This window comes from Dioscorea cayenensis, unplaced genomic scaffold (genome assembly GCF_009730915.1).
Source record: "Dioscorea cayenensis subsp. rotundata cultivar TDr96_F1 unplaced genomic scaffold, TDr96_F1_v2_PseudoChromosome.rev07_lg8_w22 25.fasta BLBR01001573.1, whole genome shotgun sequence".
Lineage (NCBI taxonomy): Eukaryota > Viridiplantae > Streptophyta > Magnoliopsida > Dioscoreales > Dioscoreaceae > Dioscorea > Dioscorea cayenensis.
Genome location: NW_024087964.1, coordinates 264 through 72,352, shown reverse-complemented (window position 1 = coordinate 72,352; position 72,089 = coordinate 264). Strand labels below are relative to the sequence as shown.

The window sequence follows — 72,089 nt, the reverse complement described above, 5'->3', positions numbered from 1 at the left end:
GTTCACAGAGGTAACCCAGACATTTCAACTTCTCCAAGTTCGGCATTGGGTCTTGCTTCAACTTGGTATTTTCAAGGCATATTTTTGTAACATATTCTGGGAAGCGGAATACATCTCCTGCTGGCCATATTCTATTCAAGCTCAAAGATCGAAGATTGCTGTGAAACTTAAAAGCCATGGGATCAACCTCAGAAGGAATGCGTCTTCCCTCACCAAATGAGATAACTTTAAGACGACAAGATGGTTGAGTTGGGCAAGTAGAGTAAGTAATGATGTTACAGGCAATCTGTCAACTCCTGCCAAACTAAGTTTTTGAAGCTTAGGGAATTTCCATTCTTCGATCCAGTTTGTTGCCACTATTTCAAGAGTCCTGAGATCATGTAGCACTAGTTTTGAAGGTGACCTTAGAATTATATCAGCTTGTACATACCTCAATGTTTTGATCTTAAAGAATGCACTTGGTATTATCACAGGAGCCTTGTAGTTCCTCATGTCTAAGGTTTGTAAATACTGAAGCTCACTAATGGATGTTGGAAGCTCATTCACTCCTGTTCGCCGTAATCCTAAATATCATAAAAGCTTCATATTCTTGATCTCTTCTGGCAATCTTGACATCAGACATACATTTGACAACTAGAGCACTCTCAAGAACTTGAAGTTAAACAAGAAAGAACCACCTATTTGACAATTGAAAGGATATGCATCTGGGTTCTTAAACAAGGAAGGATCACTGGATCATGAATCTGCTCATCAGTGTTGTCACTACCATAGTGGACAGCGAGACGGCGAGCATCTATATAAGAACTTCCTCTACTAGTGTAAATTGTGAGGAAATTATCCTTCTCCCCCTCATTCTTTGCCAGTTCAAGCAATAGATCACGAAAACTGCATGTCTTGACACTTCCATTAGGTCTTTGCTCATGATCCTGAACTAAACTCCTTTGGATTAACTCATTAAGAACACCTTTACCCTGATCCTCGTCTTTTATGAAACTTTCTGCAACCCAGAGCTTGACTAACTTGGTCACTTATATCACATGATCCTGAGGAAACATTCTGAAATACAGAAAGCATGGCTTCAAATCATACCCGAGAGCATCATAGCTCAGGGCTAGGATTTCATGACACTCTATTACCTGTGATGCCCAATTCATTTTCATCTCCAGATCCTTCTACTCATACGGAGTCTTCCTCGTGACAGAGAGATAACCGCCGAGAACAGATAGAGGAAGAGGTAAGCCATCACAATTTTTTGCTAGTCATGGTGCAAGATCACTCAATTCTTTAGGACAACTTGTCTCTACATGTTGATACCGAAATGCCTTTCTGAGAAAAAGCTCCACACTCTCATCGTCATTCAAGAAACGGAGTTCACAAGGGTTTGGGTCTTCTTGCATGGCAATATCCTTAAACCAGGTGGTCACCAAGCTCTGCTTCCGTTCATCACTAACCCAAACAATCTTCGCACCATAACACATACATACTTATACTCTTCCCAAACATCATCCAACACCACGAGACTGTTAGGGGAAGTGGGTACCTTCCCCTTACTAGAAACAAATAGTAGATGAATAGTAATGCATGTATAAATAGTGTTAAATGAATAGTACTATATGTACAAATACTATCCTGCTACAAACATAAATAACCCAGCAAATATAATAATTGAATACTGAATATAAAAACTAAAGCAAAATAAAAATGGAACGAACACACCAAAATTTTTACAAGGTTCAGCAATTTGCCTGCTCCTTGAGTACCGCCGCAGGACACCTCTGCATTAACTCTAAAGCTTACAAAGTTTTGGTAATTTTTCACTTACCTACAAATGGGAACTCCTATTTAAAGGAGCTCAACCAATATTAAAGAAGAGGATGAAGATAATGGGATGATCAAAACCAATTGATTAAGCCTCTATTTATAGGCTTAATCTCCAATTTAATCCCTTCTCATCCGATGTGGGACTAGAAGCAATTATTGTTCACCCTTTACAAACAAAAGCCATTCTTCACAATCTCCACCTTGGCTTGTTTGTCAACTCTTCTTCAATTCTCAAAACATGTTGGAGAAGTTCAGTAGTCCGTGTCACAATATACCGCCGTCGATGTCATACACTCAAAGGTGTTCAAACATGTAGGATGTTTATTTGAACTTGTTTACTGATATCATCTTAGTCATCATACCTGCAGGCTTTTCTTTAGTGCGAATCTTTTCGAAAAGTATCTTACCTTCTTCAACAATCTCTCTCACAAAATGATGTAAAACATCAATGTACTTTGTTCTTGCATGAAAGACTTGGTTCTTTGCTAATCAAATAACACTTTGACTGTCACAATGCACCATAATATACGTTTGACCAACTCCCAAATCTTCTAGCATTCCTTGAAGCCATATCGCCTCTTTAACAACTTCAGTAACTACCATGTACTCTGCTTTTGTTGTAGACAGTGCTACTGTTGACCCTAAAGTGGATTTCCAACTGACTGGTGCTCTGGCTAAAGTAAATAAATAGCCAGTAGTCGATCATCATTTGTCTAAATCTCTTGCATAGTTAGAATCACAATATCCAACTACATGTGGACTATCATGCTTAAACAACAAACCAACATCTACGGTGTTAAGAATATATCGTAGAATCTTTTTTACAGCTTACCAATGTTCTTTACCAGCAGCATGCATATATCGACTCACCACTCCAACCGCATGTGAGAGATCAAGCCTTGTACACACCATAACATACATCAAGCTTCTTACCGCATTGGCATATGACACTTTGGCCATATATTCTTGTTCTTCTTCACTCTTTAGAGACATATTTGCACTAAGCTTCAAATGTGATGCAAGTGGGGTATTCACAGGTTTTGAATTATCATGCATACCAAAATATCGTAATACCTTTTTCAGATATTGTTTCTGTGTCAAACAAAACTTGCCTTTTTCTCTATCTCTGCTTATCTCCATCCCAAGGATCTTCGCAGCTCCACCTAGATCCTTCATCTCAAACTCTTATTGTTTCTGTGTCAAACAAAACTTGCCTTTTTCTCTATCTCTGCTTATCTCCATCCCAAGGATCTTCGCAGCTCCACCTAGATCCTTCATCTCAAACTCTTGATTTAGTTGAACCTTTAGCCTGCTTATTTCTGCTTGGTTCTTCGATGCAATCAACATATCATCAACATATAAGAGTAGGTAAATGAAAGACTCATCTTAAAGCTTTTGGAAATATACACAATGATCATATTTGCTTCTTGTGTATTTTTACCCTCTTATGAAGCAATCAAATCGTTTGTACCATTGTCTTGGAGATTGCTTTAATCCGTATAGCGATTTGCTTAGCTTGTATACCCAATTTTCTTTGCCAGCAACCTTGAATCCTTCAGGTTATGTCATGTAGATTTCCTCTTCCAAGTAACTGTGTAAGAATGCAGTCTTCACATCAAGTTGAGCTAGCTCCAAATTGAACTACACTACCAAAGCCAACAAAATTCTTATAAATGAATGTTTTACAATTGGAGAGAATACCTCATTGTAGTCAATTCCCTCCTTCTGAGCATAGCTTTTTGTCATCAATCTTGCTTTGTAACGAATTTCTTTCTTATCTGAAGATCCTTCTTTCTTTGTGTATACCCATTTTGTACCCAATAGCCCTTTTATTCTTCAGTGGTTGCACCAGCCTCCAAGTCTAGTTTTTTTTAAGAGACTGCATCCCTTCATCCATAGCTTCCTTCCACTTCTCACTTTTTGGACTCTTGGATGCTTCTTGAAAGTTGGAAGGGATATCATCATCCACCACTGGAAGCACATAAGCCACTATATCTATAAAATGAGTAGGTCTTCTAATTTCTCGTCTTGGTCTACTTGTTACAATTGAGTCTAGCTATTGTTCTAGTGTCGGATCCTCAGCCTTTTCTGCTGTTGGAGAGTCATCTACAACCACTACTTATTTTGCTGAACTTATTGTCATCTTCTCAAACTCTACCTGCTTTGGAGTACAATTAGTTTGGGAGGCTTCATCTATTGGCTTGTTCAGCATAATAGATTCATCAAATATCACATCTCTGCTAAATATCACCTTCTTTGATTCTGGGCACCATAAACGGAAACCCTTTATTCCATAGGTGATTCCCATAAACAATGCTTTCTTTGCTCTTGGGTCCAATTTTGACTGCTTAACATGATAGTAAGCAATAGACCCAAATATATATAAATAGTCATAATATGAAGTAGGTTTTCCAGACCATACCTCCATAGGTGTTTTACCACCAATAGCTGATGATGGTAAATGGTTAATGAGGTATTGTGCATATGCCAAAGCTTCAGCCCAAAATTGCCTGCCCAATCCAGCATTAGACAACATACTACGAACTTTGTTCTGGCACCCCATTTTGTTGTGGTGTATCTCTGACTATGAAGTGTCGGATAATGCAATGCGTATTGCAGATGTCGAAGAATGGATCGCTCTTGTATTCTCCACCATTATATGTTTTGAGCTTCTTGATTCTTCTTTTGGTTTGGTTCTCCACCATATTTTTCCACTTAAGGAAAACTCCCAATACTTTATCCTTCGTCTTCAAGCTATATACCTAAAATCTTCTGGAAAAGTCATCAACAAACGTAACAAAGTAATGTTTACCTCCCAAAGATGGTGTCGTGGCTGGTCCCCACAAGTCTGAGTGAATATAATCCAGAATACCTTCTGTATTGTGGATAGCAGTACCAAACTTCACTCTCTTTTGCTTTCCCAGAACACAATGCTGATAAAAGTCTTATTTGCAAGCCTTTGCACCTTTCAACAATCCTTGCTTCACCAGAATTTGCAAGGATTTTTTACCAGCATATCCCAGTCGCATAAGCCACAACTTGGTTATTTTTGACTCCTTATATTCTTCTGAAGTTGTTACTGCTGTTCCAATAATCATACTACCTTGATAGTAATACAAGGTATTTCTTCTAAAACCTTTTGATATCATGAGTGGGCCTGATGTAGCCTTTAGACCTCCATCTTTTATTGTCACAGTTAAGCCTTTAGATTCTAAGGCTCCCAAAGAGATGAGGTTCTTCTTTAATCTTGGTATATATCGAACTTTTGTCAGAGTCCTGGTTTATCCATCATGGTTCTAAAGTCGAATAGAGCCTATATCAGCCATCTTACAGGTGTTGTCGTTACCCATGTAGACAACTCCTTCATCTACTTCTTCAAAATCAAATAACCACTCCCTATTGGGAATCATATGGTAACTACAGACGGAATCCAAAATTCATTCATTTAAATGGATTGGCAAAGGGGAAACAACCAGCAAGATTTCTGCATCACTCTCGTATTCAGCTACATTTGCGTTTGAGGCAACTTTTTCCTTCTTCTTCAACTTGGGGCAGTCTTTCTTCCAGTGTCCTTTCTCATGATAGACAACACACTCATTTCTACCAAGTCTAATCTTCGAGTGAGATCGCCCTCTTCATCCAGATTTTTGGCTTTGTAAACAACCTCTTGCTACCATTGCTTCTGTTGCTACATTCTTGCACTCTTTCTTATCTTTTTTTTTTTTTCTAAATTCATAATTATACAAGGCAGCACAAACTTCATCAAGAGATACCTTATCCTTCCCATGAAGTAAGGCAGTCTCAAGGTATTCAAATTCATTCGGGAGGGATGATAATAATATCAAAGCCAAATCTTCATCTTTGAAAGTTTTATTAAGATTTCACAAACCTACTACCCATTGGTTGAAAACAATAATATGATCATTCAAAAAGGTACCTGGTCGACAATCAAAGCGGAATAGTCTCTTTTTCACATGGAGTTGGTTCTAACAATTCTTTTTCAAGAACTTGTCCTCCAATACCTTCCGTAATTTGTATGCAGAAGTCTCATTCTTGAAAGCATACTTCTCCTTCCTGGAAAGGCATGTCCGAATTGTTCCACATGCCAAGTGATTGATAGTCTTCCAATCTTTATCTTCTACATCATCCGGCTTTGTTTCTTCAATGGCTATGTCTAGACCCTGCTGGAACAAAGCATCTAGTACTTCACCTTGCCACATGCCAAAATGACCAGTACCATCAAACAGCTCCACTGCGAACCTTGAATTTGACATTATAGTCCTCGTCAATATAGGCGAGGAGCTTGATGTCATGCTTGTATCAGCGTTCCTCAAAGTTGGTATGTAAGTCGACATTTCAACAACAGTATTCAATTATAATTATAAGCAAATACAACGAACCCTAGGATAAACCATGGGCTATGATACCACTAGTTAGGGGAACTAGGTATCTTCCCCTTACTAGAAAAAAATAGTAGATGAATAGTGCCATATGTATGAATAGTATCAAATAAATAGTACTATACATACAAATACTATCCTATAACAAACATAAATAACCCAACAAATATAATAATTGAATACTGAATATAAAAACTAAAGCAAAATAAAGAAAGTAACGAACACACCGGAATTTTTACGAGGTTCGGCAATTTGCCTACTCCTCGGGCACCACGGCAGGACACCTCTGCATTTACTCTAAAGCTTACAAAGTTTTGGTAATTTTTCAATTACCTACAAATGGAAACTCCTACTTAAAGAAGCTCAACCAATATTGAAGAAGAGGATGAAGAGAATGGGATGATCAAAACCAATAGATTAAGCCTCTATTTATAGGCTTAATCTCTAATTTAATACCTTCTCATCTGATGTGGGGCTAAAAGCAATTACTGTTCACCTTTTACAAACAAAAGCCATTCTTCATAGAGACACCTCTTTTCTTCACCCATTGATTTTTTTAATCTTCTTTGCAAAAAGCTGTAACATCTTGAATTAGCTTTGCCAAAAGCTGAACTGGTCTGCTAAAAGGAGTGACAACAATCCAAATGCACAGAGGACAATGTCCTTGCACCACATTATTTTGAAAGATTTTCCTTGAGCCCACCAGTCACATAAATGCATCTTAAACAAAGTTGCAGATTCTATTTATCAATCAATTGCTTTGACATTTCTTAATGTACATCATGGAGACCAATCATGTCCACATTCTCAGCTTGGGATGGTGAGTGTCTTCTCCTCGTTGATGTATTCACATTCTCCGCATCATTGCCTAAGCTCTTTTTGGATAAAGGAGCTAGAACAAACTCTAGCTAACTACACTACATCAAAAGAAAGATAGGACTGAGCAGCTGCCTCTGCAAGCCATTCAGGAATCTCCATCCCATGGTGGAACAAAGCCATCCCAGTATTTCATCTTCCGAAGTTGGCAAGAATGTCAGCAAAGACATTACTTTCCTTGTTTATGTGCTCTAGCGTCACCTCTGAACTGCGACTCAAGAGTCTTTTGACGTGATTGACCTCCTCTCTAAGTCTCCAATTGCATCAACTGTCCTCCATAGTGATGCTCTGAATCGCAGCACTACATTCCGACACAATGTGGCTTGGAATAAGATGTTTGGCCTTGCAGCACTCCAGAGAACAATTCTTTCATAGCATCCCTAGCTCCAGCAAGAATGATTTTCCCCCCTCCATCTCTAATGCAAAGCCTATTCCACAAGGATAATCGTTGTTAATCCAGGAAGCATCTTTAAACACAGTAATATTGTGTGGACTAATATTTAAAGATATGTAAATCCTCATAAGGATCTCTTAAGGACAAATTATATTAGAGAGAGAGAGAGACTTATATTTCCTAAATATTAAAATAGAGGGATCTCCTAGGGACATATCATATTAGAGGGACCAAAGGGGCAGATTGACTATATTAGAGGGACTAAATCGGGTATTCTACCAAATTATTCATATAGTTCTTGCTTGGATTGCTGCAAATAGGAACCCTAATTAGCGCTTCCCAGATGCTTATACCGAGAAACTTAGGCTCTTTCTTGATTTCTTTAGTACGAGATCGGATGACCATACCGGAGCCATAACCCACAACCTTCCTTGGACTGATCTACTCTCCCTATTAGCTTAAGTAAGCCCCTACTACGAAGAGGTGAACTTTGCCAACTTAGCTTCGCCTTCCGTTGTCTTCCCTTTGTTCTTGAGTGGTTGTTGTTGTTGTGAAGTGTATCGCCTCTGGTGATTGCACTCTACACCCTAAACCCTAAACTCCAAAACCTATTACTCTCACACTTGCTTTTATCACCTAAACCCGCTTTTGTCACTTAAACCCTAATCCCTAAACTCCAAAACCTATTACTCCCACATTTGCTTTTATCACCTAAACGGTTTTGGTTTTTCTTTTTTGGGTGTTGATTAGGTTCTTGGTGTTTGTTGTGTTTTTTTTTTAACAAATTTATGGCTTATGTATTTTCTGAAAAGAAAAAAAAAATACCATCGTGTTAGTTTATGTTATCTTTTCAAAGGGGGGATTTGTCCTGAACTTTCCCTGATGTGATTTGTGAAAGTGATCGGCTGGGTTTTAGAAATGGTAATGCGTGTTGTGTTTAGGATCAGAATTTTTTTTTTCATTCAGTCAAAATATTATTGTTGAGAGCGATTGTTCTTCGACTTTGTGCGCTTGCTCATGTCATGATAAAAGCCTATCAACATTTATCTATATATATATAAATACATATGCATATACGCGATACCTCCAGTCACTCGTCCCCCAGCCCCCACAAAAATAAATAAATATATCATTATATACATCCCTTTTTTTTCTTATTTTTTTATTATTTGCGGTCCGTAAATGATGTTTATTAAATATATATACATAAAATTTTTCAAATATATATATATATATATATATATATATATATATATATATATATATATATATATATATATATATATATATATGAAGAAAACTTGACTGGACTAGGTCTTCCATTCCATTAATTTAAAAATATAAAAACTACTTATAAGCCCTTCAATTTAAGCAAGTCAGTGCACAACCTCACCAACCATGGCCATGGAACTCACAACCAACGCAACAATACCATCACCAACAGAAACCAACACATCTCCAGCCAACATATCATCATCAGAACCAGAAGAAGTATGTGAAGAAGAAGCTAACATAATTATTCCAAGAGATCGAGATGAGTGGATGAAAAAGATGCGTGGGTGGCTCATGGTCCTCGCTGTCCTCGCCGCCTCTGTGACCTACCAAGCTGGCCTTAACCCACCCGGTGGCTTCTGGCAAGATGACTTGCAATCCTCCAACTTCACAAAAGGTCACAAGGCCGGAAACCCTGTTCTTGCCACCAATAGCCCCATTCGCTATGGCATCTTCTTCTCATTTAATGCCTCAACATTTGTGATGTCTCTTATAATTATAGTGCTTCTTCTCAAACCATCATTCTTCCATGAAGAGGTTAGACTTGACCTTCTCCGGAATTTTCTCATTGGGAATAATATCAACTTGGTGCTTGCTTTCGCTGCAGGGAGTTGTCATGATTTTAAAAGCTCAGGAGCTCCTTTTTTCATCATTATTTTTCTATCAATCTTGCACATGATGTGGGAGTTGTGGAAGAGTGAGAGAAAGAGGTTGAGGAGGAGAAGTAGTGTAGTCAATAGACACAATACCGCTTGATCTTGCCATTGATATATAACTGTACTCAGGTTCTTATGAACTTGACTTTAATTAGAAGTACTAATAAAATGGCTTTGAGCTTTTCTTCTTTCAGTTGATTTGGTACTTGCATTTAGGTAGTTGTTTCCTGCGAGTAAACTCTAATATTTGTCAACTTATATGTGCTGCATTTGCAATATAAAATGAGTTGATGATGCAGGGCGTGGAAGAAGTTGGAGAAAGGAAAATGAGATCACAAATTATTTTATTTTACAAGTCTCATCATCTCCTTTGTTTAATGAATCAATGTTATTCTCTTACAACTAGATTACTCTTTTTATCAGCTTAATTAAAGGATATAATAATATCCCAGCCAATTAGAAGAAAAGGAAATGAAACTAAGGTGCACATAACATCATGTTATAAGATATCCAAAGATGAGACTCAAACATTAATCGTAGAAAACCTCTGAACCTTTCATGAATGCATATAGCACTCTGCCCTTGTCGCAAATATTTCAGTATCATCAGTTACAGCAGGATGCAACAGTTAAGCATTCTATAATTTTAACTAAATATGAATAAACCGTTGTGCTTGTAAGTTAATGCATAATTTCTCTAATTTTCCCCTTATATCATATATTCTACTGCGCATAAAGCTTATCAATAGATGTTGAGCAATTATGGTTCATGTAACGAATGAATTATCAGGGAGTAGATACCTGAATTTGAGTTAACAAGAGGCAAAATGAGGGAGCTAGGCATGAAAAAATGAAAGCAATAACTAAAGATACTTGGCAAAATAAAAATAATGCAATAACATGCAAATTTACGTAGAAAACCTAAAATTGGGGAAAAAAATTAAAAATTTAAAAAAAAGGAGAAAATGGTTTCACTATCTTAAAAATTGAGTAAATAATGGCCAATCAATTTGCCAAAATTATTTCATCATAATAAAACCCTAAAATGCATTTAAATAAATCATAGTTCGATTACAAGTCATATTGATTTATATCCAAATTTAGTCTAAATCATGGTTATCGTTTTATAGGTGTGATTTAATTGTCTAAATTCTCTAAGCATGTACACATCCTTTAAAATATCTCATAATTCAAAAATAATAATAATAAATAAATAAACATAAGTTAGAACACAAGCTTTTTGGGTCAGGTTAAACAGAATTCATGCCACAAACTCTAATAATTCAATCTGTATGTGGGCCCCACCAAGAAATTAATTTTTTATTTTAATTTTAAATGTTAATGCTTGGCGGTTATGTTAAAACCTTTTTATATTCTATTTTTTTCAGTTTTTGAAACCCTAGCTATCTCTTCGCCTCCTTCCGTTTTAGATCGTTATTTAGTGAAATAGAGATAGACCTAGCCTCATCTTTCTCTCCCTTTTTGCGTGTGGTGTCGATAGCAAGGACGGGAGATGGGTCTCGTCGTCAAAAGTTGTTTAATTATTATTGTTGAGGTAATCGTCCTCTTCCTTGGATCTTTAGCTAAATTTTAGAATTATTATTGTTGTTTTCTAGATCTTGACTTGTTAATGTCAGATGTTAGTGATGGATAGGTTAGATTAGCTTCTTGTTTGAGAAGTTTGAGATTAATTTGATAGGTTTCATATTTTCGTTTTTGATAATAGCAAAAACCCCTCTTCAATTTTGGAGGTCTTAAAGGTAGAATTTGGAGAAGAGTAAAATAAGATTTAATGCATCTATAGTTTGTGAGATATAGCCTTATTACTATAAATATCTCGGATGGTATTAATTTTTGTGCAGAACATGAAGATTTATGCGTATTTTTTATAATCATGGACATTGAATTAGGTGAGGTGAAAAATATAAAAGTTGTTTCTTATTAAGTTATCTGAGTGTCAGTAAAATATCATTGATTTTAGAGTTGTATATTAAGAGACATGCATGTTTGAAAAAGATATGTCTGAATTATATGTCTGCAGAAATAATCAAAGATTCAATTGAATGCTATAATTTGAGTGGTATTCCAAATAATGTGAATTTCGGATATGTCATAGTCTTAGATGTCTACTTTTCTTTGAATCTTGAATTTGTGATTTGGGAAAATATATAAAAAGGTTATGCTAGATTCAGTTCTCAATGGTATGAGTCCTACTTGAATTATGCTTTTGTTAATCTTCTTGTATATATTTCTATTCTAGTGAGTTTCTTTGTTAGGGTACCGAATGTTTGATTGTTCACGTAGGGAAAATTGATCACTCTGGTTGGGTGGTTAAGAATTCAGTGTTATTCTCAACCTTCCATTGTGCTTGCAATGCTTTAGAAGTTAAGTTAGGTTAACATAGCACTCTATTAAATTTTCTTGCTGGTGTTAAAAAGGTTTTTGATATCCTTGGAAATTATTCTCAAATATAGGATATTCCGAGAAAACTTGTTCGATTTGGGATTTGGGATTTAGAATTTTTTGGGCATTAATCAAGTAAGTAACCACATATAAATCATTCTATGTACACGTATTCTTTGACATTTGTTAAAATAATAGTATGATTTAAATTGATTTGTTTTCTGAATATATTTTAAGCATTTTATAAAGTCTCTGATATTTATTTATTTATTTATCATTTTTTAATTATTTAGTTTATTAAATTTCTGAATAATTATATCTCTTTGATTTATTTTAATTATTCATTTACTTGGAAATTGTATAAATTATATGTTCAAGTTTAGATTCAAATAATTGGCTTATTTTGATATTATAAAAATAGGATCACGCAACTGCTAAAAAATTTTGTTTGACAAATTACTTTGTATTTTGCTCAATCTGAACTTTGATAGTTTATTGTTTTGTGAAGGTATAATACCCTAATTGGTCCCTCTACTCAGAAATGCTCCCGACTAGTCCCTCTACTTTTGGAAATGTGCCCACTTAGTTAGAAATACTTCCAACTAGTCCCTTTATTTTTAAAAATGTGCCCAATTAGAGGGACTAAGTGCGCACATTTTTAAAAGTAGAGGGATTAGTTGGGAGCATTTCTAACTAAGTGGGCACATTTTCAAAAGTAGAGGGACTAGTCGGGAGCATTTTTGAGAAGAGGGACCAAAAGGGAAGAGAAAGAAAAGTACAAGGACTATTTTGGTGATTATATCTTTTGTGAACAAGAAGTATTTTTACATAGAAAATTCTCCCCAATTGCCTATGCACAAACCCTGTCATTGGGGGTTAACTACTGACCATATTGACATGTACTTCTAACATAGAAATTATAGTTTCGCACCATTCCATCAGTGGAAAATAACGGCCTTTGATATTCTAGCTTGGGTCACCGAGGGTAAACAAATGAGCTTTGAAATTCTGACTCGGGTCACAGAGTTTAAATATATGAATTCTGATATTTTATTTTGGCATTAGTTATTTGGGGGACATATATATATGCTCGTTAATTTTGTTTAATTATATTTGTTTGAAATATTTTGATTTCTAGGTTTTATCTGATAATTATTGTGTAGTGTCACTCTTAAGTGTGATTTTGAAATTTGCAAAATTTTTATGTGATCCGGTATTTTTTTTAGTGGGTGCTTACTGTGCTGTCAAGCTCATAAATAGCTGTTTTCTCCTTTTCTGATAAGGAGTAAGTGTGTAGTGACTAGCTTAGCGGAGATCATTGAGTGAATACCAGTTGATTAGCATGTAAATAGTTCTTCTACTTGCAAACCTAGAGCTTGTTATTTGTTTAAAGCTTCGACTCTTGAATTTTAGATTTTCCTCTGATCAATAGCTATAAACCTGGTTATTTGTATCCCTTGAATTCCTTCGTTTTTGTGAAGTTGTTACTTTGTTTTACTTTTTTTTGTTTTGTGAGACTGATTTTGAGGCCTTGTGTGCCCAATTAGTCATGGCCTTCTGGGTATGTGGCCGTTTGTTGGCACACTTGGTCCGGTGAGCCGAGTTCGGGGTGTGACACTATATTTGTGATTTCCTCATGTATAACATATTTGCCAAAAGTTAAATGAGTGACTACAATCCGAATGAGTAGAGGAAAATGTTCTTGCACGTCATTATTTTGAAAGATTTTCTTCAAAAGTGTCATATATCTTTCCAAGACCACTAGTCCCATGTATGCATCTAAAACATAGTTGTTGCTAATCAATCAGTTCTTTTGGTCTCTCTTTATCTACATGATGGAGACTAACCATGCCTAGGAATGTAATCGATCGAGTTCAAGCCTAATAGTAAGGTGCTCGAGCTCGAGCTCGACTGAAAACTTGCTACTCGATACTCGGCTCGAACTCGATCGAGTTTTATTTTTTAAGCTCAAGCTCGACTCGATACATAAATTGAACTACTTGAGCTCATTCAATTAAGCTCGTTATATATTTGATTTGAGTCATTTGACTATAGATATTATTTTGCTTGAACTCGAGTTCAATTAGAGCTCGACTCAAATTCAAGCTCAAACTCGAGCTCAAGCTTGATAATTTAAGCTTTTTCCCATTATTTTCATCAATTAAATAAAAACTTATTTTCATAAAAAAAACCTGAATTCCACATCAATATTGCTAAAAAAAATAAAAACAATATTATAATAACATCAATAAATACCAACAATAATACACCAAAATAATGTTCCGCCTGACCAAATAAAACAACTAAAACAATAGCACATACCATCAATATCATTAATTCATAATGATAATAACTACCAATATTACAATATCATTAATTCATTAGATCAAGGGTTAGCATCTCAGATCCTGCCCATAGGAAGGCCAAATTTACAGATCTAGATGGATCTATAGTTTATAGCATTCCTCCAACCTTAATGACTGCCATTTGGCCACCAAACATGAGAATGACGGCCATTTGAAGAAGGATACAAAAAGTGTCAAGAATGTTGTTAGTGTTGAACTCCTTGAAGCTCTCCGTGAAGTCACCCTCCTGGAGGAGGAACGCCTAGCCAAGAGTGGCCTCAGAGAGTGATAGGAACACAAGTGTACGTACCGATCACATAATAAAGTGTGCTTAAATGCAGAGTGTCGGTCCACAAGGAAGAAAGTGAATACTAGTAATAACTCTTAACCTGAAAAATAGCTTAAATGATCGAATGCTATGTGTGTGAACAAAAGAGAACAAATATAAGAAAATACATAAAATAATAGGAGAGAAGTTAAGTTAGAAAGTGATGTCCAGGCATAGCATCCCTCTAGGGTTATGAAGTATAGGATAAAGGTTGTCTAAACATGCAATCCTATTCGAACTGAAAGGTTTCCAGAATTATACTAAACCTCAATTTCTCAGGCGAAGAGTAACTGAATAGGTGCAAAGCTGATACAAACTTCTACATAATCATATTAACACTCTATGAATCCTTATTGCAAGCTAATAACAATCTCTTAAATAGATAATCTCCCCCAAAGAGAGAGATTACCCCTAATTCGAATATAGAGTAGAAATGTGATTTCTCCTAAAATCCACTCCACATGATTGCAAAGAGCACGGAGATTATCACTAACCCACTCAGAAGAATTACAAGAGATAAAGTCTTCAAAGTACCCTAACCAAAGGTGTTCTCATTATCCTCTCAAATTATGACAAGTCTATGATAGGTGGGAATTTCTTCTCGTCACGTAGTAATACCAAACATTATAACTAGCACTTTTGCCTTGTTAGTAATCAACCATTCAATCACATAATTAGACTCAAATAGATATAATTGCAATTAGGAAAACAATTAAAACATTAAAGATTCAACAACCAATGTCAAAAGTATAAACCTTAGAGTTCGCCCAAACATCTACAAATTAACCCTCCATTAATGGAGGGTAAGCATCCAAGATACGAATAATAGGAGAAAACATAAAATCCATGAAAACCCCCTTCTCAATCATGCCGATGAAGAATCACTGAAGAAGTCCTAAGGAAGCTTCCACGCACGCCACCAAGATTAGCTTGATGGCTATAACCTCCAATCCCCTTGAATATGGATCCAAATCACCCTTCAAATCACCCCTTAAGTACTGGAGATTCATCTTTTTTCTTTCCTAACTCTGCCTCCAAGAATCGCCTAAAAGAAAAAAATAGAATGCCTTAAAAATCCTCATCAGATTTATTTATTCTTACAGGTTACTTACAGGCTTAAGGAAGTGGCTGTAAAGGAGCTGGAGAAGATAGTCACGAGCCTTACGGGACCACTTACGATCGTAAATCTCATCCGTAAGGTGTTATGGTCTAGCTTATGGCCGTAAGCACTGGATCATAAACTTTACTGTGTTGCTTCTTGCGACTACCCTTACAAGTGTATCCTGTGGTCATAAACTCCTCTGGATGGTCATTACAGGCGTAAGCCTGGCCCATAAGGTTCTCTGATTTGGCTTTGAATCCCCACTTAGGGGTATAAGCATGCCCACAAGGTTCTCTGGAATTTACTTACGGCAGTAAGGTTGGCTGTAAGCTACCCGTAAGCTACCCAATTTACATTGTCCTTGTTCAAATGATACCAAGAGAGCTCCAACTTCATCGTTTAAGGTCTGAAATACAACCCTAAGCCTGAGAATATGAAACACACCATATTTAGCATCAGATCTTCCAATATCATTCTAATACATGCCCAATGAGTGTACAAACTGATATAAAATACACGAATATTGAATGCTCATTAGAGAGTCGCTCCTCGAGCTGCCATCCCTCACCAGCAAACAAGATAGATGGGAAGCTCTCAATAGTGTGGAGAACCGACTACAGCTCATCCTTGTTAGGGTACTTGGGCAGCTGCAATTCTACAACGCCTTCTTTGTCTCCCGCAAAATCTGAGTACCCACAAATTAATCATTATAACCATAAAAAAATCAGCACAAATCTAGAACAAAAACCATCAATTAACGAAGTGAAGTAGCATGAGAAGGGGAATGAATTGGGGAGAACATTTCGCTTCTTGCTCATTTGGGTCGCCATATTCGTTGGAACCGAGATGAGATCAAGCTTTGGCGATCAACTCTCGCCGCTGTGGCTTTTGGCCTTTGGGAAACCCTTAGCCCAAATGAGAGGATGGTGGGCTTTTATAGTTGAAAAGGGTATTCAAAATGTTTAAATATTATTTAAGAGTAAATTTGTAATTTTAATATTATATATATTACTACTCGATTAGGCTCTTGAGCACTCGAGTCAAGTATCAAGATACTCAAACTCGGCTTGCTTGACTACTTGAGCTACTCAAGCTCGATCTCGAGCTCGGCTCAACCGTCAACAAGACAAGTTTGAGTTTTCACCGAGTCGAGCCTGAGTAGCTTGCAAGTATAGGTGTATCATTTTCACCCCAAACCATGCCTACATATTCAATCTCACTTAGGTGTTGTTTGGATCAGCTTATTGCTGATCCAAAAGCACTTATTTTATAAGTTAAGTGCTTATGAGGTTTGTTATTATGTTTGGATGGGCTTTTTTGAATAAGCTGAAGCTGTAAAATAAGCCCAAATACAGCTTATTTTATAAGCTGCCAAAGACCAGCTTATGAAAATAAGTTGTTTTTTATAAGCTATTTGGTTAAGTGCATTTACTAAACTGCCCTCAGTCAATCCAGTAAAAAGGCATTTTAGTAATTTGTTGCTGTAAAAGTACTTTTCAACTAAACATCCAAACATTTTCACTACTACAGAAGTGCTTCTGAACTAATACATCTAAACAAAAAATATGCATAAGCACTTAACTTATTCTAAAATACTTTTTCCAAAAGTGCTTCTACAAAATTTAAAAAAAAAAAGCACTTTTTTTAAAAGCCAATCCAAACAACCCCTTAGTGAGTCTTCTCCTTAATTTCATTTCACACTCTTATATCTCATATTTCTTATCCCAAGCTTCAAATGGCATGTGTTTTTTTCCTCTCCTTGATTATGCTTCCAAAATAGTAAAAAAACAACAATAACAATAAATTAGGAAGAATAATGAGCAACACACCAATAATAATAAATATATGTAAATATAGATTGAATGCATATATTCTTGTGGTTGAATGTATGGTTAAACACCCTCTTGGATAAGTCGTGATAGAGGATTGACTTCAATGCCTACTGGCATTGGTTCTCAACCATTAAGTGAGTGCTTGGATTGAAGGAATGGCTACTATTAGAATGGGAATAGGTATTATAGATAATTCTACAATGAAGGATTTCTATTACCCCCAAAATTGAGGGAAATGAGGAGTAAAGAATGGTGTTGATGATCAAATGACACTTTTACCTATGGTTAAGATTCAATTAAAAATCATCAATTTAAGTAATTAATTATAACAATTAAAGTAAATTGTAATTAACATAAATTGACTAATTTAAATATTTAATTAAAATAATTAAAAGTTATAATTAATACCAATTATTTAATATACATATTTAAGTATAACAATTAAAGTGAAACTACAATTTTTAACCCTACATGGAGATTTAATTAAATAAAATAATTAATTTATATATTTAATTATTATAATTAAAGTGAAATGACACTTTTACTTATTAATTAAGTAAAAATCATTAATTTAAATAGTTAACTAAAATAATTAAAGCTAATATTGATGAAAGAGATATTTAATTTAAATATTTAATCATAATAATTATTTTGAATAATGATACATAAATAAAAAAAAATTAACATTGAATATTACTTATTATTTTATATATGAAATTATTTATTTATATTAAGATCATAAAGGTAATTTTGCCACATTTTTTTATACTTCTTCTTTTCATTTTTATTGGCACATATTCTAACCAAACACAATTTTTATTGTCGTTTCTATTCTTACAGTCTCATTTCTTCTCCCTTTATCATTACTCAATTGTACTTTTGCGTCCAGAAGATCGAACCACTTTGGATGTAAATTCAAACTTTCTTGATAACCTTACATCTTAGGGAAGGTTTGGTTGTCTCATAGGATTAACCTCAACTCATACCCTTTGGGATCTTCTAGTTCGGACCTTCTTTTTGGAATATTTGGTTAATAAGGAATAATTGAATATTTAACTAATATTCTCTCCTTATCCATTTTCTTCAATCATAATCAAATAATTAAGATTATGTCCTGTTTTTATGTTTTGGTGAAATGAACTAAGTTGGAAGACATCATCGCAACAATCAAGCAAAGCCACAACTTTTGTAGCTCACATGTGATGGACCTTGGCAAACCAACCCTTCACACAAGATTTGGTCAAAGCTATTAAATCGGAACGTGATCCAACAACACTAAGGATGGATGATCAATCTCCAACAATTGTCTATTAGGTGCCCACAATCCTTTTCCTATCCTTTTGATGTCTTTTTCTATCCGTCCTTTTCCACCACTAATCGATTTTGGGCAATTCCCTTATATTGTCATTGTTTATATTAGTCTATTGTTTGCCTTTTTGTAACTAATTTTTCATTACAGTGAAGCAGTGGTTTATCCACTTATATTAAAATAAATTACATTGTAGGGTCAAAGTAAACTTTTATTCTATATTATTATCATGTTTGGTTTTATTAATATAATCAACACTGTTTTTAGATTTTTAAGCTAAATAAAAATAACATAAACAATAACTCACAAATGGGTCAAGTCTTGATAGGGGATGCAAGTGTACGCGCCATTCAAGTAGTAATAGTCTGCACAAAGGCTGGGTATCGCTCCATAGAAAAGAATGAAAGTACTAGTACTAGCCCTAATCTCAATAAATAGCCTATACCAAAGTTGTGAAGTGTGTGAGCGAACTAAGAAATAAAAGCTAAGAAAGTAAGAGAAATGAAATAAAAGAAGTCAAGAATTCAAGGGAAGAAGGGATGCCCGGACATAATATCCCTCTAGTGTTTGTTAAGTTCAAGACAAAAGATTGTATAAGTATGTATCTTATTTGAACCAAGAGAAATCCTAAAATATACTAAACCCCCTTTCGAAGGTGATTAGTAACTGATTCAGTACAATGCTGATACAGACACTCCATAATCCCATTGCACTCTATGAAACATCAATGTGGATTAACAAGAATTTCTAAAATAAATAATCCTTTTTGCAAAGAGATTATCCCTAATCCCATACAGAATAGAAATGTAATTTCTCCTAAATCTATTTCGTACGATTGCAAAGAGCATAGAATCACTTGTTAACCCACTCGAAAGGATTGAAGGAGGAGAACTATCAACTCTAAAGTACACCATTACTAGGCTTACTCGCAATCTCCTCCAATCGTGGTATGTCTATGCTAGATGGGTATGTCTACTCTTCACAAAGCACATCGTACATGAGAACCAGGGCTTTCGCCTCTATAGCAATCAAGTCATACAAAATACACAATTGGATTTAAATAACATAGATTGCATTTAAGAAATAATTAAATCAACAATATCCACAACCAATGTCGAATAGAATATAACTCTAAAGTTCAACTATACCAGAACATCTACAAAATTAAACCTGCATTAATGGAGGGCAAGTATCCAAACAACAATGCATGAAGAGAATAAAAGAAGACATGAAAACCCCCTTCTCAATTGTGCCAAAAGTTGATTTCCGGAGAATGCCCAAGGACCCCCTTCTCAGAAATATTTATACTGTGCCTCTTATGGGCTGCTTACGGGGCATAAGGACATGGCCGTAAGGAGATTGGGATGCTGGGTTGCGAGCCTTATATGATCACTTATGACCATAAGTCTCATCTATAAAGTCCTCTGTATGGTATTATGGTCCAGCTTACAGCCGTAAATACTGGACCCAAAAACTTCTCTATATGCCACTTGCACCGCCCTTATAGGCATAAACTTTGTTTGTAAGCTCCTCTAGATGATCCTTACTATGTAAGTCCTACAAATAAGTCCCTTTATATAAATTTATGCTCCTCCTTATGAGCATAAATATGCCTACAAGATTCTCTATAAGAGGCTTATGGCTGTAAGCATGGTTGTAAGGTGCCCGTTAGTGAGTCTATTTGGTTTGTCCTTAGTCGATTGATGCTGAGAGAGCTCCATCTTCTTCATTTTGGCTTTGAAATGCTTCTTTTGGTGCTATCTCATCTTTAAGTATTGCCCGAAGCCTGAAAATACAAAATACACCATGTTTACCATCGAATTACAAAATATAACTCTAATATATGCCTAATGATTGTACAAAATGATATAAAATAAACAACAATTGTACACTCATCAAATTCCACCACACTTAAGCTTTTGCTTGTCCTCAAACAAAAAGAAAACATTACAAAGCAAGAGGGAAAAGTGCAAGACCTCAGGTGCTCAAAACATGGGGATTTTAAAAAATGATCGAGTGAGACAAATAAAAAATGCTAAAAATTTTAAGTTCCAAAAATAGTTCAAACTCTATTCAACATTATTGCTTTTGTATGTGTGTTACAACTCTCCACTTTTCTTCTTTTGACCTACAAGACTTTTAATAGCAAAAATTCACAAAAAACTACCTCTTTTTTTCAAGGTGGTAGGTTCACACAACTCCTAAGGTAGCATTTTCGCATGTGGCATAGTCAAGCTCTTTTATGATTAAGAAAGGTAGCTTTTTCCACATCTTTTTCTAGGAGACAGTAGCTTTTACTCACCTAAATTGGTAACTCTTTCTCTTGTTAGATCATACATAGTATTTGACTTATCGAGCGAGAGTAGCTCCGCACATCTAAAAGGGGTAGCTCTTTCTGTCTTTATTACTTCTCTTTTTCAAATAAATTCTTTCAAATTTACAAAAAAAAAATTCTCAATTATTTCACTTGAAGTAAAATGAACTAAAAACTATAAAAGGTCATACAAGGTCTAAGTTGCTACAATAGAAAGATTGTGTGCTTCAATTTGATAAATTACCAAGAATAGAGTGAAAACTAAAAAAAAAAAAAGAAACATAACTCAAAAAGGAACAAACTTGCATGTGTTCACCCTTATACTAAGAAACTCCCACTAGCTTTCAAATACACCTTCATAAGTCAACAACTTGGCAAGTAAAAGAGATCAATAAATCCTAAACCCCTCCCTCACACTTAAAATCATACATTGTTCTCAACATGTGTATATGGTAATGAAAGAAGAACAATATAATATAAAATCATAGTTGTTTGGAAAATGATTACTTCCCTAGTTTACACATGAATGTAAATAGTGCTTGAAACCGGTATGATGCATTCCTTGATGTGCCCAAGCAGTAAGGGGTCACTCAAGGTCAAAAAGAGATTGAGTGAGCCCATCCTTTATAAATGAGGGTGTTGGGGTGTTGTAATAAAAATTCTATGATTACAATTGGGAAGACATTAATCTCAATAAAAAATAAAATAACAAAACAAAAAGAAAAGTCCACTTGATGTCTCAAAATAAGTACAAAATTTGGCAGGGCCAACCCTTGTCATGAAAATTGAATACATGATATGAAAATGAAAATACAACTAAAAATAAAATGAAATATAATGCTTTGCGGTGTTAGGAAATAGCTCAAGGTCGGTTGATGGGTGGTACGTTATCACAGCCGCAGTCGATGCTAAAGTAGGGGCCAATATAGGAGGAGGAGGGATCAAGCGGCTCAGAATATCCAGGGCACGGTTGATGTTGGCCTCAAATCGTGCCTGGGTGGCTATAATCGCCTGTTGGCCCTCTCAGGGTTGCCTGAGCTCAACTCTCAATTCCTGAACCTTTAAACGGTGTGCTGAAGTCATTGTGTTAGTTAATTTTGTATTTGAATAACATTAGTTTGTGTTTGAGTAGGTGCTTTATGGTAGTTTATTTGGTATGTTTCAAGGAGAATATTTTTTATGTTACTTACGATCATTGCATTATGGTAGTCTAGTTGCATTTTAATGATCTTTGAGATTATTCATCACAAGTTTTTCTTTTTAAGTAACATGTTTTTGTGAGTTTTCTAAATATTTTAAGTTTGGCTTTTTTGAATCCAATTTCAGTACCCAATCCAGAATTATTCACAATACATATGCACTATATGGTTTGTCTTGTAGAAGAATTGGAAAGGTATGTAGACTATGTCTGTACAGAATAAATATCGAGGCTTGAATTACTCAGTATGGCTGAAGAATTTAAGTTGGAGATGGAAGTGTACAGTATATGGTATTTGGATGTCCACAGTGCAACAAAAGGCCTTAAAGAGATACTAACTAATTTAGATGCATTAACAATGGCTAATTTTGTGGACTCCAATAGGGAGATGTATGTGTGCATCAGGATAACCGAGGTTTGTGTGATTTATGATGGTGTTACAGGTGACAATACTACTTAGGAGATATCTCCCATATAGAAGAGATAGATGACTCACTAGAAAAGTCAGATGTACCTGAAGAAGACTTGGAGGACATTTTCATTGGGGAACCAGTAAGGCAAAAAATATGGATGAAGAAGTTGAGATCCATGACTCAAACTACAGTTTTGGTAGAGGGTCAAATAATGATGAAAGAAATGATGGAACTATCACACATGCTCTACTAATAGTAGAAGGAAAAGCACCACAGGTTGATAATGATGCTGAAATTCAATATGATCATGGAGTGTTTGATGAACTTCATTCATGCTCCTCAATGGACTCAGAAGAATTAATGCCTTCCATACCAAAATACTCAGAATTTAATGAAGATATTGATATGGAAGACCCACAATTCAAGATAGGCATGAAGTTAAGAGATTTAAAAGAATTCAAAGAAGCTATGAAAAATTATGGCATCAAGAATAGATATGTCATGAACTTCAAGCCAAACACCAAGACAAGATGCAAAACCATATGCAAAAAACGGTACCCTTTATATTTGTGGGCTTCACCTATAGTAAGGGGATGGTAGTATAGTTCAAATCAAGTCAGGGGTGTTGAAGCATGAATGTGCAAGGGGTCATAAGAACAGATATGCCAATGCAATATGGGTAGCAAGGACATATATGGAACAATTTAGGGCAAATCATGGTCATAAACTAGGTGGAATAATGTAAGCTATAAAGTTAAATCAGGAAGTTGAAATCAGTAGATTAATAGCTTTTAGGGCAAAATGCATTACTTTGAGCTAATGCATTTTTTATTGCTATAATGTATGATGCTATCTGGCAGCATGCATGGCTAATGTCTTCAATTAGTAGTGCAACAGATGCTTGGGCTTTTTAATGACTTTGTGTTATTTTTTTCAATCAAGAAAATAGATTGCAATGAAGAAATATAGATGAAAAGTCTACATGATTATAGGTTAGAGTTGATCAAGATCCACCTAGAGATAACAATTCAATTCGTATGTGATCAAGGAGTCTTTGAAGCCATGTATGCATGCCTAGCATCACTTAGGGCTGGTTTCTTGGCAAAGTGTAGAAGGGTCATCTCAGTGGATTGTTTTTTCTTAAAAGGAATGTATGGAGGACAGCTTCTATTAGCTGCAGGTATAGATGCAAACAATTGCAGTTACCCAGTTGCTAGGGCTGTTGTTAATAAAGAAAACATAGAGAGCTAGGTATGGTTCAAGAGTTGTTAGCTAAAGATCTCATAATTATAAATATCCACAATTGGGCATTTGTCAATGACAGAAAGAAGGTTAGTAAGTACCCTTTTTAATGTTCAAATTAATGCTCTATAAATTAAGTTGAATTTGATGTTTTGGTTGACTTATTTGAACTGTTATGGTCTGTTTGATTCAATGACATAGTACAGTATGGTTTATAATTAGTTGAATTTGTTGATATAGTTATGTTTTCAAATTAATGTTCTACTTATGTTCTAATTAACAAACTATGTGTTTTGCTTCTATTCCTCAACCATACAGTTAATGTTATACTTCTATTCCTCTATAATGTACTACTATTAGATTTATTCCATTACATGTAACTAGTACAAATTAAGTTACTGCCTGACATATTTTGATATTTATTTATTTTCCTATATCCTGCCCATTTTGTGGGTGATGGGTGATGGTGTGTCCATTAATTATCAAACTATAGGGTTAATCAATGTGTAGATGAGTTATTTCCAAATAGTGAGCATAGATTCTATGTGAGACACATTCACAACAATTTAAAAAAAAAATCATAGGAAAGGCACTTAAGCACCAAATGTTTCTTTGTGCTAAGGCCACATACTAGTCTGCATTTGATAGGGTAATGAATAATCTCAAAGGAATGTCTGTAGGGGCCTATGAGTATATGAAGAACATACCTCCCCAACATTTGTCTATGAATATTTTTAGACACCATTCAAATATGACATTTTATTTAATAACTTGTGTAAGGGTTTCAACAACCATATGGGTAAGGCTAAGACAATGGGGACAGTGTCTATGAATGAACTTATTATGACCCAGTTGATGACTAGGATACAAAAAAGGAGGGATGCCATAAAGTATTGCATAACCTAACATTGCCGAAGGATCCTTGAAAACTTGGAGATGTACATGAAAATGAGTAAATTTTACACACCAACATAGTTAGGAAGGCCCATATGGGCAGTTTGTTGTTGATATGGATGAGGAAAATTGTTCTTGTAGGGTTTGGCAGTTAACTTGATCGCCATGCAATCTCAGTTATTTATTACAACAATGGTAGATCTGAAATATATATACATGAATGTTATAGTGTGAGCATATACCTAGCAACTTATGGGTATACCTTAAACCCAACCCATGACAAGGATTCATGGTCCAAGAGTGACCAAGGGCCCATGCTGCCACCTTTGGTAGTCAACAAGAAAAGGGGCAGGAGGACATTGTTAAGGAGGAAAGAAGTTGGTGAGGATGGCAGTGGCTTCATTAATAGGAAAGTGAGCAAATAAGGAGTTAAGGTGAGATGTGGCATATGCATGTGGTGCCACAAGCCATAATAGGAGATTTCATGGTAATCAGGTGAGTTTGCCAAGTAATTGCATCCTATTATGGGCTTCAATTAAATTAATCTTCATTTTGAACATCAACATATTAATAGGTAGTCTAATAAGGAAAATGCAACTGGGAATGAAGATGAAGTTCATACAACCTAATTGCAAACAGACATATAAGTTCAACTACTTAATGATGTCTTCATTTCAACCATTATAACAAATTATTTACTGAAGTAGAATCCATGGCAGAGTAATGAAAATGCAACTTCTCATGATGGAAGCCAAGCATGTCAGCCTAATAAAATCAAGCAATTGCAAGAATGTAGCACATTCTAGTTGAAAAGATTGAGTTAGGGAGAATTAGTGAGCATCAAGGTCTAAGGCAACACATCCAGGTAGAAATAACACATTGATCTCAAGAGCCTTTTGATGGATCTAATGGGTATAAACATTGTAAAAACCCTGGATCTTCTTGTTTGGAGATTGATTAGAAATAAAGAAAGTGGCAGAAGCGTACCTACACTTGAATCCATTAATTACTACGAAGATGATTGGGTCTTGTGGTTCTTCTCATTGATAACACGCAGAGAGGGGAGATGGGACCCTAATTCAAAAAACCCTAATTCTGAATCTCAAATTATTCCATGCTCAGTTAGAGACCACACCCTATTTATAAGAAAAAGTTTATGGGGCTAATTACAAGTCTGGCCATCATAGACTTGACAATTTTGCCCCAAGGAATTCTACACAACATATGATTAATATGTAAATTCACACATTTAAAATTAGATAATTAGGACCCTATTCAAACTTGAATTAGATCACAACAATTGGGTCCATTCAAAACTTAAATATAATAAGATATACACAATTATAAACATTAGTTGTGTACGTTTACACAACTTATGCACATAAGTCCTTATATCCCTACATAATGTGTGGTCCACAACCCAACACCTTTGTCATAGGTGATGAATGTTAATAAAAATATTAATTGTGCATATATGACTTACTTAGTTTGTTATGTTTCACATAAACTAACCCCAAAATATGTTGTAGGTAATTTCTACACCTAGACAATTTCTCCACTGGAGTACAATGGTTGAGGGTGACAATAGTGAGAGAAGGAAGAAAATTGGGCACTAAAGGAGATAAAGGAGCACCCAAGACATCTACTACAACAACCTTTATGTAGAGGGCCCAAGGGAAAGACAAAGGTCCTACTGAGAAGACCATAGATGAAAGGGATTTAAAAAAAAAAAAGTATGGCTTCCATGAGGGGGTACATGACCTTGCTAGTGGATTGAGGACCAGAACATAATGGGTGATTGTTTTCCTTTTCTTTTTTTTTCTGTTTGCCTAGATAAATCAGTTATCCAAGTGTTGTACTCATTTTTTGGGGCAACAATCATTGCAAACAAATGCAATTTTTTACTCTTGTGAATGTGAATGTAAGGTATACTACACATGTACACAGTTGTATTAAATCAGTCATTAATAAATTGGTTTAATTATCTGAATAGTCCCTCTATTTTTTCAAACGTGCCCTTTGGGTCCCTATACTTTAAACTGTAATCTTTTAGTCCCACTACTGCTTAAATTGAGCCATGTTAGTCCTTCTAAACCCTAAACCCTAACCCTAATAGGGACTCACATGGCTTAATTTAATCAAAAGTTGGACTAAGAGGTTACAGTTTTAAGTATAGCGACCCAAAGGGCATGCTTGAAAAGTAGAGGGACTATTCAGAGAATTATTCCTATTAAATTTGTAATCACTTAATGGAAAATAGTTGTAAACTGTAAATATGTGAATGTGAATGTATAATTTTGATCATTGAACATGTATAAATTTGTTCACACAATTGTGTTGCATAATTGTGAACATGTTCAGTATTCACATTCTAAACTGCAAATATGCTAATGTGAATGTAAACAATACTGCAAACTATTATAAGTATATAATTATAGAATATAATAGCAATTATACTGCACATGTACACAATTTTATAAATTTGTTTATATTTATGTTGCATATTTGATCGTTGAACAATCCGTACTTGTAGAATATATAAATTCACCTGATTTATTCTTGCATTTGTAATATGTAATTAATTTATACTCTTGCACTGATTTTTAACAATTAAATGGTGCTTAACTTGACATGTACATGCTTTGGTAATGTTTTTTTTTTAAAAAGTAATTCCTGCAGGATCATGGTCTTCACAAACCATGATCTACATTTGCATTAGTTTCTTTCATTTAAGATTTATTTTTTATTAATTAACCACGGATCACAAACCATGATTTCTCTATGAATGAAGGATTCCAATTAGTTGTGAAATTGAAACAAAAAAAAACCTGGACTAGCACAAGTGGTCCTCCACTTTTAGGAATTTTAAACATTATAGCAAAGATTGCCGACGATCAACCCTAGGGCTACAAACATACTCTATCTTGGTTGGAAGGTTTTGGCGAAACCAACAAAACTTAGCGACATTCTACACAATGGCCCAACACCAAAAACCTAATCTGCAACTCTTACTATGTTTGGAGGATCGAGGAAGATGATGCTTACATGGTATCGATATCTGGTGTGGCAACTTATGCTGACGTGGATTGTAGTCTTGTGTGACGTATCATGGGGAAGCTGATTGGGATTTTCGGCCTCCACGTCACCTAATTAACTTGTTAATCACCTGAGTGTCCTGCTAGCGAAATAAAATTAAAGTTGAGTGACTATTTTAATACAAATCAAACCACGATAACCAATAAGAAATAACACCAAAGCTAAGTGACTTATAAAAAAAATTAACCAATATGTTAAGTTTGATGACATGGATTGGTATTATATGATAAGCCAAGTAGTGGCACGGCAAGAGAATGGTGATATGGCATGTGATGACTCATCAAAGGAAGAGGTAGGATGATGATGTGGCAAAATGATGATGTCATGACATGTGAAGCTACAAGGGTTAGAAGATCAAAGATGAAGATTTTGTTTAGAAGATATTCCTCTCAATGAAGTCATGTATGATCAACTATTTTTGGAAAGTGCGTCAAGTCTATAGGATCTCTTCAAGAAAGGCAAGTTTTAGAATGTTTATCTATCCTTGGTAAGATCCGGGATGATAAAGCATGTCTTTGATAGAGCTCCTTTTTAGAAAGATCTATTTGAAGAGAGAGGAATATTCTATCATTGGCAAGAATTCAAGATCATAAAGATTACATGGAGCATAACTTGGCATGAAGCTATTAGAAGACACAAAGTTTAGTTTGGTATGAAGCTATTTGAAGACACAAACTAAGTTAGGTAAGAAACCAAGGAGATTATCAAGACCATATTTAGCAACACAAATTGAAGGAAGATCCAAGAGCTATCTATGGGCGGAACTATTCAAGGAGGCTAATCATGTATGGAGATTGTTTGAAGATTACATGAGATATTATTAGAGATTTGAAAATTCAAGCATGGATGATTGAAGATCATGCTTGAAGATATTGAAGGCTAAACTTGGATAAAGATGAGATTAAGTTTAGTAACTTTATTTCCATGAGTCAAACGAAGATCATTTGGGAAGACCAAACTAGGGCCAAGTTTGGAAAGAAGATCGGGAGATCTTCAGTGACTATCTTTGGTGAGATGGTTGTGTGTGCCTTGGTGGGCACATTTCTTGGGAGAGGTGACCTACTGAAGTGATGTGAGGAAGGAAGCAGCTGTAGGTAGAAGGAGCTCGGGTCAAGTTAACTGCTACGAGGCGGACTGAAGGAACCGGGAGGTTAAAGGTCACAGATTCGGGTGCATCTGGCTAGAACTCAGTCATGTTCAGTAAGGTGGGCCATGTTGCAACATCTAACTTTGAAAAGTGTCCAAGTTAGGAAGCCGTGGAGAATTCTAGAAGAAGTAACTTTATTAGACGTCGGTGCGTCTATATAAGAGATCCTGCTTGAAGATTTAGGACGAGCCAATAAGTGAGAGACTCATCGGTGAGAGTTGAGTGTGTGGCAGTTGGGCAATCTAGAGAGGATATTCTTTGTATTGAGAGAGTGAGAGAATGTTGTACTCCTTGTTCCTAAACCTCTTTTAGTGGATTGTTTCTCAGAGCCTGGCCCTCCAGATGTAGGCAAGGTTGTGCCGAACTGGGTTACCAATTTTCTTGTCTCCTTTCTCTTGTTTTGATTGTGTGTGTATGTTTAATTCTTTAGTGAGAGTTTGAGTGTCATAGCACATCACACACCCATCGGAACCATTGCAATACATGCATATTCATTTTGTTTTGGTTCCCTACCCATTTTTTTCATTTATTTTGATTCTTTTTTTCTAATGGTACGAGGGAGACCACTGGTGGAGTAGGGTAGTTGTATTTCATTTCCTTTTCAAATTAAAGGTCAAAGATTCAAATCTAAACTGTTAATTTTTCATATTTCTCAAAAATAAAACAATTAAAATTAAAAATTTAGGAAAAAGAAAAATAGTAAGATCCGTTTTTTTGGGAAAATTACTATTTACCCCTAGAAATTTTTAAAATTTTCCAAACAACCCCTGTAAGTTATGAATACTCCGGATAGCCCTTCCGTTATCATTTCACTTCCTTTTTGCCCCCTGTAGGTCACTTGGACTGGGTCCATGTTGTGAAATTCTATCGTTGACCTTGAAAATGGTGAAAAAAATACTGCCCAATCACATCATGTCCAACTTTTTTTACATTTCTTTTTCCTTTTTCTGAAACAAACTTTGGAAGACTTCTATCACCTTGGGTTCTTGGAATTTTTCAATTCATCCCCATTTGATGTGTTGGAGTTCTGCCAGTTGTCTGATAAGGTGAGAATCTTCCTTTCCCTCACTTTGATCACCCTGCGATAACCTTGATCACCCTACGAGAGAGAGTAACATTTTATTTTTATGTAGGTTTACTATAGCGAGTTTTTGTGCTATTACTAGATACAAAGGAGAGGGACGAGTGCTAGTGTTCATGCTACTGACTTCTTAGGAATTAGTGTTAGTGGAGATATGTGAGTGATGGGGTTTCAATGTTTCCTGTGTCAGGGTAAAGTTTATCACACCTGATGCACATAAAACAATTTGTCCGATAGAAAACGAGGTAGATTTCCAATGCATGTGCCACATGCACGCCCTCTTCAAATGCGCTACAGTAGATATCATGGTTGAGACTTCTACTACTGACAATAATTTCTTCTCGTTGTAAAGTTCTCCTCCTTTAAGTTTACATAGTTGTACAAGTTAATTATTGATTAATTATCCCAGTTTCCACTTAAAATTATATGTTTTCGCTTAATTATTATAATTTCCGCTTAAAACTTATGTTTTTTTCTCAGCTATCCCTATCCTATCCACATTTCCGTTTAAAATTATCCAATTTCCATTTAAACAGAAATATTTCCGTTTAAATTTTTCAAGTTTCCATTTAAAATGTTATGTTTATGCTTAAATTTATCCAGTTTTCGTTTAAACAGAAATAATTTTAGTAGGTATTTGGATTCTACGAGCGTATCCGTTCCACCTTAGGGCCACCTTGATGGTTTAGCAGACCTTCCTTCCTCATTAAATCAGTATGAAGTTTTGTCATTGGATGTCGGACAACATTTTGTAGGTGTTGACCATTTCAGAGACGCACTTCGCTGCCACAAGTCCAGACACAATCATAGATCTTACAAAGAAACTGTCGCTGACTAAGCATGGAGGACAACTTATATTCGTTACATATGTTTGCCACAAACTATCTCATATTATTGTACATTTTGCTCATTATTTATGAAAATCATTAAACAGAAACATAGGTAGTTAAACATACGCATACTTAGTTAAAAAGAAACATTGATATTTAAACAGAAACATAGGTAGTTAAAAAGAAACATTGATATTTAAAAATAAACGCAAATTTAAAAAGAACGATGATATTTAAACAAAAACATAGATAGTTATATAGAAACATTGATATTTAAACATAAACACTGAAACTTAAACAGAAAAATTGAAACTTAAACAAAACAATCGATAGTTAAAAAGAAACAACAACATTTACATTCAAAATTAAACTTGGCCGTCCTAGACAAATGTCACAAGTGTCTGAGGTCCGCGATATTTAAACATAAATTTAAATAAACACAAATTTAAATAGAAACAATGATATTTACATGTCAATCGTCGATCTTTAAACATAAACATTCATATGTTAAACAAAAAGTACGATATTTACAATACAAATGAAATAAGCTTTGCAACAGAGAATCAAGAAGGGCCCTCTCCTAGAATATAGGTTCCAGTTCAGTGAATGTTGCAGACGATGTCCTTCAGATGATCTCCTAGTGTTGTCCACTCATGTGAACTTTCAATTCAGTCATAGTCTCCACTACTAGTGTCAAGTAGCATTGCCCATTAACTAGGTTGACCGCCATAATCATAAGCCTATGATAATAGCAATACATTAAGCAATATTCAGAACTCTTAAACAGAAAGCTATGTTTTAAACAGAAAACTAACAACTTAAGCAGAAAACTCATTTCTTAAATAGAAAGCTATGTTTTTAAACAGAAACCACAATTCTTAAACAAAAACCTCATTTTTTACACTGATACCATTAAACACTACATACTGCAACCATATCAAATTAAAGGGGAAACATACATCATAAACATTACGCAGTACAATGAGATTGCAAAATAATAAAAAAAAACTCCTTCATCATAGCATTATCACTTTCGATCATGTACACAGACGAAAATGAAAAACAAAACAAAACCCTAGCCGAAAAATCTCCCTACAAACTACACGATCATCGATTAATCACACCATAAAACCAAAAAATCTCTCTTTCTAACAGAATACATTACAAATCAAACCGGAAAAAAACCCACATAATGTCAAAATAAAAGGAAACTTCACAACATCTTTAACGGTGTCCACCTCGCCTCAATACCTTGGATCTCAAACTAATGAAATGCCGAAGAGTTGAGCGGGAGTTCTCCTTCGAGACAGTTGTCTGATCCTACAGAAGATGTCCAAGCAATGACAACTTTGAAAATGGAAAAGCTGAAGAGACGAAGAGAGAAAAAAGAAACCAGTGCCAATAATGGTGTTCTCTCAGGATTAACCAAGAAAAAAGAAACCGCTTCCTCTCAAAGCGGAAAAATTATTGCAGCCAATGTTGTTATGGTCAAACCATGTCTCACTTGCCACAACTTCCCATGCAAGGGACAATTTCATCCGAAAAATTCAAAACTAACTGTTACATGCTTGGGGGTTTCAAATTCATTGCATTCAAAAGGAGGGGTTTTTTACGGATAATCAAATTTAGAGGGGCAATTTGTGCATATTGGAAACTTAGGGGGTGTTTTTGGCAATTTCTTGTTTTTTTATGTAATAGGCAATAAGCATTTTCCATTTAATAGAAATCACCTTGTATTTAATTATATATATTAATTATATTATAAATTTATATATATAATAATGATAAATAAATTTTTAAGAAAAATATTTTCAAATATCTATTATTTCACCATTTTATTTTTTACAAATTTATTTATGTAGTATAAAAATTTATTTTTTAAAAAATAATTTTAAATATGATATTTTTTATAAATTAGTATATAAAATATTAAAAACTATCTTTACAGAAAAATATTTGTTAAAGTTGACTTTTTATTTAGATTCTTTTAAAAAAAATTCTAACTCTGTTGTTTAAAGCATATAAATTAGTTTGACTTGCATGTCTCCATGTTTTCTTTCAAGCATGCTTAAGTGCCAACTGGCGCATACATAGGAGTACACACTTACCTTCCAATTTCTGGAGCCTTGGAATGTATGTTTTTGTATTTGAAAGTGACTTTGCAGCCTTTGTGTGAACTTAGGTACTTATATATAGAGATATATGCCTTGATGCTAACCAATACCTTGGTTTATGGTGTTTAGTATATGTTTACATTTATATTTAAACATTGATCACTTGAAACCTTGTGATGCCATGAGATTTTAAGAGTTGATTTTTCATTCATCTTCCTCCTTGTTCATGTTCTTCTTCTCCTTATCTTCATTTATCAATTATTCTTCATCCTTCATGGTCAAATTTATCTTTGGTTGGATAAACTTTGTTTTGATTATAGAGTGAACTTTAAAATCCTTGCAAATATGTGTTTTTTTTAATTATTTTTTTTGGAGGAAATTTATGGTGGTTAGTGATGCTGAATTTTAGCTTTGTTGTTTAAGAATTAATATCTTTCAACTTATTAGAAATCATCAAGTCTTCGGGCTTGTGCACATATATGTGTGTATATATATATGTAAGGTTTAGTTGACAAGCAAAGTTAATGTTCTCAATTTCCACTCCTTTACTGAGAACCTTCAACCAATTGTTAGTTTTAGGTGTATATTTGGAAGTGATGATAATTTCATTGTATGTTATAGGACCTTTCCAAGAGAGTTGATTCTCGTGCTTGGATTAGTTGAGTTTGAAAATTTTTTCAAGTAAGTAATTTTTTTTTTTGAAAAAGTGGATAAACCACATTCATTAAACTGAAAAGGGAAGATAATATCCACTAGCAGTGGAATGGTACAAAAAGCCAAAAGGCAAAACAAAACAACCAACAGAAGCAGAAAATACAAAGCAAAGCACCTCTCCCGGCCCCAAGGGCGGGGAGCAACAACTCCAATTACTCAGCTAAGTCATCCTCGCCAGCTCTAGTGTTGTCGATCAAAAAATCCAAACTGTGTTTGGCAGTGGTAGTCGGCTCTTCGAATCTTGCCTTTTTAGACTCAGGAACTGCATCAACCCAAAGCAAGAACATATGAATAATTTTGTGAAGAACGATGGTATGTGCAGAAAAAGATTTTCTAAAAATTCACGAATTTTTCTCCAACCAAACATTCCAGAGTAAAGCACAAGAAATAAGATCCCTGACATCCCTCACTGTTCGGGAGTTTGGGTCTCCAACGTTCCCACAAGTCCTGAGCTGACCAGGGAAACAATGGTAGCCAAAAAATAGAAGGAAGAAAGTTCCATATTTGAATCACAAAAGGACAAGCATGGAAGAGATGATCAACTATCTCTTCATCCGCATAACATAAGACACATGTTGTAGTGGGGAGACGATTACAACCACAAGCAGCGAGTCTGTCTAAAGTAAGAATACTCTTGTCCCACATTAACCAGTTAAAAATACAAATTTTTTTGGGGCAGAGCTTTTCCAAATCAAGTTAGTGGTTTCGCACATAACCCCTCCGTGCTTAAGAAAGAAATAGAAAGATTTGACCGTGAAAGTCCCATTTGCTGTCAACTTCCAACTAATTAGGTCCCTTGACCCGAGAAAATCCGAATCTTCTAGGTTAGGGGGGTCCAAGTCTGACCTTGATCCTCCCTTATCCACTGAGATTGCAAAAGATAAGCTAGCTCATAAATAGAGCGTGAAGGAGAGCTAGTAGCTCTGAATCTATCCGACCAAAGATATGCCAGAGCATGTTTGTTGAACCAATTATCAAGCCAGAACAAATTCACCTTTCCATCCACCACTTTATGGTCAATACAAGCTCTAAAGGCTGGCCTACTCGCCAGAATTCCATTCCAAACAAAAGAGTGTCTACTCGAAGGACAGTTGTGTAAATTCCAATGTGGAGCATGATGGAAATAGTTGAAGAGTACTACCCTTTTTCCGCTCCACGGCTGATCATTTACAATTTTCCACCACCATTTTCCGAGGAGGGCCACATTGAAATCTCTCAAATTTAAGATACCCCACCCCCGTGTTCTTTGAGTCAGCAAATAAGGTTCCAATTAACGAGCCTCATCTTTGGTTTATCAATGTCCGCCCCCGACCACAGAAAATCCCTTTTGATTCTATCAATAGCTTTAATCACCCAAGAGGAGAGCTTAAAGATAGCCATCCAATAAGTTGGTAGAGCAGAAAGAACGGAGTTGATTATCGTTAGTCTACCCCCTAAGGACAAAAGTTTAGATTTCCAGGAAGTAAGTTTTGATTTGAATTTAGCAATGATCACTTCCCAATCTTGTCGACGGGGCCGTTTTCCAAAAATTGGGATACCAAGATATGTTACTGGTAGAATATCCTTAGAGCAATTCAAGGTATTCACCAAACTCGGCTCGGGAAGTATATTGCAAGCTGAGGAGAATAGGCATGTCTTGTGGAAATTTATAGCTAGTCCTGAAATGCCTTCAAAGAGATAAAGAATGAGCTTGATGATTCTGAGATCCTTAATACCCCCAGCAGTCACCAGAAGGAGATCATCAGCATATTATAAGTGGCACATTTTTCCCCAACTACTAATTGGGACCCCGTAAAGAACACCTGAGTCTAGAGCATGGTTGAATATCAAACTTAGAACATCCGTAGCAAGAACAAAAAGGAGAGGAGATAATGAGTCTCCTTGTCTAAGACAATAGAGGTTTCTAACATATCCCTTCTGCTCACCATTGACTATGAAGTTTGCTTTTGACGAGAACAGAATGGAAGTGACCCAACTTATCCATTTAGTTCCAAACCCATAAGCATGCAACAGTTCAAATATAAAATCCCAATCAACCATGTCAAAAGCTTTAGCAAAGTCAACTTTGACAATGTGCCCCTCTAGCCTTCTCTTTTGAAGACTGAAAATAAGTTCCTCTGCTATCAAGATATTTTCAGTGATGCATCTTCCTTTGATAAAAGGCTAAAAGCTGACTGAGAGCGATCCACCATGGAGTCGATGATCTTACTAAGTCTTGTAGCAAGAATCTTGGAAAGTATCTTTAAGATTGAGTTGATTAGACTAATTGGCCTAAAGTCTTTAGGCCAATCTGGACTTTCCACTTTTGGGATAAGAGCAATGCTTGCCCAATTTATTCGCTCTAAATTGACTGAACCATCATAAAGTCCCACACATAAATTGAAAATATCATTCTCAACAATTGTCCAGTATTTTTGAAAGAAAGAGATCGGGAAACTGTCTGGTCCTGGGGCTTTATCAGCTCCTAGGTCGAATGTTGCTCTCTTAATCTCATCTTTAGTAAAAGGAATTTCTGAAGCAGAAAGATCCCTTAGAACTTTATTTTCCAATAGCTTATTCCATGAGAATTTGAATCTAAAATCTTTCTTAGATCCGAAGTGGGAGCGAAAATGATTGGTGAAGGTTCTTCCAATCTCTTCTGTGCCCTCAATCATACAACCGTTATCACAAATTCTTGGGATAAAATTCCTATTGCACCTACCATTCGCATGGACATAGAAATATTTGGTGTTTTCATCTCCCTCCTTTATCCATAAGACTCTTGTTCTTTGGCGCAAATAAATCTCTTCTTGTTTAAACAGATCATTGAGAGAAGATAACAAATCATTTTCTCTACTATGTTCAACAGAAGATAGAGACCTAATCTCCTTTGAACTATCCAGGTTGTCAAGCTCATTAAGGATATTGAGCTTTCTAAGCTTAATCGAACCAAAGCAAACTCTTGCCCACTCTTTTAACTTTGATTTGAGTAACTTGAGTTTTTTGGCTACAATGAAAGCCCCACAACCGTCAAAATTTGATTCGCCCCACTAATCCTTAATCAGATTACCCAAATTGTCATCTGAAAACCGGACATGCTCAAATCTAAATTGTTTCAAGTAAGTAATTCATCTTTAATCTCCCGTAATTTTTTTTTTAAAATTTATATGCATTTTTTTTTTTGGGTATTGTAATTGTTCTCAACTACCAATGTTCCCTTGCGTAATCTAGGGAGATGATTATCTTTTATCTTTTGGTTTAGTTACAAAATCATTTTATTTATCTAATTATTTATTTATTTATTTATATAATTCCTGCCAACCCATATCCATCACTTTTCGGCCTTCAAAAGCCACCATTCTTTACTTTGATTATTATTTAGATATTCATGCATTTTTGTTATTATTTTATTTATATATATATTAACTACACACTTATTTATTTTCCATTATTTTGTTGTTTGAGAATAGTGGCTAATTATTGTTTCATTTATTTAGAAAATAATTATGTATTAATTTTTTTTAAAAAAAGTGGGAAGATGAATTTTTGTATTTGGCTTGTTGAATATTTGAAGAAGCTTTGAATAATTTTGAATCTCGACTTGGAAAATTTTTTATATGTATTTTATCTCCAAATGAGCTATATTCAACCTTATTTGTGGGGGGTTAAACATTGACCTTATCGAAAAAAAATTTTGAAAAATGAAATTGCAATTCTGCACCAGTTCATTTGTGAAATAATAATGGCTTATAATATTCAGTCTCAAGTCACCAAGGGTAAATAAATGATCTATGTCATTCTGATTTTGGTCACCGAGGGTAAACAAATGACATTTGACATATATAGTAAATTTGGAGACATATTTTGTTACTTGAAAATTTGTTACCTTCTTGTTTTGTGCTTTGAGTTTGGATATCTTCAGATTGCAATATTTGTAGGTTAATGATTACACTTGCCTTGATTATGCTATCTGCTTCCTCTTTTTTAAAATGTTGGCAAACTCTTGATTTGGTTCTGATTATTTTGTATATTTCAAATTTGAGATTTTATTTTCAAATTTTGGATTGCTTATTGGGCAAATGAGCTCATGCAATTGTTTTAAATCCTATTCAGATCAAGAGCAATAAACCTAGGGACTGCTTAGCAAACTACCAATAGTTGTATTTTCCTTTGGAGTTGTATTTTAAGTAATTGTTTGTGTTATTAGGACACATGATCCTGTATTTTGGGCACTCCTGTATTTTGATCATTCATGTATTTTTAACCTTTGTTGTATCTTATATTGACTTGTATTGCTGGTATTGTTGTTAGATTGTTATATTTTTAGTATGAGACAGGTTCTGAGGTCTTGTAAGCTTACTGGGTACACGCTGTGGGACTATGGCCATTTATTCATCTCCCGGGCTCGGTTTGACTTGGTTTGGGGCGTAACACTGATTAAGAGGAGGTATGAATCAATGGCATCCTTTGCTTTGTAGGACACACCCATGACTTGATGCACCCAATTTTTAAGCTTTTCATTCTTCTGCTTTTTAAGGCATTAGCATCTCTCTAATGAAGCTCTTAATCCACTTTACTCTCTCTCCACCTACTTAAACTTATCTCTGATTAGTTCGAACAAGAGAATATGGTTTCTTTTTCCCTTGAAGCCTAGCTTCTTCTTTATTTTTTTAAATAAAGTGTATAAACCACAAATTTATTGAAAGAAAGGCAAGTACAACAAACTAACAAACAAACAAACAAAAAAGAAACAGTACCAACCAGGTTTTAGGGGCTTTCACCAAGAGTGAAGCACCACCTAAACCTTACAATAGGAAACAAAGCTTCAAAGAAACAACAAAAGGAAAATGACACAACTGAGGAAGTGAAAACCACCAGAAGGCGGCAGTGGTCTTCATCAGCTATATAGAAGAAGATAGGGGTGAATCACTCCCGAACTGAAGACTCTGTGGAAATGTAACCCTCAGCTGACCTAGAATTCAAGAAGACAAGAGAGCGCTTCAATTTTTGGATAGAGTCTAAAGGTATTTGTTATTGATGTGGGTCCTTAGCTGTAGAAATCCAAGCAAGAAGCATATGAATGGTTTTGATAATAATAGTAAAAGCATTCTGAAATAAATAATTAAAATACGGTTATTTCTTTCAAGCCAGATATTCCAAATGGTAGCTTTAGTAATCAAACCCCACAAAATGTGATGTTGGGCATCTAAGGATGGAATCCAAGATCTCCATATCTCAGCTATTGATGAAGCCTGAGAAAGTAAATTAAAGGATTGCTCAAAGAAAACCCAAATTCTATATGAGAATTCACAGCTGAGTAAAAGGTGATCTACTGTTTTCGAACCTTTATGACAGAAGACACATGTATCCAAAGTGTTTTGGGAATTACATCCTCTTTTGGCTAAATTAACAAAAGTATTCACTTGCTAACCAACAAAAGAGAGATTTTATTGGGGTAATCAGTTTTCCCAAACTGAGAATAAAGGCCACTCCGCAAACCACCATCTATTAGGAATTTATAAAAGGAGCGGACAAAGAAGGTTCCGTTCACCTCCAAATTCCAAATATTTAAATTCTCCTGATTACTAGCACAATCTGAGATGGAGGTAAAGAAAGACAGACTTTCTAAAGGAGAAGTAGAATAGAAGAAGCTTTCATGCGAAATAAGGCCATGGACGAATTATCTAATTGTTATCCAAGGGAAATTACAATCATTGAAGAGATTCGGCCAAATATCTTTGGGTGCCTAATCTTCTTGCCAATTGTAACCCCAGCTTCTTTGTTAGAATCAAATGATTTAACCTGTCAACCATTATTTTTTTATTTATTGTCATCATTATATTATTGTTTTCCACTAAATTTTTTTTCAGGAAAAAAATTAAGAGGTATGTGCCAATTTGCTATTTTGCTCATTAATTTTTGTTTTCTTTCCAAAGGGCTTGTCTTGAACTTTCCTTGAACTTTCCTGATGTCATTTGTGTAAGTGATCAGTTGGGTTTTAGAAGTGTTAATATGTGTGCTGTGCTTAGGATCAGACTATTTATTTTTCTTTTTATTGAGTCAAAAAATTTGGGTTGAGAGTGATAGTTCTTTGATTTTGTGAATGTATTGATCATATCCTTTAAAAACCTATCAAATATATATATATATATATATGAACAGAACTTGACTAGCGTAGTTCCTTCATTCTCCTCATTAATTAAATATATAAAACTATTTATAAAGCCCTTCAAGCAAGCCATTACTGGTATTCAACCTCACCAACAATGGCCAATATGGAGCTCACCACCAATGCAACAACACCATCACCAGATCCACCACCACCATCACCATCAGCAGCAATCAACACTTCTCCAACCAATAGAACCTCATCAGAAGCACAAGGAGGTGATGAAGAAGGTAACAATAAGAAAGAAGAGTGGGTGAAAAAGATGCGTGGCTGGCTCATGGTCCTCACCGTTCTCTCGGCCTCAGTGACCTACCAAGCTGGCCTTAACCCGCCCGGTGGCTTCTGGCAAGATGACTTGCAATCTTCCAACTTCACACAAGGTCACACGGCCGGAAACCCGGTTCTTGCCACCAAGAATCCTATTCGCTATGGCATCTTCTTCTCATTTAATGCCTCAGCATTTGTGATGTCTCTTATAATTATAGTGCTTCTTCTCAAACCATCATTCTTCCATGAAGAGCTTAGACTCAACCTTCTCCGGAATTTTCTGGTTGGGAATATTATTTCCTTGGTTGTTGCTTTTGCTGTGGGGAGTTCTCATGATCTTAAATCATCCGGAGCTTCTGTTCTCAGTACTATATTTATATCAATCTTGTATGTGAAGTGGGAGGTGTGGAGGAGTGATAGAAAGATGTTGAGAAGAAGGATAGTGTAGTCAATTAATGCTACCTCATATCTTGCCATTGATAACTATAATCAGGTTCTTATGAACTTGAATTTACTTATGATTAAGTAGTAATAAAATGGCTTTCAATTGAAGAGCTCTCTTCTTTATTCCAGTTGATTTGGTATTGCATTTAGTTAATTGTTTCCTGCAAGAAAACTCTAATGTTTGTCAAAGTATGTGTTCTGTATTTGCAATATAAAAATAAATTGATGTAGCACATTTGAATACACTTGGAAGAAGTTGGAGAAAGGAATGAGATCACAAATGGAAAGATGATATTATTTTATTTTACGAAGTCTCATCTTCTCCATATTTCTTCTCCTAATTAAGTTTTGAATGGCATGCGTATCTTCGCTCTCCTTGATTTTGCTTCCAAAATAATAAAAATCGCAATAATAATAAATTAACAGAAGTAATGATGAACACACAAATAATAATAAATTAAGAGGAGAAATTTCACTAAACTACTATCTTGTTTGTCTCTTTATCCATTAGAAACCTATGATTTGTGTTTTACCATTTTAGTATCATGTATAAGTTTAAACTGCTTGCAAAAAAGGTGACAAATTCTTAACTCCATAAATATTTTTTGATGTGGTATTAAAATAAATCTGAATTCATTTTTTTGTCATTATTTACCATACTAAAACATATACTATTTAAAAATCATTCCCGCTCCATACTAAACATTGTAATACTTAATTAATTATCCCTAATATGTGCGCTGTGCTTATGATCAGACTATTTTTTTTTCTTTTTATTGAGTCAAAAAACTTGGGTTGAGAGTGATGGTTCTTTGACTTTGTGCATGTATTGATCATACCCTTTAAAAACCTATCAAATATATATAAAAACAGAACTTGACTAGTGTAGTTCCTTCATTCTCCTCATTAATCAAATATATAAAAACTATTTATAAAGCCCTTCAAGCAAGCCATTACTGGTATGCAACCTCACCAACAATATGGCCAATATGGAGCTCACTACCAATGCAACAACACCATCACCAGATCCACCGCCACCATCTCCAATCTGGTGAATCTTTGAGTACTTTTTCCTGTATTGTTATAAATTATATTAGTTAAACATGGGCGTCTTTTTCTGTAATTGTTTTTTTTTCCATTTAATTAAAGTAATAATTTATTCATTTATATAAAAAAATTATATGATAAAAAGTAAATTTTATTTCAATTAATTATCGAGCTCGATTTGATTAACATAATCAATATTTTTTTATTTCTATTTTTAAATTTTAAATAACTATTAACACAAATGTGGGTCATGCGTTAATGTTTGGTCTATCGAATAAACTATATGCAAATTCATTTTGGTTTGGTCCCTTTACCATGATTTATTTATTTATTTTGATTCTTCTCTAAGGTGAATGGTCATATAAAAAATGAGTTTATTATCCTAACTCAAAGGTGAATGGTTTTAAATTATCCTAACGGTGGTTTTTTTTTAAAAAAAAAATTAAAAGTGGATAAATCACTACTTTATTAATAAAAAAGAGAGTACAAAAAAACAGGACAGAACAACAGAACAAGAACCACAGAAAAGAGAAAAACAACAATCTCTCACCAGAAGTGAGTAGAGAAAGGACTAAAAGGAAAAACAGAACAAGTGCAACAGAGAAGGTTAAACTAGCTAGAATGGCGAATACTGACAATAGTAGTAAAGGCCATTGCGAGCTAAAAGTGGATCAAGGAACTACTCCTGAGAATGGAAGATCTTTGGATCGCTTGTGATGTCTGCTCCTATAACGTGGTTTGTCTATATAAAAATGAGTTTTTTATTATTATTATTATTATTATTATTATTATTATTATTATTATTATTATTATTATTTTTTGATAAAGAAAACAAGCACTACCTCACAAATACTCCCTCTATTCTTTTTTATCTGTAGTGAATAACCAAATCTCACATACCAAGAAAGTTGGTTATTTCACATAATTTAATAAAAAAATTAGTTATCTTTCCAAAATTACCCCTAATTTATATCTTCACATTTCTCTCTCATATTAAATTTCAAGAAGAGAATTGAATAGAGTGTTAGGGTACTTTTGGAAAAAAAAATAATAAATGCTTCTTGATGTCTAAAAATAACAGATAAAAAGAACATAAGTTTATGACAGATAAAAAAGGAACGGAGGGAGTAGTTATTAAAGAGAACATGTACGATGGTATATTAATTGCAGTGGCTTAATGATTTTTTACAGTTTTATTATATGGAGTAAGATAATATAAAGGGTAATATCAGTCTGTCATATGTGCATAAGATAATATATAAAAAATCATAACGCCACAATGATAAATTCTTTTACTCTATAATTTTAGAAGGATGAATAATACGATTTCTTCATCAAGAGATTTAATAAACATTAGATAAAAATACTACTACAGTATTTTTAATAATATTTTGAGAAGCCAGTTAATTCATGACCATTGAGATGCGATATAATATTAACATATAGCATTATTGAAGGCATACCACACGTGGCATGTGCACAAGGCTCACCAAGAATGAGCCACAAATAGCATTCTTGATTTTGAAACTTCAAAGGTTAAAACAACCAAAACTCTGCATACCATTGGCGACCATGAAACTTAGACAATGTTGCAGGCTCTCTCCCTCTTTCCATGCATCTAGGTAGTAAGAAAAAGGCAAGAAAAGTGACCCATTCTCAGCAAAGAGTTTGCCCTTTTTTTTATTTATCTATTTTACTAATTTTGATTTTACTAAGTAGGTTTTTACCATTTAAATAATGGGATAACATATATGTACTTAGGCCATCTCCAACCCAAAACTCTATATTTGGTGCTTCAATACTTAAAAATGCAGCTTCTACAGTGAAAGTTTCTTCAACCACCATCTCTATTTTTAACTCTAAAATATAATATTATAAGAATATTCTTCTTATTTCACACTTTATATATTTATACTATCAACAAGTTTAATTATCTTTAAATCTTTTCCACTTTTAACCATTGAATTTAAATATTATACTATTTAAAATATGATTTTAATTTTTATGATTATTATAAATATTTATTAAATATAAAATAAAATCCAATTCTGATGAGAGATTTGAATTCTATCACTTATCCAAATATTCGTGCTTGTATACAAGCACATCAACAAGAAATTTTAGATCTAATATGTTTAATGACATCTTCAGCAATATTAGTGGAAGTGATGATAACACGTCTGGCTATTAGCCCCATTTACTTCAAACTTTATTTCAGGAGTTGTGTTTTTTTTTTCATTTTGATATCGATGATAGTGTATGTTTTAAGATTATTTTCTATGTTTTTATTTTATCACACATGTAATTTTCGTTAATTTAATGAATTTATATTTCATAAATTATTTTTCTTTTAATTTAATTAAAATATAAATTTATAAATATAAATTTTAAAGAAACAAAATTAAAATTAAAAAAAAAATTAAAAATAAAAAAACAAAAAAAAACCAAAAACGAAATTATAAATATAAATTTAATAAAAATGAAAAAAAACAAAACAGAAAACTAAAAAATCTAAAAAGAATTTTTTTTAAAAAAAATAGTGTTGCTACAGTGGCGCGCAAAATGTGGCGCGCCACGGTAGTAAAATGTGGATTTGGCACAGGGTTTAGCGCTGGGTTGGAGCGCACCCTGCGCCAAATCCAATCAAATGCTTCAAATTTGAAGCTTGACTGGAGAAGCCCTTAAACAAGTGATTTCGCGTTTAAATAGTAATGTATAAAAAAAAAAATACTTGTTGGAAAAGTCTACCCTTCTAGTGCTTCTAGTAGTTGGCCATTGATTGCTTTAAAACTTGTAGTCTTTACCATTGTTCTTACAGGTTGCTGTCAAACGCTGCACTTCTCCAACTTGGATGCTGAGGTGAAAGCTTTCAACATTGCCTTACATTGTGCCCGCATGGAAAATGATGCGGGCCGTATTGAGGAGATGGCATGCGCGTTCATGCGGAAGTGGGACTCGAAGTAAAAAAGGTATTTTAGTAATTCGTCGGGCGGTGGAGTTTTTGGGTTTCTTGGGCCTAGTCTGATGGGAAATGGGCCAACGGACACAAATCACGAGTTTGCTGTGCAAACTCGTGAGTCATGCATGATTTCGGCCAAATTCCATCGTTTAGGCCTCGAAAACCCTGATTTTTCTATTTTTAGTAATAATTGATTTCGCTATTCCTTTGGCTAGAAATCTCTTATTTGTAAGCCGTTTATGGCGTTAGCATTTATTTTGTTAACTCTTTTATTTCTTGCCGGTATTTGAAAATTTACCATTTTTGGTATATTTTCGAATTATCTCCGTTTTAGGATTATTTTCATATCTTTGATTTTTTCCTATTTAATGTAAGCCTATGGGCGAGAGTAGGGGAGTTTTGGTAATAGTTATTCTCTTGAGTAATAAAATTTACTCTCTTTTTTCCAATTCCTGTCTATCTTTGATCAACAGGTTTTAAAGACTTGTACTGGGTATTCGTGCGCGAATCAACAGTTCGAGTATACCGCTGCATCAGAAAACCCGGTCATATCTAGGATCTTCACCAGCTCTGCAGACATTCTCAAAGTCCTGGATGGTCATCCCTGTATGTCTGAATGGCTAGCGCATGGAGCTATCATGGATCTTCGGTAACTACTTCAATCATTTAGAAACTACACTATCGATCACACTTGTTCCACAGGATTGGAATCGGCTTGCTGGATCTATTGCCTTTCATGGGATTAAATCGGTCTCCTTATCTTTGTTCCATAAGGGTTTAGAGAAACCAAGATGGCTTATGAAGGCTGTTGATGAAATTGGTTTTATGTTTTAGCTGCTGTTTTTTGTTTTTTAGTTGATGTAGCTATTTAGGTGTTTTTTGTTATGTATCTATTGGGTCATTTGTGTTAAGTTTTCAGTTTTTTATAAATAGCTGCTGGTTCCGTTCTTTTTTTTTTTTTAAAAAAAACACTTGCAGTCTTTAAAAAAAATATATAAAAAACTGATAGGTCAAATACGGGAAAAAAAGGGGTCTGTTGGCTTTTTCAGTCAGGCCCGTACTTAGCCCAATATGGCCCGGTTAGGCCTTACTCAGCCCATAATGGCCGGCCCATTCAAAACATAGCGGTCATTGTTATTGTACGCTTACCGTACGTTCCTGGAACTTTACCATTTGAATCCGTTTTCCTCTTTCGCCTTAGCCCTCAACCTCGAGCGAGAGAGAGAGAGAGAGAGAGAGAGAGAATGTCTCTAGGGTATGCGGAGAAGCTTTCCTATAGAGAAGATGTGGGCAAAGTGGGGATGGCGGAGCTTTTCGATCCTCCACACGTCCTTCAGCAGAAGGTGATGTCCACTAACCCTCTTCTTTAGTTTTCTTTTGATGTTCATGTTATGAGATCGCATGATGTTTTTATTGTGGCTTCTGGATTTCTTTGTTATATTATATCAAAAATCGATTTTTTTTTGTTGCCCGTTTCAAGACATTGCATATTGCATTCGCAGTTCCCTAGATTTGGAGGTTTTATTTTTATTTTTATTTTTAATTTAATTCAATTAATTAATTTTTTTTTTTTTTGGTGATTGAAAGCCATAATTTTGATAGGTCAGTTAAATTGATTTGAGATTGTTATCATTGTATGGAAATTATGGGTTCTTATGGGTGTGTTTTGACATTGAGGAGGAATTTTTATATTGTTTGAAGTTTAAGCAGCATTAGTAAATGAGGTGTATGTTTTTGTTGATCATCTGGTGCTTCAACTCACATTGCATGTTTGGATTACTTACAAACGAGATAGCCTCAATATTTGCTGAAGTTAATGGATTTTTAGTTGTCGTTTTGTTTGATAACCTTGTTTGTCACCGATGGCAAGAACTGTCAAATTAGGTTTGTTCTGATGGGTATCGGTAAATGACTTCTATTTTTTACTTGGGCTGAAAGTGTCTATGAGGGGCTACATACATCAGCACTAAGAATGTGAAAATAGTAAGATCCTCAAACAATTTGAGAGAAGAACATCTATTCTTGACCAAGAAAATTTAAAAAAGACTTGAACAATCTTAGAATCATGAATGAGTAATAATGCAGTTTTTGCGCATTGAAAGGGTTTTTTTTTGCCACGCCCTATTAAATTTCTACAAATTCTTAGATTTATGGCTAATGGTTATATGTTGCATTTTTTTTTAATATGTTTGTTTTTGTATTGTTTCTGTTAGTGGTCACTTACTATATTATGTGGGTTGCACATATGCTTATTTCTTTTAGGTTTCCTCAATTGAATAGAAAAATAATGATGATACAATCACATATTTCTTGGATGGTAACTGGTAACTACTGTCTGGTTCTTCTTGATTTCTGAGTTGTTAACCTCGGCTGCTGTTACTTGTGAATTGCAGATTGAAGAGCTTGCCATTATGATCCATAAGGTCAGAGCATTACTCTAGCGGCACCTAGGAGTTTATAATCCAATTATACCAGTTTTAGTTCATGATATGTCATATGAGCATATGGTTTCAGGTGTAAGTCTTTTGTTCTTTTTTTCCCTCAACTTTCTTGCCATTGGCGCAGAGTAAGCACCTGGTGGCATTTACAGGGGCAGGCATATCAACTTCTTGCGGTATTCCTGATTTTCGAGGACCTAAGGGAATTTGGACACTTCAGGTATGCCCTCTGTGGATGTAAGTTCAACATAATTGTCAAGTTTATTATTTCTGAGTTCTTATCTAGTATAATTTAGTTTGCCTGTGAAGGCAAGTGCTTGGAGAAGTGACTTTGCCAATGCCTTTTGGATTATCTTTGCCATGAAAAATGATGGTTTTGATGCCTTGCATTGTTGTATTCTTATATGCCAATAAAAATTATTAAGGTTTGTAGGAAATGAAAATGCTTTTAAGAGACTCTAATGGACATTTAAATGGGAGCTTGTGAACAGGCGCAGTTGTTCATTGTGAACCTTTTTTTTTATCATATTTGTGAAGACATACTCAATTTTGATGTAGATGGGCTGTAGAAACTCTTCCTCCTGTTAAAACCTTGATAAATTGTTACAAATATAATCACCATAGTTTCTTTGAATATCTTGATACCAGATTACTTATATTAATCCTTATCTTGTGCGAGACAAATGTTTTGTTTGTTTAATACATGACCTGTCAATTCTACCTAGAAGATGACCTGCCACTCTAAATTATGAAAAATCACACATCAAGGGTTCAAGTGGGCAAAGAATGGTTTTGTTAATGACCTCAGAGTAACTTGAAAGCTTCATATCATCAAGGTGAATGAAGTAAACACTCAAGGACCAACTGCTAGTGCTTTAGTCTGTATGTAATCTTATTTAAACTGCAACCACTGATCCATACTAAATAGATAAAGAGCTGAAAAAAACCTTGTTTTTGATGGTCCGTTTATCATATGGTCTGATTACTATTTCAAGAGTTTTGAGCACCATTGACTGATTCAATTTTGTTTATCTATTGATTAATTATTGAGAATTTAAAAAGAGATGTGAGATTGTAGGACTCTTGTATTTTATGGAGCCTTTATTCTTGAGATCGGGCATTGAAGATTCTCTTTTGATTGTCTTAAAAAACAAAAGAAAGAAATAGGATTGGTACATGCCAAAGTTCTTATTTGATTACAGTCTTAATTTCGTATCTCACCTTGCATGGCTTTTGGGCATCACATTCTGCTTGGTTATGATGTTAAAGACAGCTAAAATTTAAAACTGCTGTTGCTTTTGAAATTTCTGTTTATTCACTTCTTGATTTATGTGCCACTGATTTCAGCATGAGGGAAAGGGGTTGCCTGAATCATCCCTCCCATTTCATTGTGCAATGCCTAGTTTGACGCATATGGCATTAGTTGAATTGGAAAGGGCGGGTATTCTGAAGTTCATCATTAGCCAGGTTTGTCCAATATGTTCAGCTTACTAATTAGACTGATCATACACTGAAATATCTTTCTTCTTCTACTTAGTATTTGTCTAATGTTATCCTTGGCATCTGCTTCTATTGTGTGATGAGGCATCAAAAGTTTTGAATTGAATTTTACTGACATTTATGCCACGGACTTGCAACTAATATAAATTAATTAGATGAAGATACTATTGCATTAATTGCAGGCCCCAGAGAAAACCTTTGTGATAGAATTTTGAGAATTAAAAATTCAATTAAAGAAACTTTATTTCTTATTTTCTGGTGCTTATTGATATGCACGTCCCATTCAAAGCTGCGATTTTCTTTTCTTTGCCATTCCATAATAAACCTTTGTGATATTCAGGTGACATGATCCTGGAATTTTTAGAATTGAAAATTCAATTAAAGAAACTTTATTTTTATTTTCTGGTGCTTATTGATATGCACGTCCCATTCAAAGCTGCGATTTTCTTTTCTTTGCTATTCCATAATAAACCTATTGCTACAGAAGGTTTATTTTTCCATTTCCCTTCAGAAGCAGCTCATGCTTTTGTTAAGTTGATGCTTCTGCTATTCCGTTTGTTTAGGAGAACAACTAAATCCCCCTGTTACCTGATCCATACTGTTCTTTTAATTAGAGGATGATGGGATGTTGCTTAATAAGTGCAGCATTTGATATCTTATTTCTGAACATTTTCTCATGTGAAGGAGTTGTTAATCACCATCTTATATGGTTGTTTATCCATGCATTTATGCAGAATGTTGATTGCCTTCATCTTAGATCTGGAATTCCAAGGCAGAAACTTGCAGAATTGCATGGGAATTCTTTCAGAGAACTTTGCCCTTCCTGCGGAGCAGAGTATGTATACTACTGTTTATTATTTTTGTTGTATGTGTTCAACTTACTCTGATTATTCTATTGAAATCACAGTCCTTAATGTCAATAAATTGGTTGTTTCTTGATTGTATGGATTCTAGAGAAACTAGAAACACTATGAGGTTATTCACTTGTTGGTGCTCTGTGTTTTTCATGAAGGTTTGTTCGAGATTTTGAGATTGAGACCATTGGGAGGAAGGTGACGTCAAGACGTTGCTCTGATTCAAACTGTGGAGCAAAACTGAGGGACACAGTTTTGGATTGGGAGGTAATGTCACTTATAAATGGTTCTGCTATCCGTTCCCAATATTTAGAACTTGGAATCATATGCCTTTTCATTAAATCTATCATTATCAGTTATTACATCAATCCATTAGGTGAGAGTGGTCGTTCTTGCCATTAGATTAACCCGTATGGATGCCCCCCTCCATTTGTTATTTTCTTTTTTCTTCTATTCTTGAACTTTTTCCTCATCTTGCTGTGATAGTGAGCCTTGTTGATATTAAACACTCTCTTCCACAATAATAGTGAACCGAATCTATTGAAATAATTTTGATAGCGATATTATTACACTCTGCTCATATTGATTCTGCGTTTTGGAGGTAGACTTCAGTCATGTAAACATTGTTCGCAAATAAGCGAAAACCTTTTAAAATTCTAGTTGTCAATAATGGTAGTATGTATTCAAAATTTGCTGCTGTGGGTTTCATTTATCCTGGATACACTTGCCAGTGTAATTGAGTGATGCTTGTGCACTTTTTGCCTATCTTGCAGGATGCCCTGCCACCAAAGGAGATGAACCTTGCTGAGAAGCACTGTAAAACAGCTGATATTGTGTTATGCTTAGGGACTAGGTAATCATTGTGTTTAACTCAAAAAACTGTTTAAAAGAATATTTTTATTTAATTATTTTTTATGTAGAATTTCATGTATCTTTGTTTTTACACTTGTGGGAAGCTTTCTATATAATATATATATATATAATTTAATATTTCCTGTAGGGCACAAAGTTGTCCAGATGAAACAAATAAAGCACAATAAATAACGTCGGAGTAAACAATATTAGCCCCAATGGGATGAGAAAATAAGAATGAAAAGTGGAAACAAAATTGTGAGAAATTCAGGTGGTAAAAGCTGAACCCTTATGACAAACCATGAAGAATGAGTATTGTCTTAGCTGCCCAAATTGTTGGTTGCCTACATTTAAGAAATCCAAGATATGAAGATTGTAATTAACTTGCAACTGTGCACTATTTCACTAAAAGGATGGGTCCTGTGTTTAGTGAGCCAATAACAACAACCCTTTGTTCTAGATAAGGTACTTGGAGAAGCTGTTAGTGTTTTACATAACCACTTTTCTTATATCTTATTGTATTGCAACCTTACTATCTAGGGACACTCTAAGTGAACTTCAGCTGTTAACTGGTTCTGTCAAGCTTGGTTTATTTATGGCCAAGTTACCGTTAGCCAGCTTGTTAATATCCCTATTCTTACTCTTTTTGTATTTGTGTAGTTCATGTAACTTCTATATAATTCAAATTACATGTTCTTCTAGAGTATTTAAGATTTACACAGTTGAAAATATTTCCTTGCTTAATACTTACTATGCAGTTTGCAGATCACTCCAGCTTGCAATTTGCCGCTGAAGACACTTAGTGGTGGAGGGAAGATTGTTATAGTTAATCTTCAGGTTATTTTCATTGCTTTGTCGTGAATTGAGAATTGTGTTGTGTGCTTGTAGATTCATTCAGTTTCCCTTTTTCTAAAGTTCACTAAGTAGTACCAATAATTAATTTGCTAGCTTAATTTGATTTTGACTGCTTGGTTTTACTTCCATGGGAACTTTTTATCAGTCTCATTTTTATGGCTGATGCTCCTTATCTAATTTCTTTGACACCTTTTTTTTGTGGTGCAAAGTCATGGTTGGTCTATTTATTATTGGATAGTTTTCTTATATCAGAAGAATGGCATTCGAAGATGGACATATTGTACTCTAATATGACATCGTTCAGTATATATCCATGCTATAAAGAGTTCAAGCATAATCAAGTTAACTCCTTCCAGTAAGGGGCTGTGAAAATGAAATGTGGAGCTATAGTGGTTATCCTCAAATGTTAATTGGGGAAAAGGTTTAACATATTTTTGAGTAGCACTTGTGTCCACGGATTTCAAGTCTGAAAAAAAAAGTGATGCTTGGTAGATTTCGTTATTTCTCTAGAATTACAATCCTATTGACAAGATTCAAACATGACTACTGTAATCTATTATTAGAGCTCATTGCATCAAATGGAAATTACTTTGCTATAAATACCACCCTGTGGAATTTTTTGCATTCATCAGATCCTCTTGAAAAAAAAAAACAGTGTTTTATCCTGTGCTACAGAAGACTGCATGGATTAGCCATCTAATCATATGCATTGAAATTCCTTTTATGAGAATCATATGAGCATCAGGTTACAAGTGTGGGATTTCCAAAATATATACTTGGATTTTTGGGAAAGTAAAAAGCAGGATCTTCTATCATGTTCAAAGTGAGTGGGAAATATGGCACTTTTTTCTGACGGAGTTGAGGCGATATGGGTTAACTGTTCTGATATAGTTTTTGGATGCTCTTCTTGCACTTTACTCCATTCTGATGTCTGCACTTGAGTATTGTTTTGATATTTTTGTTGCCCAGGAGTTCCATGTTCATCTTTCAGATAAGATAGTTTTTTTATCTAGCAGCTATGTACTTTATGATCCCAATTTAACTCTTCAAATTTCACATTCTTTTCATTACTTAATTCAAAACTTGCAACTGTTTTAATCATAAATTGCTTAACATTTGTTTCCTCCTTACAGAAAACACCCAAGGACAAAAAAGCCAGTCTGGTTATCCATGGTTTAGTAGACAAGGTAACTATTTCTGACCTCAAATAATACATCTATTTGACTATTTACTTTTGTTATTTCATTGGTATCAAAACACTATGTCTTTAATGTCAATGGTGTTTTTCAATTTTAAACTGTTATTGTTGAGGATTTCTGAGGAGTTTGTCATCCTCACTGTTGTATGCATTGCTTGCTTTCTGAGTTTCTGACTGTAATTGAATAATTCTAAATGTACCTATAACATCAATAATTCAATACGTCTGACTACCATCTTCACTCATGTTCATGGATTGCTTGCTTTCTGACTGTAACATTGATAATTCGGTACATATGACTCAACCTTTATGCCTCTCTCCATGTTGTAGGTACTTAGAGTAATTTCCTTTATGCTTTTACTTGGTTGGAGTGCATTTTAGTTTCTGTCACCACGGCTAAACAGAATCAACACAGGTTCTTGCAGGAGTCATGCAGTTACTTAATCTCCGAATTCCTCCATTTATACGAATTGATCTTGTACAAGTTAGTCTTCGTCATGCACCAAAGAGTAAGGTTACAGCTTTTCTTTGATATTTTTTATTTTCCGTTGTAAAATATGGGAAAAATATACTCTCTCCATAAATTGCTCATTTCACAGTTCACTGCCCTTTCCACGTCTATCATTCACATTTTTTTTAAACTGAGTGTAACTTGCGCATAAGGAGTAGAAAATTTTTCATCCTAGAATGAGTGAGGATGGGCATAAATTGCTAAGATATTTTCCCCATTATTTCCTTACTTACCACATCTATATATATATTTTTTTCCTCAATGCAGATAAAACTAATGTCAGATGGACCTTAAGGTTGACAAGTATACATGGGCAAAAAGCTCCTCTGCCATTTGTCAAATCAGTTGAGGTAGAAATCCTAGTATTGCCTCCATCTATCAAGAAATGCATTCATGCTTTCTGACAAATTTAGAGTATTTATTATGCCACAGAATGACTGATGTTTGGTATAGAGCATCTGTCTTTTGCATGTTGAATATTATTCTTATTTATTTTAAGTGGTGCTATAATTAAACTTGTATGATAATGGTTTTTTTTTTCCTACTATGAGTTGACTCTTTCTTTCCATGAGATAGATTCTTTTTCCGGAGAGACCAGACATGAAGCCTGCTGTCCTCCAAAAGCAACCATTTTATCTGGAGAGGTGAATTAAATAAGTTCAGGAAATAAATGTAGAACAAATTCAAAGTTTTGATTGATTTTTAACCCTCGTGTTGCTTAAATCTTAGGGAAACATCAAGGCGAAGGTCATTTAAAATGGTAGTGAAGTTCAATTTCACTGATGGCTGTGGCTGCTCAAGCGCAATGATCGACCTGCCAATTGATTTCCAGGTGAGGAATCTGGTGATCTGTTACTATTTTTGTTTCTTTTGTTTACTTGGAGGCATAGTTTTGAATCATTGTTTTCCTAAACAACATGTTCCAGCCTCCATGTTATTAATTGGATTGTTTACATACAAACGAAGGCTTTAATAATATTAGTGTTAGATGCAAACCAAACATATTATATGGACTTGATTCCATAAAAAAAACTTTTACTGATACAGTGAAAGACTGAGTTTTATATATTCAAACCCTGCGACTATTAATTACTCTAATACCCCACTCACTCCGTCTCTAATACCAAAGACGCTAAAAAATGGGATTCTGTGATGTTGATTCAACCCAAAAGCTTATGCTAATTGTATAAAAGACTTGGACTAATGGATTAATATCCAAATTTACTAAATTAACAAATTTAGGGATATTATTTACTCGAAACACTTTATCAATTATCACGTATTTTTCTAATATATAACTAGATTCTTTTTAGTGCAGCACAAGTAATAGAACTTACTAGTCCTCATGCATCATGTTCTATTATTATAATCATCAATGTTAATCAAAACCTAGATCTTGTGAAGTCTTAGCCCAAGAAAATTACTAAACCCTAAACCCCTAGCCTGTGCTTCCATTTTGCAGGTTAAGAAGGAAAGCTTTAGTCATGACAAGAGCGGGGTGCTTCAGGAACTAATGGATGTAGCAAACGAAGAATCTCAATGTGGACAACATGCAACAGTCAAAAGATCGGTCCTTCCTCGATCCGAAGTTCGCATTGATGCTATTGTGACAAATCTTGTCAAGTATAACAATCCGGAAAACATCAAGCATGCCGAAGCCAATACCACTCTCAATACCAATGGCATTAAAAGATGGAATGAAGTCACAAAAGGCCTCCGAACTTCCCGTAAAAGATCAAAATGTGCCTGAATTTAACCTTTATTTTTGTTTAAATGATGTACATATATTAGCTTAAACTTATAATCAAATACTAGTCAGTTGGGTGAATTTTGTTCACCACACCCAGCGACATCGTTGACCGTAGGACGCATGAAGAAATGGATACATATTTATATTTATAATGAAAGTTTGTTTTATTGAATAATTGAAAAATACAGTATATGTTTTTGTGCCAAATTGTTCACATTCGTATTAATTTAATCCATACTTGATGAGCCCAGGGATGTGAATGTCCATCAAGAACTGAACCCAATTGATGGGTTTCGGATCAAAACTGAACATTTCCGTATCTTTGCTGTTCATCTTCATCCTCAGAATTTCGGTATTTGTATTGTCGAACCTGATCATTAATTACAAATATCTGTCAACAGGATTTGATTCGAAAATATGAAGTAATAAATGTTGTATTTTTACCTTCCAAGCATATGAGTATATGGATTGTATGCTTTGACCATTAGCATGATGTTGTTGAATGCTTGGTTGTGTTTATTGTATTTGTTCTTCAATCTTTGTGAGCAGAGCAATGTAGCTACTATTAGTAAAACCTGCAGACCATTTATATAATGTATATATTAGGTTATTTTTTGCATATATGCCCCTACAAATCTTATAATTGCATTAATCCAATATATAATAAATATTGGGTTTTTTTTTTTGTTGAGCATATATATATATATATATATATAACATTTACCCTTACCTAAATTTCATAGTTGCACACACACACACACACAGTACAATTAAGAAAAATTTACATACCTTTATTGGTAATTTGTAGATCAAAACCATGTAAATGAAGAATGGAAACATGTTGGAGAAGAAAAATGGTTTTCTAACAGTAATGAGCTGCCCATCTTTTGCTGTGAAGGGATGAATGGAGAGGTACTTGTAAGTTGTATCAGAGATCATGCTGAACTTTAATAGGTTTCTTGATGAGGATCCAACATGATAAATAGGAATCAAGTTTGGGTCATAATCACTTGTCATGCTAGCAAACATTGCATTCACCACCATGTCTCCTGGGATCTGCATGATTTTTTTAATAATATGTTATTTTTAGTACATGATTAACTTGACATTAAACATGAAGAAAACATTTATGGGCTATATACTTTTAGTTTTGGCATTTTAATATATTATTCAAAGTTCTTATTTATTGCTCTTTAGATATGGTTTAGAAAGAAATAAAGAATGGTACTACATCAAAGAGAATAAAAGAATTACAAATGAATTTATTGGAAAAAGCTAAAAAAAACCCATTGGCAAAAGAAGAGAAAATAACTTCACTAATTTGAAGATTGATTACAGTGGTAGTTGCACAATTTCAAAGTTATTTTCTCATGATAAAAACCTAAAATAGGTTTAAATAAGCCGTAGGTTGATTACAAATCGTATTGATTTAGATTTAGTTTAGGTTGTAGTCTAACTTTGTTGTTCTAAAGTATGATTTAGTTATTTAACTTTTTTAAATAGATCTATACAGTGACTACTCCACCCCTACGCTTCTACGTAATAAGTTTTGTGGCGGTAACGGAGTGATCAAGCTTAATCACATTATGAGCTTTTGGGGTCAAATCAAACATAATTTATATCACAAACTCTAGTAGGTAATCAAATGTTTATTTATAAGTGAAAGCACACTTTTTAGTCATAGAATATATTGTTTAATTCTTTTTAGTTTGTAAAAACAGTCTATACAAGTTTAACATTTTTTTTAGTTTGTGATCAAAACAAGTATAAAAATATACATAATATTTAAGAGAAAAATTGTACTCCCACCTTTCTATATACCTAAAAATAATATTTATACTTAAGTAATTTCAGTTTTTATGTGGCCTACATGCAATAAGAATATTTTGTATATATATTGAAAAGATACATCTTAAATTTCAAATATTTGTTTTATTTATTGATTCCGAACTACTCAATTACATATTAGTTTATTTGATTATATCAGCATCAATTCAACAAGATGACAACCAAATATGAAAATAAAAAAAAGATATAATTAAGATGCTAATTAAATAAAATGAAATCACATACTACATCCATTGTTGCATCAAGATTTGCAGGAATGCAAGCTATTTCACCATTTGCATAAGAGATGATAATCTTATCCATTGTTCTGAAATTCAAATAAATAAATAAAATTTAGTGTCATTAATGAAACTAAAAACTTTTGTGAATCCAAAATCATGTGAAAAAATAGAATAAAATAAAATTGTTTACCTTACACCTTCAATCCAACCAGGAAAAGGTTCTTTATAAGTACTTAATATAATAGTCGGACGTAGTATAGTAACCGGAAAGCTTCCCCTGAGTTTAGCTACTTGTAATTCTCCCATTGCTTTTGTGAATGAATAAACATTTGGCCATCCAAATTTATTAGCCCTGAAATATATAAAATATATTATATAAATGTTATTCTTAAATTTAAAGATAAAAAATAGAAACAAATTCAACATCACTGAAATAGCAAAATCATATTTTTAATTATATATATATATATATATATATATATATATATATATATATATATATTTTGACAAATACGACAAGTGTAAAAGGCAACGACATGTGCACAACAGGAATCGATCATTTGGTCATGTACCCTTACTTAGCAATATGGAGATATTGGGTTGCAAACCCGCTCACACCGGGGGCACTTAACACTTTTTTTGGCACGCTGTATAGAGGAGACCCCCACTGTTCATGTAAAAAGGCCATATATTAAGTGGAATTTGAATGCACAATCTCTTGTAGGGGAACAAATTGCTTTATTCAGTAGACCACCCCATTGTTGACATTAAAATAACATTTCATCCCGTTAGAGTGGGGGGACCTAGATTTTTTTAATTTATAAATTAAGATAAATAATTGATTAATATAGAAAGTAAATTTCCAGTTTTAAGAGTGAATCAAACCTTTTCATGCCAAGCTCCTTCATGAAAAACATTATTGTTTTATTTGAAGCACATGTATTTTTTAATTCTTGCATATTTTTCTCTATTAATTCAGCCTCTTTCTCTGCTTTTGGTAGTAGTAATTCATCCAATTCCATCAACTTTTCAGTTATAATTCCCTCCATTTCCTTAGTGACATAAGCTGCAAGATAAACATAAAATAAAATTTAAAAACAATATGGCAGAATTTATACTAATAAATTATAAAGTTTTAATAAAAATGTATTTTATATGAATTCAAATGAGTAAAAATGTTTTAAGTACATAGCATTCTTATTATTCATTAAAATTTAGAATAAAATTATCTAGAAATTAATTTTATTTATAAGTAAAAAAATGGCCTTTAACATATATAGCTTATAAAATTTCAAGATCTTAATTCATTATTTAATTTATTATGCATAAGCTATAAACATATGCTAAAGAAAATGATTAAAACAAATTAATCCTTCAAATAAATAATTTTTATTTTATAATAAATAAGCATTAAAATTTACCTGTGGAAATGTGAAGAAGCATCCTAAGTCTCACACATTTCTTTGCAAATAGCATGATATTTCTTGCTCCAAATGTGTTGATATTCAGTGCAACATCATACCTACATTTAAAATAATTGTTTTAGGATCAATGTTTCATGGAAAAATTTAATTAAAATGAAGATAATTAATTAATTAATTACCTTTCATTGAATCTTGTCGTTGCTGCTGAATGCACAATGAAATCAATTTCCCTCCATAAAACATTGATAAGGTTGCCATCGCTTATACCTAAATTTTCTGAAGTTGTATCACCTACCACAACTGTCACCTTACTCCAAAAGAATAACTCAAATGATTCTTTATATTTCTCTTTTAAAAGTTTAAATAATTCCTTGGAGGCAATCTGGTCAAGAACAAAAAAAAAAAAAGGTCACTTTTATCATGTGTAATGATAAAGTATTTGATTATTAAAAATAACCCACGGTAAATTTTTTATTTTACAAGTTGGACGACACAATTACTATCAGAGGTATGTGCACAGGAAACAACATGGTTATGCTCGTACACTCTCACCGGGTAGGTATAAGGATTTGGGCTGCAATCCCTCGTTTATAATAGGGTACTATGTCATTATTAGTCCAGTGTATTTTGAACCCGGACAATAAGCGTTATATAAACTATATCTTTTAGAATGGGATCATTACCACTGGACCAAAGGTCCTTTGACACCGTAACTTTACATACACTATCAAAGCTAATGGTAAATAATCTGTTTTGTTTAACATAGAAGTATAAAAATAATTGTGCCATCTCTGCTATTTTAGCTTTCCTTTATATAAAACAAATAATTTTATTAGTTATGAGAAATTTATTTTTTAAACATTGTACTTCCATATTTTAATTTTATTAAAATGGGTTTGTATTTTCATATTTGTTAAAATATCTAAATCCTTTGTTAAGTTTTTCGAAAATTTACTGATAATTACTATCTTATACTAATATATATCATCAATTGTTTAGTTCTATATATATATATATATATATATATATAAAATCATATTTACTTTGATTTTAGGTTTTTATATATAATATAAACAAATTTGTAGTTAATCTATGTACATTATGATTTTTTACTTCTAATTTTTTCCCTTATATTATACAAACTTTCTTCATAAATTAATTTACATGAATGCCTCCGAGTAATTACAACTTTTAATCATATAATGCAGATTTTAAAAAGGTATATAAACTCACAAGAACTCACATTGAAGTTAGATAACAAATAATAATAATAATAATAATAATAATAATAATAATAATAATAATAATAATAATTATTATTATTATTATTATTATTATTAGGGTAAATTACTTTTTAGTCCCTGAAATTTTTAAAACTACCCAATAAATCCTTCTGACATGCACATAGACCACCCAGTCCTTCCTTTTTGAATGGTGGTCTTTCTGGTCCCTCTCGTTAGATTGCACCGTGAGAGTTTTCTGAAATGCCAACATTGCCCTTTGTGTTTTGAGGCGGGAAATTTGGCGCCCGGTCATGTCAGCGGAAATTAGGCTTGTATAAATATGGTATGATGGTGGTTGAACCATCCGTTTCTCTTGCTTTAGAAGTTTTTCTTCTTCATTCTTCTTGTTCTTTTGTCTTATTTTTTCTTGTTGTTATTCTTTGGTAATGGATATAATGTTAGGCTTCTTCTTTCTTCTTCCTTGAGAAGCTTCTTCATTCTTCTTGTTGAAGAAGCTTGGTTGAGGTATGGTTAGATCTTATCTTCATGGTCTTTTTATTGATATGATACTAGACTTCTTCTTTCTTCTTTGTTCTTTAGTTGGAGGAGCTTGGTTGAGTTGTGGTTAGGTGTTATCTTTCTGGTCTTTTTATCTACTTCTCTGTTTCAGTCGTTACCTTGTTGTGAAGCACAGTGAATGTAGTTTGGTGAGAGCAATGAAGGTCAACATATGCTTAATCTTCATGTTATATTTAAGCTGATTAGATCCTTGAAGGTTATTTGATTTTCTCTGTTGCAGGTCTTTAATGGATTCATTTTGTGGGATCGTGAGGTATAACCATAATGGATTCATTATATACTTCACCGTGTTGACCGGATAAGAGTTAATCTTAGTTGAAATATTCACACGTTGGTCACTTAAAAAGCTCCTATGGTTAGAGTGAAGTATTTAATCCTGAATGCTTCAGAATAACTTCTTGCGTCAACTCAGAAACTGACTTCACAAGAATGTGTGAAGTCCACTATATGTTTTAAAAAAATGTAGTTGATATTCTTATTGAGGATATAAATAAAGTCACAGACGAGCTTGAAGACAGAGGCAGTTCATCAATGCTATCGTAATTGTCATTAGTGGATTTTTTTTTTGTTTTCATGTTTGCTATATGCTGTATTAGAATCTTTTTTAGGGTTTGTGTTTATTAGTTCCATTAACTGTTTACTATCATGTGTTTCGTATTAAGATGAGTTTTTATGTTTACTCTTGAATATTCTTGTTTATAGAATGTTTTACATGTTTATATATTGCGATTCATGTTTACAATTTTTACATGTCGAGTCTATGCCCACTGTTGCCATCAAGTTCACAAGGGGGGTCTATAATAGTATCGAATGCTCCATGACCCAATAAATCTAAAATAACTACAAATCGGTCACCATTATGAGGATGTGAGCCACTTTAAGGATGCATTGTCTGACTTTTCCATCAGGTGCAATTTCAACTACTTGTTCATAGGTCGACGATGGGGAGAGATGTACTCAAATGTTGTAGAGTCATTCAACTCATGGATCAGAGAAGCACGTCACTTGCCAATATGTAACATGGTGGATTCAATCATGTATGCCCTCTTCCGCATGATATATTCCATTTCGGTATGGTTATGGAGTAATAGCTGCCGATATTCTGTTTCCACTTTACAAATGTATGTATCGTTGCAGTATTGGAAATTACTTAGTAAGTATGCGTTTAATGCTTTAGAATTTAGTGTTGCGAACTAATATCAGACGGTTTTGTTTAATATTTAGTGTTTCGATTTACTATCTATTAGACATGGTTAGTATCCATCATACATGGTTACAAGTATTGTTTCTTTATTGATCTGTCCCATTATCTTGCACCGATTAACCTTGTGATGCAGGTTCAAGATGATGAACATGATGTGCAATCGACGTGAGCACTACCCTATGTGGGACACTTATCTTTGCCCCACGATCCAGAAGAAGATTGAGGACGTAGTTGAGAAGAGCAGGGCTTTGGTCGTAGGCCGTTCGGATGAGGAACATTTCGAAGTGATCGATAATCAAAGCAATTCTGTCAGTGTATGTGATAGGGCATGTTCTTGTTGCAAGTGACAGGTTTATGGTCTCCCGTGTAAGCATTCGTGTGCGTCAATCATGCTCATGGATAGAAATGTGCACTGCTTCATTGACGTATACCACACTGTCAACTTATTTCGAGAGGCTTATGCTAATATAATTTTACCTATTCTAGATCATGACAAACCAAGGGATGACCACATTGTCAGTGTATGTGAGAGGCTTATGCTAATCTGATCACAAGCATTTGGGGTACAAGAATTACGATGCAGCCGATGCCAACAGGTAGGCCATAATAGGGCCACTTGTAATGAGGTTATCACGGACTGAATGTCTGGTATATATGTATTTTGTCGAACTATGTATTTTAGTTTTGGAGTGGTGCTTCAGTATTCATGGGGTGTTCACAGCCAATGTATGTCAAACTATGTATTTTGTTTTTAGTAAATGCATTTACAATATCATTTTTGGGTCACATATAGTTCATTAATTGAAAAATCCATTGAAAAAAAAAAACCATACATAATTTGTAACTGGACGATTACAATATTGTAAGGCTATCGCCTATGCCAAACTACAGTTTCATATAGTAAAGTGAAGTCCACAAAATTAACCACAAACATACTAAAGTAATTAATTACAACAAAATATACGCTGAAACTTCTGACAGTAAACATAAGTTCCCAATATCCAGTTCACAAAAGAGTTTTATAAACTGCAACATAAATAACTCATTCTTGATGGGAAAGCAACTTCCCTCTTGAAATTTGCACAACCTCTATGTCTAATTCAGTAATTTCACCAGATTTCCTCTCTCATGTGAAACCTCCAAACCACCAAGGGCAAAGGAGTAATTTACTTCTCAATTTAACTCTGTTAAAGGTCAGTTGGACTAAGAAGTCCACATTCTATAAAGGAGGGGTTTTCTTGAATTATGACAAAATCAAAGGATTTAATGGTCATTGAGTAAAGATAGAGGGATGGTTTGAGCAATTCCTCTAATAATAATAATAATAATAATAATAATAATAATAATAATAAAAATAAATAAATAAAATAATTTGTAAATCTAAAAAGAAGGACTCAACTTATATTTTTCCTCAAAATAAAAAAAAATTAGGTCACCTCATCTTCCACTCTTCTCCTAGCTGAGGTGGCATCTTTAGCTCTCACCAAGAGGAAAAGCTTCTTCACCATAGGTTGCAGTCTTAGCATCTTCTCCACAAACACTATACATAGATATGAAAAAAAAAAATTAAACCAACATATAATCTATAATCTATATATAGTATTAGAATTTGTGATTGGATTCTATCTGATTTGATTAAAAAAAAATCGAGCTGCACATATATAATGCTTTGAATTATAAAAAATGTTATAGGCCTTTTGTGATGATAGTGGAGGATAAGGTCACATCTAAAAAATAGCAAAATAAGTCGTTATGGTTTTCAATGAATTTAATTTTTTTAAATAATTTTTTATGCTCTTTTTATTATATTATTACTTATTATCATTCATTGTGTGTTTATTGTGTTATATTTATATATATATATATATATATATATATATATATATATATATATATATAAAGTGTGTGCATGTGAATGTGTGGGATAACAAAGGAAGAACATTATTAAATCCAAAAAAATAAGGAAAACAAACTAATTAATTAATTAGAAAAGTATATATATATATATAGATTTTTTTTGGAAAAAATTGATTAACACCATTCATTAAAAATGAAGAACAGATTGAAAAAATTTTCACACAAAAATAACATTCAAATAAACAACAAAAGCAATACGAAAAAAAAATAAGATAAAAACATTACAGAAATACAAATAAAATGAAATGCGGAAACAGGCAGAAATAATCAAAATAAAAAATGTATTGAATCAACTTTTACAATTTAGACTAGTTAATTAAAGAAACACAGATGCCATGCATGCATGCAACTTACACTTTGCTAGAAAACCAGTTGAGCCAGTGACCAAGATGCTCTTGTCCTCAAGAGAAAACACAATTTCACTCATTTCCATCCCTTTGATCTCTATCTCTCCTAAAGTTATCATCTAACACTTCTATTTGTGAATAATTGTGTCATTGGATATATAGAATGCTATAGATGCGTATTAATGAGAAAGTGCTGTATCATACCACGTGGCTAACATATGAAACCCAACATTTATGAAATTGTACACATGGTCGGTGGGAGCAATATATGAAATTCAACATTTGTGAAATTGTAAAGAAGGTAGGTGGGGAGCTTGTGCAAAAAAATCATATAATGTTATTATGACCCGTACCCTAGTACGGAACCATTAACTTACAGTTTAGATTGATCCTAGGCTCCCCTGTTACAGCTTTTCATTGGCTTAAGATCGGTAGACCCCATAATTTGGTATCAGAGATATGGATTATCTTATTGAACTTCCTGTAAATACTAATGAAGAATTAAATATAGCTTTAGCTAGAATAGAAAATATATTAAGACCTTTAGAACCTTATATTTCTAGGAATAATTTGAGAAAGAAAGACATAATAAGAAGTAAAAGAGCATTATTTTTAAAGAAACTTTGCAGATATTTAAAAAAATAAGAGTTATCATATTAGAAAATGGAATACTTATATTAAGGTAGATCATAAATGAACAAGAGATGATGGATCTGAATATTTTTTTCACAGAATGGCATCAATTAAGAGATTTAAAACCCAGAGATTATGAAGATAGTCAAAATAGAATAAACTACTTTAAGAATAAAATCTTAGAACAACATGCTAATATAAATAACTTTCAAGAATAATGTTATTTCTTCTAGACATTGAAGATAGTAACCCTCATAGGTATATAGAACCATATTTAAAAATGGTTAGAAAATATTTAACCAGGCACAATATTAAAATAGAAGATCAGATCAGATATAGATTTGCAGTTTAGCTATTAAATACAAAAGATTATTTAGAAATAAAATTTTGATATTTAAAAGAAGCAGAAGAAACTATACCCATTATCAAATATACTACAGATAGAAGAGGTAATATCAATAGACATATTAGATGGATAAAAAGAAGAATTTATCTCCCTAAAGAACATAGGATAAGATTTGAAACATTAGAGAATATGAAAAATAATTTAGTTTCTGAATAATGATATCAGTGTCTGTTTCAGTTAAAAAAAAAAAAGCTTTTTTCTATTAGAAAATTCAATCGAAATGGTATATTTATATTTAAATCCTCTCAGAAAATATATTGCAAGTTCTGTAAAGATAGAAGATCAAATTAGAGGTAGAAGAGCAATTTGGCTAATAGAAGTAAAAAATTATTTACGAACAAAAATTGAATTCAACCAAAGAATGAATAGATTAACAGAAATTAAGATAGCAAAAGAATTGGAATTAGATAGAATAAATTCTTGGAAACTCAGGCTAATAAGAAAATAAAAGAATATTGAAACTTGTTATAACTAATGGACGTAAAATATTTAGATCTAGCCTCTTCTCCCATAACTATAGATGAAAATAATTTCCAATTAAAATGTTATTTTCCTAAAAACTTTACTCATAGTGCTCATGGCAATAATTCATGCCTAAATAGTTTAGCAGATATAATAATTTCCCTAGGACAAAAGTTAGAAATTTTAGAAAAGAAAATAGATATTATAAATAGGAACTTAACAATAAAAAATAAACCGATAGAAGATTTATCAAACAATAATGATTATATCAAAAACCAAAATAATGACATAATAAGTTTACTAAATAAATTAAAAATCTTAAATACAGATAATATATTAGCAATAATACATAATGAAACTAAACAAATAAAAGACCAATATAATAGTATAGAATTATAATTAAAAGAACTAAAACACTTGAGCATTACATAATGAGTTACAGACTAGCTAGATGCTTATAGTAACGCATTAGATGAAACTAAGGCATATCAGCCTAGCGAAAGTAAATGATTAAGTACTTATATAGCATCTAGGGTAGCAGATCAAGAAATAATAAAACAAAATAATACCATAATTAATTTATTAATACAAGTATTAGACAAATTAGAACAAGTAGAACATAAGTTAAAATTAATAGATGAAGACAAAGAAAACACTACAAAAGAAGCCACATCTAAGATTGACTCTTTAATTATGCAAATTAATAATTTAAAACTAGATGGCCAATCAAATACATAAAGAAAAAAGATAATAATAGTATTTTGTTTGGAAGAAAATGAACACAAAAATACAAGCCTTTAAAGGACAAAGTAATACTTTAGCCAGTACCTCAAAAAATATAACTAGTGAAAGTAGTAGTATAGGTAAAACCTCCGTTTTAAGCAAATTCATAAGTAAAAATAAAAATAATCTTACTTTAGAGGAAATAGTGGATATAGACAGAGATATACAAATATATAATAATCATCAAATAGAATTATTAAATCCAAAAATTTTATATAAAACAGGAAATTTAAATTTTAATACTCAGTTATTAAGAATTAATAGAGAAGAAGAATTTTTTGTATCAACAGAAGAAGTTAATATTCCCTTAGTAAGTAATCAAATTACTCAAAAAATAAAAGAATCAGGTTAAAGATTAGTTCATTTAGGATTAATTGTAATAGGAATAAAAGGATTAGTTAGGAAAGAAATCCTTGGGAAAGTACTAGTAACATTAATGGATAAAGGATGGCAATCTGATGCTCGTAATGCTTTGATAGCAGCAATTGAAATAGATATGAGTAATAATTATGGTTTATTCTATTGCAGTCCAGATTTCTCAGTAAGTGTTAAAGACTTAAATCTAATAGAAATTGGTATACAATCCAAAGGATATGAAGATTTGGTTAAACATAGTAACTTTTTAATAAATGTTGGATTTATAGGAAAATTAACAGATAATAGCACTACTAAGTATAAATTGGATATTAATGGCATTATTAGTGCTATAAGCAGTAAAGGTGTTAAGATGATAAAACCTATGATTAGTGATTCTAGTAAATTTAATGGCTTAGAATGGAATTTATTAAAAAACCCACAAAGAAATACCACCATCCCAGAAACCTCTGTAATTTACAAAGACCTACATAATAATTATAGCATTAGGTTTGGTAGTTATAAACCAATTCAAATAAAAAATAATCAATCTGATCTAAAAACAGAACTAAATGATGAATAGTCTTCCTGACAAAACCATAATAATCCAAAAGGGAATTTCTCTATTAGATGAAGAAATATTAAGACTAGAAACAGAAATGGTAAAAAAAGGACACTTAGATGTATATGATACATTAGAATATGATACACAAGGAAATTTGGTAATTAGTTATAACATAGATCCAGAGAAAAATAATGAAAATGATAATAAAACCAAAGAAAATCCTTTAATAAGTCTTATGGAATCTGGAGTAGGTAGCCATAGTCCCTCTCATAACCCTTCCACCTCATACCCTGTAGGAAGCAGTAGCAGTACACCCCTCTATGGAACTTCTGTATCAGCTCCCAGTGGCCAACCAAGTAGAGTCCCTTATAATACATATAATCTCGAAAATGATATTTCTGATAAAAATAGACCAAAAGGACGAAGATTAGAACTAGAAACAATAGACAAAAAATTACTTATAGATGACGGAAGACTTTTAAATCTTACTGCTCATGACCCTCATAAATGGACCACTATTATTGAAATATGGAGCCAAATGGTATGTAGAAAATATGATGAATTAGATTATACTAAAACACCTGTTGAAATGCATAGTTATTTAGAAAAATTTTTAGGAGAATCTGCTAGAGTAGTATGGGAATCTTATAAACAAATTATCAGCAAGAAAATTATGGGGTCTACCGATCTTAAGCCAATGAAATGCTGTAAGAGGGGAGCCTAGGATCAATCTAAACTGTAAGTTAATGGTTCCGTACTAGTGTACGGGCCATAATCCTCATATCTATCTCTAATCTCTCTTAAAATTTGATATAATAAATCTAATTGGCAACATAAATTTGTTCTTTCCTGTAAATCAATTTCTAAAATATATTGAGCATATTTATATAGATAAATATATCTAATATAATTATATAACTCAACTAAGGCCATTAAATAAAAAGTTTCAAAATGATGTATGCAGAGACCATTGCTAATAGTAGACGTGCTAAAATAAAGGATCTAAAAATAAAGAGTAAAGTAATTAAAACTAATAATATCCTTACTAGTTCCATGGATTATTGCCGTAGCGAAAACCAAGGGAACGTATAATATTAACTAAGTTTCTTACTAGATTATATAATAGAAACTAAAATCAAAAACACTACTTTACTGGAATAAAAATTACCATTAATCAAAAAGCACTAATATGATAGAGGCTGAAAGCAAAAGCACTACTTTACTGGAAGGAGAACTATCATTAATAAGATCTACTTTTAAAACTGCTTGAGAATTCATTTTAAAATATCCTTACTCAGTACTTAGAAGAATTTGTATTAAAATAATCCTTGTCTTTCTTGTTCTTTTCCTTGTTCGTTCCTTACTCTGATAATAACACCTCATGTTACCAAGCATCAGCTGTTCCCCTGCTGTTCCAGATAAATAAGATTACTAATTATTATATTATCATCCCGGCATCATACCTACGCTACTTTTTCCCCTTCACATGCCTTTCTTGCCTTTAACGGGTACTTATTCGCCGGTCCTTTAGCCTTAATGATATATAATAAAAAGAAATTATACCTTATGTGTTAAAAGTTACAAATTTCAAATTATTATTAATTAAATAATATAATGTACCAACGGGTTTATAGCCTAACGGTACCTCGAGTCCCCTCGTTAAGAGAGACGTGGGTTCGATTCCCCCTAACCGCGCTCCCCAATTTTAAGAAGGTGAGGATGTTGTGGTAATTTTTCCGCCCGCGTACACCTCTAAGAGTTGGCGGTTATCGCCCTATCTCAAAAAAAAAAAATAAATAAATAAAAAAAATAAAATAAAATAATGTATAAATTACTTGTACTCAATGCATATATTTTATAAATATATACTTGAAGGTGGCACCTTATGAGGGACTCAAAATAAGTTTTTTAATATATATTTAGCAAAGTCAATGACAATGACAATGTTACCGATGACTAAGTGGTTTATTCGTAGACTAGTGAAAGGTTCTTGCCAAATCCTTTCATAACTAATGGCTCAAATAGCAATAACATTGTTGTTATAGAAGGTCACCAACCAGAACTAAATTTAAAGTCATGTTGTCCAATAAACATGATTCATTAATAATTGGATCCAATATTTTCTTTATAAATTTACTTCATTTGGGTTTTAAAACCCCCCATACTTTGTTAAAAAAAACATTTTTATCAATTTATTATTAACACCAAACTAATTTAACTTAAATATTTTATAATTTATTATGTATATTTTTTGGGATTTATGCACATAATTCAAAGCATACTTTGATGATTAAATGAACTTTATATTTAAGTTAAAAATTGAGGAGTGGTGTGTTTTATATTTTGTAAAATAGAAGACTTTTATTTTAATAAAAATATTGATTAGAGAAAATATTAAATTATTATTTTCATTCATTGTTTTTTCACAATTAATAATATGTGTAAAAAAATTAGAAATTTAAAGTAATAAATATGTGATTTTATGCAATTTTGCTTGGGAATATGCAAAAAATAATTTTCACATATTTTTCCAAACATATATAATAATAAAATGTACTACATAGGCATTTATATATTCATTAATTCATATATGTATATTAGTATATATTTTTTGGGTACATACTTAGTTTTTTGAAATCTAGGGACTTTTGATAGCAGCCTTTAGATTATGATTTAACAACTGCTATTTATAGGGGTGGTGTGCATAGTTTATTGTTAGTTACTACACGGCTACTTAGCACTTTAGGATATACATCCCTAGATTTTAATTACAAATACTAACTCATGAGAGACATTGAAGCAATAATATATTAATTTATGAAGAAATTTTGAGGCTAATCATACACAGATACACAATATATTCATGCAAAGACATAATCAAGTCACAACACCCAAATTTATTGAAAAATGTCCATATATACATACATATGTGAGAAAAAACATCAAGGGTGATAGAACATATTACCACTTGAAATAAATCCCAATTAAACAAGCTAGAAATTAAGCATGTTGTTGATCTCAATGCTTAATATAATTAAGCATTTAAGCCATATTTAATTATCCCGGGGATGTGAATCTCCATCATAAATTGATACCAATTAATATAATCGGGATCAAAATAGAACAGTTCTTTATCCTTGTTGGTCATCTTCATCCTCAACATTTCAGTATTTGAGTCATCAAACCTGTCCATTAATTCATTGATCTTGTGAGAATATTTATGAAAAATTTATACAACATATTATAAAGATTCATTAGTATGAATTTAATTTAATTTACCTTCCAAACATAAAACTATAATGGCTGTACGCTTTAGCCATTAATATTGCACTCTTGTATGCTTGGTTGAGCTTATTGGACTGTCTTCTCAATCTTTTTGAAAATGATATCATGGCCACCAAAGATAATGCCTATTATATATATATATAGAGAGAGAGAGAACCAACAAAAAAAATTAACAAATGTTCACTAGTTCTTAGTCACAAAATAAATAAATAAATACATACAAATGTACAAATGAAAAACTATATACCTAATTTGAAAAAAAAATTATATTTGTACTTGGATTAGAATTACTGATTATTTATTTTACTCTTTATTTGTATAGAATCTCTTTTTTAATACACTGCATTTTATAATAGATATAAAATCATAAAAATTCTTCTAAATAATTTCTCAATTAAAACAAAGTATCTATGTTTTTATTCATTAGGATAAGTTATATACTAATATTTTACGATATGTATTGCAAATTACAAATTTTTATAAACAAAAGTCATTGAGAAAAGATATTTTAACCTAAATTATTTTTATTAAAACATCAAATTAAAATTGCCCCATAAATATTTGAAAAACTACCATCTTTAGATATGCATGTTGCTTTTGAGATTAGTGAACTAGAAAAAGGTTATTATAAATTATGAGATTTTTATATGAACAAAAGTCATTGAAAAAGTTGTTTATTTTATTATTATGAGGTAAATTTTAGCATAAATAGGTAAAAATTTATTTTTAACATAATTTTAATAAAATATCAAACTAAAACTGTACTAGAAATATTTGAAATAGTAACCTCTTTAATGTTTTTGTCAGATACAGAGTTGCTTTGAGATTAATTAACCAAAATAAAGATTATTACAAATTACAGAGTTTATATAAATAAAAAGTCATTAGTTAATTTTAACATAAATTATTTTTTTATTAAAACATCAAATAAAACCTGTAATAAAAATATCTGTAGCACCCTCTTTGTTGTAGTCATGAGATTAATTAACCATATTAAAAGTTATTTCAAATTGCAGATTTTATACAAACAAAGTCCTTGAAAAATTATTTTAACATAATAAATTAAAAACTTTATCAAATTAAACTGTCCCATAAACATTTGATAGCATCTTTACATTTTTATCCTATACCATGTTGCTTTGAGATCAGTGAAAAAGAATACAAACCTGAGCTTTGTAACGATACAAACATGAACTTGCAAAGAGAGACAAAAGTTGGGAAGAAGAATGGCTTTTTGCACTGCAATAAACTCTCCATTTTTCTTTGATTGAGGATTCATTGAAAAATACTTGTAACATGTTTTCGGGTATAACATTACAAACCTCATGATGCTTTTTAGCTGATGATCCAACATGATACTAACAGTATTCGAATATTTAGTATCATAAGTACCATAATTCCTACTGATCATAGCTGCAAGCATTGCATTCATCACTACATGCTCCAGGTATCTGCATGGTTAATTACATTAAATACATCATTAAATTAAGATTATTAATGAGAAATTATATTGGTATGGTTTTAACTAATGTTAATTATATTATAATTAACATACCATCTATGACTGCATCAAGATGAGCAGAGTAGGTATGCCTGCCTTGCCATATGAGACCATGGCTTTATCTATAGTTCTGAAATCCAAAAGGTTTATGAGCTTTAGAACCGAGGCTAATTAAATTATATGTAAATTTATTAATTACCTTACTCAAATTTCGATCCAAACCGGGAAGTGACCTTTGCAGGCACTTTAGTAATAATGAGGATTTGGACGTAGTACTTGGTAACTCGGAAGATTTCCCTTATATTTGAAGTTAGTTTGAAAGTTTCTCCCATTGCTTTTGTGAATGAAGATATTCAAGCCATCCATATTTATTAGCTTCCATATGTGACTGAAAACGAAGAAATAAGATCAGAAAGCGAATTTACCGGTTTGAAATATCATTTATATAAATAGGGTCGAACATTAAAAGGGTGTGTATATATATATCAACTTCTTTCCAAGCCTAACTCTTTCAAGCTGTAAATCTTGATCTACACTCTCTGATATGCAATTGTTCTTCATCTCCTTCATTTTGCTTTCAATTAATCCCATTTCGGTCTCGGTTTGACATTTGAGTTGAATTCATCTATCTTTTCGCTTCGCAATTCGCTTTCCTTTTCCTTTGTGACACCATAAGCTGTATAGTTAATTGACAATATGGGTAGTGATTAACTCGATGCACATGCAAACTAAAC

General features: G+C 33.2%; 3 protein-coding genes across 3 annotated transcripts; 2 read left to right on the top strand and 1 right to left on the bottom strand.

The window, feature by feature from the left end:
* The first annotated feature begins 8,885 nt into the window (after window positions 1–8,885).
* On the top strand, window positions 8,886–9,694 carry LOC120256719. Its single transcript, XM_039264401.1, has 2 exons — window positions 8,886–9,300; window positions 9,371–9,694. The coding sequence occupies exons 1-2, from the start codon at window positions 8,890–8,892 to the stop codon at window positions 9,440–9,442; spliced, it is 483 nt and encodes a 160-aa protein (XP_039120335.1). The 5' UTR covers window positions 8,886–8,889; the 3' UTR covers window positions 9,443–9,694.
* Window positions 9,695–45,830: 36,136 nt separating this feature from the next.
* On the top strand, window positions 45,831–54,750 carry LOC120256718 (NAD-dependent protein deacetylase SRT1). Its single transcript, XM_039264400.1, has 14 exons — window positions 45,831–45,988; window positions 47,039–47,068; window positions 47,211–47,303; window positions 48,431–48,550; window positions 49,318–49,418; window positions 49,596–49,704; window positions 50,211–50,290; window positions 51,048–51,126; window positions 52,278–52,331; window positions 52,758–52,851; window positions 53,121–53,203; window positions 53,430–53,497; window positions 53,583–53,685; window positions 54,316–54,750. The coding sequence occupies exons 1-14, from the start codon at window positions 45,890–45,892 to the stop codon at window positions 54,601–54,603; spliced, it is 1,401 nt and encodes a 466-aa protein (XP_039120334.1). The 5' UTR covers window positions 45,831–45,889; the 3' UTR covers window positions 54,604–54,750.
* Window positions 54,751–54,800: 50 nt separating this feature from the next.
* Window positions 54,801–63,480, bottom strand: LOC120256717 (alcohol-forming fatty acyl-CoA reductase-like). Its single transcript, XM_039264399.1, has 10 exons — window positions 63,374–63,480; window positions 62,539–62,642; window positions 58,276–58,478; window positions 58,094–58,194; window positions 57,558–57,738; window positions 56,863–57,024; window positions 56,677–56,758; window positions 55,393–55,659; window positions 55,048–55,178; window positions 54,801–54,973 (listed from the first exon to the last, which is right to left on the bottom strand). Exons 1-10 carry the CDS (start codon window positions 63,450–63,452, stop codon window positions 54,826–54,828), a joined length of 1,458 nt encoding a protein of 485 aa, XP_039120333.1. The 5' UTR covers window positions 63,453–63,480; the 3' UTR covers window positions 54,801–54,825.
* Between the last annotated feature and the right edge of the window lie 8,609 nt (window positions 63,481–72,089).

Excerpts from the sequence above, each read along its gene's own strand:
- LOC120256718 (XM_039264400.1), top strand. The coding sequence starts at position 45,890 with ATGTCTCTAGGGTATGCGGAGAAGCTTTCCTATAGAGAAGATGTGGGC. Across the intron at positions 53,204-53,429 it reads CATTTGTCAAATCAGTTGAG|ATTCTTTTTCCGGAGAGACC; the intron begins GTAGAAATCCTA and ends TCCATGAGATAG. Across the intron at positions 53,686-54,315 it reads ACCTGCCAATTGATTTCCAG|GTTAAGAAGGAAAGCTTTAG; the intron begins GTGAGGAATCTG and ends TCCATTTTGCAG.
- LOC120256717 (XM_039264399.1), bottom strand. The coding sequence starts at position 63,452 with ATGGAAATGAGTGAAATTGTGTTTTCTCTTGAGGACAAGAGCATCTTG. Across the intron at positions 57,025-57,557 it reads AAGGAGCTTGGCATGAAAAG|GGCTAATAAATTTGGATGGC; the intron begins GTTTGATTCACT and ends TATATATTTCAG. Across the intron at positions 54,974-55,047 it reads TATACTCATATGCTTGGAAG|GTTCGACAATACAAATACCG; the intron begins GTAAAAATACAA and ends ATTAATGATCAG.
- LOC120256719 (XM_039264401.1), top strand. The coding sequence starts at position 8,890 with ATGGCCATGGAACTCACAACCAACGCAACAATACCATCACCAACAGAA. Across the intron at positions 9,301-9,370 it reads CATCATTCTTCCATGAAGAG|GGAGTTGTCATGATTTTAAA; the intron begins GTTAGACTTGAC and ends CTTTCGCTGCAG.